The sequence below is a fragment of the Alexandromys fortis genome, unplaced genomic scaffold, assembly GCF_014885135.2.
Source record: "Alexandromys fortis isolate MF-2015 unplaced genomic scaffold, M_Fortis_MF-2015_v1.1 scaffold_23, whole genome shotgun sequence".
In the NCBI taxonomy this organism is placed as follows: domain Eukaryota; kingdom Metazoa; phylum Chordata; class Mammalia; order Rodentia; family Cricetidae; genus Alexandromys; species Alexandromys fortis.
Genome location: NW_026067907.1, coordinates 11,573,551 through 11,643,554, shown reverse-complemented (window position 1 = coordinate 11,643,554; position 70,004 = coordinate 11,573,551). Strand labels below are relative to the sequence as shown.

The 70,004-nt window shown below is 49.0% G+C and overlaps 4 protein-coding genes across 7 annotated transcripts in view; all 4 read left to right on the top strand.

Annotated features, from left to right (window-relative positions):
- Mpc1 (mitochondrial pyruvate carrier 1) overlaps positions 1-3,561 on the top strand; it is a 13,105-nt gene extending 9,544 nt beyond the window's left edge. The window contains exons 3-5 of the mRNA XM_050135890.1: positions 2,160-2,256; positions 2,747-2,879; positions 3,063-3,561. Coding sequence (XP_049991847.1) covers positions 2,160-2,256; positions 2,747-2,879; positions 3,063-3,087 — 255 coding nt within the window. The 3' untranslated portion in view covers positions 3,088-3,561. The remainder of the gene's footprint in view (positions 1-2,159; positions 2,257-2,746; positions 2,880-3,062) is intronic.
- Positions 3,562-24,943: 21,382 nt separating this feature from the next.
- Positions 24,944-41,007, top strand: Sft2d1 (SFT2 domain containing 1). The gene is made up of 8 exons (XM_050135750.1): positions 24,944-25,109; positions 31,566-31,652; positions 32,140-32,222; positions 33,398-33,479; positions 35,408-35,443; positions 36,579-36,637; positions 38,001-38,030; positions 40,565-41,007. Exons 1-8 carry the CDS (start codon positions 25,047-25,049, stop codon positions 40,602-40,604), a joined length of 480 nt encoding a protein of 159 aa, XP_049991707.1. The 5' UTR covers positions 24,944-25,046; the 3' UTR covers positions 40,605-41,007.
- A 5,849-nt stretch (positions 41,008-46,856) lies between these two features.
- Positions 46,857-50,592, top strand: Prr18 (proline rich 18). 2 transcript variants are annotated; one of them, XM_050135635.1, is made up of 2 exons: positions 46,857-47,184; positions 47,505-50,592. In XM_050135635.1, exon 2 carries the CDS (start codon positions 47,512-47,514, stop codon positions 48,448-48,450), a length of 939 nt encoding a protein of 312 aa, XP_049991592.1. In that variant the 5' UTR covers positions 46,857-47,184; positions 47,505-47,511; the 3' UTR covers positions 48,451-50,592. The 2 variants fall into 2 exon arrangements, with proteins under 2 accessions (XP_049991592.1, XP_049991593.1); XM_050135636.1 differs by lacking the exon at positions 46,857-47,184 and adding an exon at positions 47,208-47,383.
- A 1,445-nt stretch (positions 50,593-52,037) lies between these two features.
- Positions 52,038-70,004, top strand: part of LOC126497776 (uncharacterized) — a 74,148-nt gene continuing 56,181 nt past the window's right edge. The window contains exons 1-2 of one of the 3 annotated variants that reach the window (XM_050135951.1): positions 52,038-52,117; positions 60,509-60,600. In XM_050135951.1, the coding sequence (XP_049991908.1) occupies positions 60,526-60,600 (75 nt within the window). In that variant the 5' untranslated portion in view covers positions 52,038-52,117; positions 60,509-60,525. Of the gene's footprint in view, positions 52,118-58,882; positions 59,059-60,508; positions 60,601-70,004 lie in introns of those variants that run through there. The other 2 variants (XM_050135950.1, XM_050135952.1) reach the window with 2 other exon arrangements.

Here is a 70,004-nt window from a genome sequence, read left to right as displayed (position 1 = left end):
CTGGCTAGGTTGAAGTGAACTCAGCGTCTTCCTGCCATAGATGCCAGAGTGTTGGGACACAGGCGTGAGCCATCACATCCAGCACCCTGTGTTTTAAGGAATATATTAAGTGTAGCTCAGTGCCATAGTTCTCTGTGTGTTTCTTAGCTTAACTAGAAATCCTTCAGGTGCCTGGACAACTTTGGATCTGTTCCACTGTCTGTCCCCCCTGGGCAGAAGGCAGGTTATATCTGGTAGAAAGGACTGTAAGTCCCTCATAGAGTAACAACGCTTCAGGCTTTGTTACAGACGTAACAATCTGTGCGTCATAAGGTAGATATCAAATCAAGACAATCATCCAGTGCAAAGCAGTTGGAAGAGATTAACAGGAAAGAGATGGAAATAGACCAAGTGGAGAAAGAAAGGAGGAAAAGCAACATTATTGTAGAGCAATAGAGTTGAGGGTGCAGCAACATCTAATAAGGAGACAGTAGGGGAGAAGTCCAAAGGCTAATAAAGGAGTAAGAACTTACCCTTACGAAGGCCTGGGGATACGGGGAAAATGAAAGTCATGTCTAAGACATGAGCAGTGAACAACTTACCTAGGTAATGGGAGTTTGACTGCATGAAGACTGGTTGTTCAACACAGACATCCAGAGATTCGCCCAGAGAAACCAGCAAGGCCTGACCATAGAGATTATAACTCACATTAAGTTGGGCAGTCCTTATGCTGGCTGAATAGAAATTTTCTCATAATTATTAAAGCATGAGCTCCAGAACTTACATTTAAGCTTATTGGGTTAGCATTCCAGCGTATTCTCCCAGCATACCAAATGTGGTCCTAGGTTATTTTTCTTGTGTTGCCCTTGTTTTCCTGGAGGATTTTAAGATTGTAATGACCTCTTCTCAAAGCAGAGTCTAGAATTTCAGTCTCTGTTCCTCACCATGGCCGTGTCAGCTGGGAGTCCAGTGAGAGCCACTTTCACCAGTTAGTGTGTTCAGACTCTCTGCAGACAGCTGTAATTCAGGTGACAAAAACATTTTAGTACATTTTTTTTGCCTCGGAAATTAAAATAAACTAGACATGGCTGCTATTGAATAGTTTAATTTTGGTTACTTTAGATACAGTTTTAAAATGAAAGATTATCAGATTATCTGCTTTTTTTTAACTACTTCAAAAGTATTTTCAAACAGTTGTCATTTTCTAAGGTGGGAGACCCTGTCTGTAGATTTTCAAGTTCTTTGATCTTAGTATAGTTCATGTACAGGCTGGAGAACATTCCTTACTAGAGCTGAAGAGATAGCTCAGCAGTTAAGTGTAAGTACTATTCTTGCAAAGAACCTGAGCTCTGTTCCCAATACCCACGTTGGATGGTCCACAACCACTTGTAACTAGTTTCCAGGGTGTCTGGTGCCTTCTTCTGAACTCCAGGGTCACCTATACTTAGACCCATAGATGCCCCCCCCACACACACATACACACACTAACACATATACACATAATTTAAAATTTCTTTTAAGCCAGGCATGGTAGTGCATGCCTTTAACCCCAGCAGAAGTAGACAGATCTCTGTGAGTTGTCTGTTGTGCTACATAGTGAGACTGTATCTCAAAAAAACCTTTAATCCACCACTCAGGAGGCAGAGGCAGGCGGATCTCTGAGTTCAAGGTCAGCCTGGTCTACAGAGTGAGTTCCAGGACAACCAGGGCCACACAGAAAAACTACGCCTTAAAAAACAAAAGAGTCAATCTTTAAGAACAGTATTCTTTCCTTTGTACTATGAACCTTTCTTTAGAAAAAGGTCCAGTTTATGCTCTGCATTTTATTAGTAGATAACTTAATGAAAATTTGAAGGGAAACATTTTGATAGATTTCAACATTGTGGATGTTAACAGTGGTTGTAACAAGGCTTAAGTTCTGTAAGGATAGACTCTGTCAGAGTATCATCTCCCTTCTCTCTCTGAGTATTCAGAGATCACTGACTTGTAGTGTGGAAATTGGGGAGGAGCTTGAATAGACAGCCGGGCCCTTGAAGAATAAACAGTCTGGGCTCCCCTTGAAGAACTGAGCAGGGAAGCAGTGAACAATCAAATGGCCGTGGACTGTGACGGTCAGAGGTGGGGAGGTGGGGTTCACGGCTTCACTCTGACTCCTCCTTTCCCCCTCTCGTTTATTGCAGCACTTCTGGGGCCCAGTTGCCAATTGGGGTCTCCCCATTGCTGCTATCAATGACATGAAGAAGTCTCCGGAGATCATCAGTGGGCGGATGACCTTCGGTAAGAACACACGGAGGTGAGGGAGGCTGTGACACGGATGTAGCTCCTGCACGTCTCACCACGTGTTGTGGTCGCCATGAGGAAGTCACATGAAGAGCGTGACTTTTCGTCATCCTCACAGCCAACAGATTTTATTATAAACTTGATCTGGCAAGGTGTCACATGTTTACGTGATGCCAGTATTTGAACATACAGATAAAGGGGAAAGTGTAAGTAGCAATTCTTTAAAAGGACTGCTACAAAAAGGTCTGACATACAGCAAAAGTGACAAGAACTGAATTCCACTTGTTCCTGCTAATACACGTTCCTAAGTGTGTCGGTAATAAACAGCAGATGTGCTGCGGTACAGTGGACTCTCCCAGAGCCCCCAGGCTTCGAAGCTCCCAAGCAGTAGCCGTTGCCATCTGCTAAGGAAGAGCTTCTTTTCCTCACTCTGGCAGCCTTCAGCCTCTCCGAGATATTCACGCTCTTCTGTTTTGTTTTTTTACAGCCCTCTGTTGCTATTCTTTGACATTCATGAGATTTGCCTACAAGGTGCAGCCTCGAAACTGGCTTCTGTTTGCGTGCCATGTAACAAACGAGGTGGCCCAGCTGATTCAGGGAGCACGGCTCATCAACTACGAGTAAGCACATTTAATACATTGCTTTGAGGAGTTAGTGAGAAACTTGATTAACAAAACATAAAACCTAAGTGAAATGGGATGTGCCATTGTTAGAAAACCCTGTTACAGAAATGTGTCTTCTGAAGCGTGCAGGGCCTCTGAGGCTGGCAGGGTTTGTGTCTACTGAACTCTCTCTGTTTCTAGGATGAGTAAGAAGGCAACTGCGTAGCAGTGCGAGGATCGGCTCTGGATAGGGACAGAGCCCCAGCTCTGCTGCCACGCCACAGGTCGCATCGGCATCGATGGTCTTGCTGAGGGGAAAACACGGAATGCTATCTTTAATTACCATGCCAACATTATAGAAAAGCCGAGAGTCCCTCAACCAACTCTCTCCTGCCTTATCAATGCTAAAATTTGTCTTCATCAAGAGTAGTTCAAAATATGCAACTAATTTAATAATTTTGAATGATGGTTTTATCTGTAGTAATGTGTATATTATCTATTGGGATTTGTGTAATAAAAATCTAAGGAACAAAGTTTTATAACTATAAGCACTTATATTCTTGACTTTTCTTTAATGACTATAGTGTATCCCTCAGTCGGCCACACGTCTACCCATGCTTTCCAGTGGTGACAAGTGTTTTCCATAGTTGTGCAGGTTCAGATCTGTAACTTAATGGCAATAAATGATTTAAATATTTGCTATTCGAGTGTGACTGTGTATGTTGAGTGGTTAGGAAACTGCAGAGCTAACCATCTGAAGGGATAGTCTCAGAAGAGAGCCAGGACTCCCTGAGAGCTGTCCGTGTGACTTCATGGGAGGGCTATGCCACCCGCTGTGAGCCACCGCTCTCACTCTTAGGACCTCACAGTCTTCTGAAGCAAGTAGACCGTTCTTTGGCGAGGGTGGGCTGGGCGATGGTGGTTCCGAGGATGCGATGCAAATCACTGATACCCTGGCAGAGCCCGAGGCCCCACCCTAGGCCTGGGTCCCCTGGGAGTGGACCCTTTCTGACACAGACACCTGAAACGCCAGCCCTAGGAGCCACGAGTTGTTTCATTAAGTTTACCGGTTTCTTCTGTTTTGTTTATTATGTAAAGTGCAGTTATAGAATGGCAGCCATAACCTTCCTAGGCCTCTCTGGTCCTCAGGAGTCACGCCTGCAGGTTTGGTGGATTCGAATCTTGTTCCTTCAACATTTGGGGAAAATTCTGACTGAATAGTCCTAGCACTGAGCAAAGAGCCCAAGATTTTTCATGTCTGAATCAGGAAGACTGAGCAACTCCCAAGGGTAACCATGAAGAGAAAGAACTCCAGCCGAAGACACAAAGAACTACAGACACCCAGTGCAGACCAACATATGAGACCCAGAGGGGTCCCTAAATTTAGCAAGTCAGTAGTAGTTCTGTGACGGTTTCTCAGGAAACATTTCATCGTGAAACTCAGAGGAGGAAATAAAGATTCCTCTGCTGGTACTTGATGTCGAGCTCGAGACCGGGTTTGATGGCTGCTGCCCACACGGGAGCAAGAACCGATTCCTGAAGATTGTTCTCGGCTTCCACACTCAGGCTGCAGTGTGAGGGTGTACAAGAACAAAGATTTGGAGATGGTGACTACCAGCCCTAGAGAGCTCCTGCCAGTCAGCATTTGGTTAAATTCTGGTCTGTTGATTGGAGAGATGTGATGTCCAAGCTTCTCAGTACAGCTTGTGGTCTCAGCACTGTGACCTGTGTCCGAGAACACAGACAAAGTGAGCGCCGATGTGAGAGGCTAGGCAGTAAGGGATGCTGCAGGAGTGGACTGCAAACAGCTGCGCCGACTTCAAATCTGACTAAAAGCCCAACTAAACGTTTGTTTTTTTGAGATGGATTCTCTGTGTAACCCTGGCTGTCCTGGAACTCACTCCAGACCAGGCTGGACTCTATCTGCTTTTGCCTTATAAACAAACTTTTAAAATCATAAATTACTTTGTCCTATGACTCCTAAAACTTCCGGACTGTTTGTGTAAGGAGTGACAGGAAGCTGAGGTGATATTTATGGCCAACACTTTAAGCTGTCTTTGGAGAAAGGGGCATCAACTCAAGTCTGGCTACTTCCTGTGGGCATGGGGAGACGTGGGGAAGGGGAGAGCTGGGTGTTGGTGGGTTCACGTTCAGTGAGAGGTGTGGCTGGAGAGACATCCTGTTTACTGCTATCCCAGAGATGCCAAGCATCTGTTTCTTGAGGGAGGTAAGAAGGCAGATATAGAGGAGAAAAAATATTGTTATTACCCATCTTGTTTGTATCACCAAAGATGAGTGTGCCAGGATGAGGAACGGGTAGGCCCTTCATTGTGGCATCCTGGAAAACCGGAGGGTGGAAGGTCCTAACTGCTGGACAGACCAAGTGTCCTGAGTAGGTGCTTGCTTGAGCCTGGAGAGATGGTACCAGCTTGGGTGCCCCAGGAGGTTGGCAGCCGAGGGGGTGGTGAGGATTACCGTTTGAGGTCCTGTCCATCGAGGTTCAAGAGACCTGAGTTCAATGGAGAGTTTGATTAGCTGTTGTTTGATGAGCCCATTGGCCCTGTCCGCCTTTCCCGAGGATTGTGGATGATAGAGGATGTGGAATTTCCAGGAGATGTTGAGAGCTTCTGACACAAGCTCCCTGACCCTGGAATTGAAGGTTGGCCCATTGTGTTCAAGGAACACCAAATCGAGGAATGATGTGGTCTAGGAGCACCTGAGCCACACCACATCTGCCGTTTCCCTGGAGACTGGAAACGCTTCTATCCACCCTGTAAAAGTGTCCACAAGTGTTGAGATAATGGAGTTTTTTATGAGTAGACATACGAGTGAAATCAACCCGCCAATCTTCGCCCAGTTGGTGCCCAGTCAGTGTAGAGACTGACATATGTGGAGAGCCCCCTGAGGGTTGGCCTGGGCACACGTCTGGCAGGAGGAGTGAACCTGTGAAATATCTTGGAGACGGGTGGGGTCAAAGAGGAGCTCCAAGAAGCAGAACAAAGCTTCGGGGCCTAAGTGTAAGGTCTGGTGGATGTCTGAAATGATTGCCAATGCCTGGTCTTGAGGAAGGATGAGACGGTTATTTAAATAGAACCATCCATTCCTTGTTTTTGTGCCCCCTCCCATAAGCTCGTCCCTCTCTTTTGGTTGGTAACAGTGTTGATTAGGAGGGAGTTAAGAACAGAATACATTCTGTGGAATCTGAGGAGCTGGAGGCCAGCCCCCGGGCCACCGAGTCAGCCTTGGCATTGCCTAAGGCCACTGGGTTCTTGGAGGACTGGTGTCCCCGACAGTGAATAATAGTTACTTCTGCAGGGAGCTGGAGGGCCTCCAAGAGGTTGGCTATAAGGAAGCCCCTTTCCTTCCAGAGTGCAGAAAGAGTATGGGCTATTAAGAAGACATATTTAGAGTCAGTATAAATATTAGCCCATTGCCCCTTGGCTATCAGGAGTGCCATAGTCAAGGCAATTAATTCAGCATTTTGTGAGGAGGTTCCCAATGCCAGGTGGCTCACTTCAACTGTGTTATTAGAAGTGACCACTGCATACATACGTTGCCTGGCAGTTTCCTGATTTATCTATAAGGGAACTTCCGTCAACAAACAGGATGAGTTGGGGATCTGTAAGTGGCTGGTCTAGAACACCCAGGCTAGGTGAGGTTAAAGCCTCTACAGCCTCTGGGCAAGAGTGAGAGGAGGTGGGGGGCAGGAAGGAGAGTTGTGGGGGGTGGTTAGGGCAGGACTGGAAACCAAAGTAATTTGGTGGTTTTCTTGAAACAGTAAATGAGAGAAAAATGGGCATTGGCAAAGTTTTAAGTGGAACGGAACAGGTCCCGTCTACCCTCTTAACTGAAATTGGTGAAGGGAACATAAGGCCCAAGTGAGATGTTAAAACAGTAGATAGCTCCTGTGTCCAAAAGAAATGTAATGGACTTACCTGCTACCTATAGCATTACCCTAGGCTCAGAGAGGGCTCTGGGGGTCACCAAGTCTGGGCTGCATCGATCCTCTGCAAGGCTGGCACAGTCTCACTTTCCAAATGTGATTTCCAGTGTCCAGGTGTTGGACCCTGGAGTCCAGTTACCAAGAAGTCATCCCAAGAGACTACTCTCACACTGCAGTTGATGTAAAAGCATAGGATTTTTATTAATTCTCTCGCGACAGGGTCTTTCAGCATTCGGGAAGCCAGAAAGACCCCAATAGCTGGTACAGGCTACTTTTAAAGCAAAAAGCCACAGAAACAAGGGGGGAGTCTGGGGGGTTGTTCTTTATTATGATTGGCTTATTCAAAGGCCAATTGGCTGGAGAGCTGTTGCCAGATCAGGTGAGATAAGGGGAAACTTCTGAGGGTCACTTTGACCCTTTCCCAGGGACTGAGTCAAAACATCCGTGGACATCTGTGGGTTATCTTGTCCCAATTTCAGGAATGGAGCTCTATTTGGAGAACACTCACAAGGACTCAGGGAGATGGAAAGTTCCCAACATTTTAGTGTGTGTATGGATAATTGTTAGATTAATGCTGAGAGGCCTCAGCTTAAAGTTCTACACAGGTTACTGGCAGACAGGGCATGGCCTCTTAGGAGGCCCAGGGTAATATCGTGCCCAATGGCCATTTAGACCGCATTTGAAGCAGCCTGCTGGCGAGGTTGCTTAGGCTGAGCTCTGCCAGGATGGAGCCTGTGTTTGACTTTCCTTGTCCCCCATCAGGAGTCCCTGTGGCCTTAGGGCAACTGCTAAGGCTTGAGCCTGGAGCATTACCTCCTGTTGCAGTCTGTCAGGAAGACTCAGCTGTGTCTTCTCTGGCATTAAAAATTTTAAAGGCCATTTTCACAAATTCCTGTATAGGGGTTTGGGGACCTTCCTTGGCCTTTTTTTTTTTTTTTCCTTAACTTTTTTCTAATGTCTGGTGCTGACTGAGAAATAAAATGGGTAGCCAGGACCGTGGCTCCTGCTGGGGAGGCTGGGTCCTACCTGGTATATTGGACCATGGTCTCTTGTAATCAATTTTAAAAGATGGCTGGGTTGTTGTCAGCTAGCTGTGTGATCTCTTGAAGTTTGTCAAAATTAAGTACTTTTTTTTTGAGACCATTTTCATACCCTAAAGGAGGCAACGAACCATGATGTCCTGCCTCTGTCGTCTGCTTTGGCCAGGTTGGTAATCCCAGTGTGATTCTGTGGCTGGCACAGCCACTTCTCCCCCAGGGACTATACTGTCTACTCACTCAGTCTGGTCTGCATTCTGTCTCGCTGCTGCCTGAATTCTACTTCGCTCCTCAGGAGTGAGAACAGAAGCTTGGATGACATAGAAGTCATGCCAGGTTAGATCGTTGGCCTGGGACAGATAGCAAAACTCTTTGAAATAAATAGAAGGTTAAGCAGAAAAGGAACCCAGCCGCTTTTCTATCTGAAAGAGATCTGGAAGAGAAAAGGGAACATGGACTTTAATAATGCCATTGGCTACCGCTACTTCCCAGAGAGGGCAGAGAAAGGTAGGGTTATGTGGGATCTGGTATGGAAGGAGGCAGGGAGGATTGGGAGGGGTTAACCCAGTGCCAAGGGTAGGGAGAAGCAGTGGAGGGGGGTTAGGGAAGGAAGGTGGGTTAGGGGAAAGTTGACCTTGAACTTCTGGAGCTAAGGAGGAAGTAGGTGAGGAATGTGGAGAATGTTGGGTAGTGAGGGTTTCAGGGAGTAGGGGAGGGGCCAGTGCCTCTAGCTGCCTAGTCAAGGCTGAACTATCTGGATCCTAGTTCCTAGATGGCCAGGAATCTGGAGGCGCCAGGATCCTAACCACCAAAGACGGGTGCTGTAAGACACTGGGTACTGAGGGCGGGGAGAGAGCGCAGAGCCCCCAAACCATGGACATACGAGAGAGTTCTGTCCATTTGTCCCCGTGGCGACAAAATTTCCTAGGTCCTGGAGGAAGGTAAACTCAAGGCTTCCCTCTGGTGGCCATCACCTCCCATTGTCAAGATCGTATTGAGGCCAAATTTTAGTGCATAGAGAAATTAGCCCCTTGGGGCCGATTGTACCGGACAGTTCCAATTTATGTAAGAGGCAGCCCAGGGGCGAAAACGGATCTGGCTTCGAATTGCAAGCACCCATTTTAAAAGTCTGTGTCCAGTTGTGTGGCTCAAGCCTTTTACAGTGCATCCGCTTGGGCCAAAAACAGGGCTGCGAAAATTGAATGTCAGGCGTCCCTGGGCAAACAAAATTCATCTCAGCTTTTGCCTCAAGGGTCATGCTTTTGGTGCAGACTGCATCTTCAACAAAAGCCCGAAAATTGACAAAAGTAAACAGGAACGGGTCCCCCAAAACCCTAGTAGCATAGGCAAGAAGATTATAATTTCCAGTAACAAAATATACTCAGCTGGGCAGTGGTGGCACACGCCTTTAATCCCAGCACTCGGAAGGCAGAGGCAGGCGGATTCAAGGCCAGCCTGGGCTACAAAGTGAGTTCCAGGACAGCAGATACACAGAGAAACCCTGTCTTGAAATAAACAACAACAAAATTTTACCCACAAAAAAGGAACTCAGTTGTGACTGACTTCTAAGAGGATATTATTCTAGCGGTCAAAACTCAAGTGCCATGCTGGTCCCCCCTCCAGCGGCAATTTTCTTATTCTGAGTTCTGGGGCACAAGTGACCATCGTGAAACTTTGTGTACAACCAAGAATCTCCAGCCCACACGGTGGGAGTCTGCCCTGGGGGGAATGGCCCAGGGAGGAACTGAGAAATCAATGGTCTTTTGTTTCATAATTTTCTGACCTCAGTTGGCCTGGGGTCACACACCCCAGCTTCTTCTGTAGGCTTCTGCCCTCTCCACCCTTCCTCAAGAGGCAGCGGTCAGTCAGAGGCTGAAGCCAAACATAGGCTGTTCTGACTTTCCGTCTCTACCCGGGATTTCTTAGGTGTGGTCTTGTATAAACTATAGTGAGGGCGTGAACACAGGTTCACACAGTGCCTGTGAAGAAGACATTTGGTAACCTCTCCGGTCCCGTGCACAGCAGATGCAGACCCCTAGACTGCCTCACACGTGAAGGCTGAGCAGCTGTGGCAGGCTGGGCAGGTGAGCATCCTGGATTGACTGCTCCCTACCGTTTCATTGTGAAACCTAAGCAGCTCACAGTCACCTTACCTCAGACACGTTAGCCCCCTAGTCCATGGCCTACAGGCACCAAACCTCACTGTCCTTCAGTGCTCTGAGAGGTCCATCCATCTGGGACACTATAGTCTTTAGACACCCCCAAAAGTTCTTGCCTAAACTGCCAGTTCTGTTAGGCAGTGGCTTCATGCCGAGTTTCTAACACAGGGTAGCTTCAAACTCACACATATCTGCCGGTCTCTGCCCACCCCGCGCTGGGATTAAAGTGGGTGTCCGTACACTTGCCACACCCGTCTGCTTTAATCATGGCACAGACTCACAAACTTGTAGACTGAATGTATTTCTGTTAACTATGATTATTGGCATATTTCATAGGGGACACTCAAGTGCCATCCCTTTAGCCTCTGGGAGAAAGGTTAAAAGATAACCTTTCTCCAGGTGGTGGTGGCACAGGCCTTAATCCCAGCACCTGAGATGCAGACGCAGGCAGATCTCTGTGAATTTGAGGCCAGCTCGGTCTACAGAGTGAGTTCCAGGACAGGCTACAAAGCTACACAGGAAACCCTGTCTCAAAAAAAGATAAACTTTCACCATAAACGTGTTTTCTGGCACAAGATTCCTGACTTCTGCCCTTTCCCTGTTCCTGTCCCTGGCATGGAGATACTGCTAAGGAGCTCTGGTTACGAGGGATGATGTTAGAAACCAACAGACTTGACGCACGCCTGCGAGAGGTGCACTGCTTCTTGTAATCACTGTGGCACCACAGTGGACTTTTGTGGGAGGTGAGCAGCTGAGGTTAGAGAGGTCAGGTGTTCCTCAGAGGGCTAGATGGCTGACTGGCAAGCTCCAAGGGTCGGTCTGTCTGTCTGTCTGTCTGTCTGTCTCTCTCTCTCTCTCTCTCTCACACACACACACAGAGAGAGAGAGAGAGACAGAGACAGACAGAGAGACACAGAGGGAGAGAGAGACAGAGAGAGAGACAGAGACAGAGAGACAGAGAGGAATTACAAGTATATGGCACCATAGTCAGGCTTTCTTACATGGTCCTCATACTTGGAAGGAAGCCCTAACCCACTGGCTATTCCCTGGCCCCTCAGGGACGTTTAATAACCACAGGTCCATACTGATGTTTTGTTCTGTTCTGGTGTGTACTTTTGTTTATTCTGGTTTCCCAATTTTTACCTCGTGTGTTAACCCTCAGTTCTATAGTGGCTGTCAGGGTACGGGGATCCTAAACCCTTGGTGGCAGCTAGTGGCAGAACTCTATGACCCGTCTGAGACCGTTGCCCCTTTGAAAGCTCCTTGGAACGCTCCTAGTGGCCAAGGCTGCAGTTCCTTGTCTGCACTTCACAACCAGCATCGCCGGGCATGCCATTCTGTAACTCAGTTGACCCGTTGTCATTGTTGTCCCTGCCTCTGTTGGTTTTTTTTTCTGTTTCCCCCCCCCCCCCCCCCCCTTTTTCTTTGCTGTCCCCTGCCTCTGTTGGACCTGTGCTCTGAGGCAGCGTCTGCTATCCTCTTCTTTTCATCAGATCCGCCTGCTCTACCAGTGGCAAAGGCCAACAGCAGGCAAGAAAATACCCTCAAGACAAACTTTCCACTGGGACCAGTTTTACAACATGGAGGCAGTACAGGAGAATGTCCTCAGCTGCTCACAAAGTGAACAACTGGCCTTTGTAGTCAGAAAGGGGATGGAACACAGGGTGTTTATGCCAACCAATCACGCTGTCTTCCTGTTGAAAGATTGCACAAGCCATAGGCCTGCTGAGCACCAGGGGCCAGGAGAGGATTAGCGGCAGGATCATCTGGAGTTCACTAGGGTTAGGGTTTTAGGTCTAGGGCTGGGAACTAAGATGACAGCTCAATGGTTAAGAGCACTTGCTGCTCTTGCCAAGAACCCAGTTCAGTTTCCCAAACCCATGGAGCAAAGGAGAAGGTGGTAGCTTGTAACTGTCTGTAACTCCAGCTCCACGGTGTCCAGTGTCTTCTCCCTAGCCTCCGTGAGCATGTGTACACACACACACACACACACACACACACACACACACACATTTCCTCTTCCCCTCCCCCACAGTATCACCTGCTCAGGTGACCTAATAATACACCATAAGTCAGATTATCTCTAAACATGAATTTCCATAAGGGAACCAGAGTTTTTCAGAAAAGGACTGAACTCAGGGTGGGGAGGGATGCAAAATGTACTTAGTGTTTGGTGACAGAGATTCATGAAGGAGGCATGCGGGAAGAGAGCACTAGGGTGAGCCCAAAGAGGCCATACTGTGGTTTGGGTCTGCAATGTCCTCTACAGACCACGGCTGGTGACAGTGCTGGGAGGTGGTGCAGCCATGGAGGGGTAGGGCCTCGCGGAAGGAAGAAAGGTTACTGGGAGTGTACCCTTGAAAGGGGTGCTGGGCGTGACATTCTCTTCTCCCAAACTCCACGAAGCAAGCAGCTTTTGCTCCATCCTGCCCTCCCCACCTTGTGTTCTACTTGCTACAAGTCCAGAGAACAAGGCCACCCAATCAGATCAGACCCTGAAATCATGAGCCAAAAAAAATCTTCCTTTTCAGTTTTTACCTTGAGTGTTTTGCCATAATCATCAAAAACTAACACAGAACTCAAAGAACCTGTGAAGACACTGTGAGAAAAAACCAAATAGTATTGGGATAGCAATTACTACTACTCACCCTCCGGATAAAATAAATACCTGTGAGTGGACAGTCACACGTATGAATAAGTGAATACATGGGTTAATACAGGGAGTAGGAGGAACAGTTCTTCATTACAGAATTCCAAAAGTAAATGCATAATAAATAATATAAATAAAAGACTACCATCAGGTAAGCACTACAGAAATAGTATGACCGAAAATCATCTATTAAAGGCAGAAATGTAAGGAACAGTAATTGTCCAGGACCCCAGGAGGCACAGGGAGATTCTGTGGAAGAACTGGCCATGACTCTACCGCAGACTGGAGGGCACCAAGGAGACATGGGGACTAGGGCGGTGTGGGAGTGGGTCTCTGTGGGATCTGGGGATCCAAGGTCTGTGGATCACCCAGTAATGGTGTGTCACTGCTGCCTCCCTGGTTTCTACCAGCGTTATTTGCTAAGGCAAGCTGCTACCACCAGGGGAGGTTAAGGAAGGCTGGAAGCCAATGCCACTGGTTTTGCAATTCTAAAATGGTTTTGAAAGGATACCCCATAAGGGACAAAGACAAATAATAAAAAACTCATGACATCAAACTTTCTGGGAAGTGGCATGCCCCTAATGTTCCCCCTTTGCAGATAAAGAGTCCGAGGCTCAGGGAGGTATAATTCTGTGTCTAAGGTCCATTTTATGGTCACATGGAGTAGTCTGCTCAAACCTGAACCCAGACCAATCTACTTGCCTTACCCCTAAGCAAGGTCATACATTAGTTTCCAGTTTTATTTTTGTGATTTAGTTTTTGAGGCAGTCTCTTTACATATCCCCTGGCTGTCCTGGAACTTACTATGTAGACCAGGCTGGCCTCAACCTCCCAAGTGCTGGGATTAAAGGTGTGTGCCTCCACATCCAGCTAGTTTCCAGATTTAAATTCATTAAGTTTCAGGAGAAGAACACTTATCCCAGGTAAAATGTTCTGAGTTTTTCTTACAGTCACATCAGCTAAATTTCTTTCTTTCTTTTTTTTTTTTTTTTTTCCTGGTTCTTAGCTCAAGTTGTTTAGCAGTATAGAACCTGTATTTCCTGCCTGGCTGGAGTTAAACAGAATCCATTCTTCCAGACAGTCCAGGGGCACAGGACATCTCTCCAGGCTAGGCATGGTCCCTAATTTTCTCTTTACAGGGACACCTGTATATCAGGCCATGAGCAGACTTACAAGATCATGGACAAAGATAGCAATGGAGATGGAGAGAGAGGAAGGAAGGAAGGAGAGAAAAGAGGGATGGAGGAAAGGAGGGAGGAATAAGATTAGTGGATTTCCAAAAATTGACCACATACTCAGTAACAAAACAAACTTCAACAAATACAAAAAATTGGAATACCTTATCAGATCACCATGGTTTAAAACTAGAAGTCAACAGCAATACTGATTCCAGAAAACCCACAAACACATGGAAATTAAATAATGCTCACCTTAATCATCAATGGGTCAAAAAGAAATAAAGGGGGAAATTAAAGACTTCCTAAAATTCAATGAAAATGACCACATAACATACCCAAATTTATGGGGCACAAAGAAAGCAGTGTTAAGAGGCAAGTTCATAGCACTAAATGCCTACATAAAGAAGCTGGAAAAATCCCACACTAGTGAATTAACAGAACATTTGAAAACTTTAGCACAAAAAGAAGCAAACTCACCTAAGAGAATTAGATGGCAGGTGAAAGACCCCTGTTGTGGCGAGACTCGGGATAACAAGACCCCCACTCCCCCAGTAACTCATGAGAGACCGTCCTTGCTGCAATCACACGAGGTTTATTTGACAGGACAGGAACCAGTGCACTGGGGCCGAGACTCATAACCCACGCAGGGGAGGAGTTCGACCTCGAGTAACTGGGAGAAGGGGTTTTTAAGGGAAGAAACCACAACCCAGTAATCCAAAGGTAATAGGGAGGGTGTCATTGAAAATTCCGAAAATATCAGTGATAATCACAAGGGGGTAACTCCCTATTTCTCTAGATTATTATCAAGACTATAATCTAACTTTATCTTCAGCTAGTTCTTGAAGCAGAGTCACTGAACCTAGATTTTTGGCTCTATTTTTCCTGCTAGAGGGGTCTGGATTTATCCAGGTCTTTCACAGGAAATAATAAGATTGAGAGCAGAAATCAACAAAATAGAAATAAAGAAAACAATACAAAGAATCAATAAGACAAAGAGTTGGTTCTTTGAGAAAATCAACACAATATACAAACCTTTATCCAAACTAACCAAAAGGCAGAGAGAGAATATCCAAATTAACAAAATCAGAAATGAAAAGGGGGCATAACAACAGACAAGGAGGAAATACAGAGGATCATCAGGTCATATTTTGAAAACCTGTCCTCTAAAAATTGGAAAACTTAAAGGAAATGGACACCTTTCTGGATAAATATCACTTACCAAAACTAAATCAAGACCAGATAAGCAAATTAAACAGACCTACAACTCCTGAAGAACTAGAAACAGTCATCAAAAGTCTCCCAACCAAAAAAAGCCCAGGACCAGATGATTCCAGCTCAGAATTCTACAAGACTTTCAAAGAAGAACTAATACCAATACTCCTCAAATAATTCTACACAATAGAAACAGAGGGAACATTGCCAAACTCTTTATGAGACTACAATTACCCTGATACCCAAAACACAGAAAGACAATACTAAGAAAGAGAATTACAGACCAATTTCACTCATGAACATTGATGCAAAAATACTAAATAAGATACTAGCAAATCGAATCCAAGAACACATCAGAACCATCATCCACCATGACCAAGTTGGCTTCATCCCACAGATGCAGGGATTGTTCAACATTTGAAAATCTGTCAATGTAATCCACCAAATAAACAAGCTGAAAAATAAAAACCACATGATCATCTCATTCAATGCTGAAAAAGCATTTGACAAAATACAACATCCCTTCATGATAAATGTCTTGGAGAGAGCAGGGATACAAGGAACATACCTAGACATAATCAAGACAATATACAGCAAGCCAACAGCCAACATCAAACTAAATGGAGTGATTCCACTAAAACCAGGAACAAGACAAGGTTGTCCACTCTCTCCATATCTATTCAATATAGTTCTTGAGGTCCTAGCTAGAGCAATAAGACACCAAAGGGAGATCAAGGGGATACAAATTTGAAAAGAAGTCAAACTCTCACTGTTTGCTAATGATATGATAGTTTACATAAGTGATCCCAAAAATTTTACCAAAGAACTTCTACAAATCATAAACACTTTCACAATGTAGCAGAATACAAGATTAACTCAAAAGAATCAGTAGCCCTCCTGTACACAAATGATAAAAGGGCTGGTGAAGAAATCAGAGAATCAACACCCTTCACAATAGCCGCAAATAGTATAAAATATCTCAGAGTAACTCTAACCCAAACAAGTGGAAGACTTGTATGACGAGAACTTTAAATATTTGAAGAAAGAAATTGAAGAAGACACCAGAAAGTGGAAAGACCTCCCATGCTCTTGGGTAAGCAGAATTAATATAGTAAAAATGGCAATCTTACCGAAAGCAATCTATAGATTCAATGCAATGCCCATCAAAATCCCAGCAAAATTCTTAAAAGACCTTGAAAGAACAGTACTCAACTTCATATGGAAAAGCAAAAACTCAGGATAGCCAAAATATCCTGTGCAATAAAAGAACTTCTGGAGGCATCACAATCCCTGATTCAAACTCTACTACAGAGCTACCATACTGAAAACAGCCTGGTATTGGCATAAGAACAGACAGGAGGACCATTGGAACCGAATACAAGACCCAGATATCAATCCACACATCTTTGAACACCTGATCTTTGATAAAGAAGCAAAATATATCAAATGGAAAAAAGAAAGCATATTTAACAAATGGTGCTGGCATAACTGGATATCAACATGCAAAAAATGAAAATAGATCCATATCTATCACCATGCACAAAACTCAAGTCCAAATGGATCAAAGACCTCAACATAAAGCCAGACACACTGAACCTTATAGAAGAGAAAGTGGGAAGTATACTTGAAGACATTGGCACAGGGAACCACTTTCTAAATATAACCCCAGCAGCACAGACACTGAGAGAAACAATAATTGGGACCTCCTGAAACTGAAAAGCTTCTGTAAAGCAAAGGACACGGTCAACAAGACAAAACTACAGCCTACAGATTGGTAAAAGATCTTCACTAACCCCACATCAGACAGAGGTCTGATCTCCAAAATATACAAAGAACTCAAGAAATTGGACACCAAAAGATCACATAATCCAATAAAAAAATGGAGTACAGTGTAGCGAGCTGCGTGGTATCACACCTGATGGAGATGTATAATCAACTCCTGAGATGGCTAAGGCCTGACCTATGCTATGATCATGCAATGATCATCAGCTGCTTGCATATGCATGGGCCTATGGGCAGTGCCCACCTGGCAATCTGGGATTGGCAGCCCATGCCTACTTAAGGGCTGGGAGAGGTTTGCCCAGAGGAGAGAGAGAGGTAAAAGAGAGGGGGGGGAGAAAATGAGAGAATTGTAAAAAGTCCTGGAATAAACTGCTGCAAGAAGAGCTCCGGGTGTTGCGTTTTTTCCTTGTAGGACGAGGGTGGACGCGACAGTACAGACCTAAACAGAGAACTCTCAATGGAGGAATCTAAAATGGCTGAAAGACACTTAGGAAAATGTTCAACATCCTTAGCCATCAGAGAAATACAAATCAAAACAACTCTGAGATTCCATCTTACACCTGTACGAATGGCCAAGAAAATAAACACTGATGACAACTTATGCTGGAGAGGCTGTGGGGTAAAGGGAACACTTCTGCACTGCTGGTGGGAGTGCAAGCTGGTACAACCCCTTTGGATGTTAGTGTGGCAGTTTCTCAGAAAATTAGGAAACAACCTTCCTCAAGACCCAGCAATACCACTTTTGGGTATATACCCAAAGGATGCTCAATCATACCACAAGGACATGTGCTCAACTATGTTCATAGCAGCATTGTTTGTCATAGCCAGAACCTGGAAACAACCTAAATGCCCCTCGATTGAAGAATGAATAGGAAAAATGTGGTACATTTACACAATGAAGTACTACACAGCAGAAAAAGATAACGACATCTTGAATTTTGCAGGAAAATGGATGGAGCTAGAAAACATTATTTTGAGTGAGGTGGGCACAGAAAGACATTTAACACATGTACTCATTCATAGGTGGTTTTTAAACATAAAGCAAAGAAAGCCAGCCTACAAACGACAATCCTAGAGTACAATGCAGACACTAAGAGAGCCTTACATAGATCTAATTTACATGGGAAGTAGAAAGTATAAAATGATGAGATCTCCTGAGTAAATTGGGAGCATGGGGACCTTGGGGGAGGATTGAAGGGGGAAGGGGACAGGCAGGGAGGGGATCAGAGAAAAATGTAGAGCTCAATAAATATCAATAATAAAAAGAAAAAAGATTAGTGGATATCTGTCTTAGTAATCTGTGTGTGTGACTATATGTCTGTCTGTATGTATATCCTCATGTATGTGTCTATGAGGCTTTTATTTTTGTAGTACTTGGACTTGAGCATACAGCTTCACATGTTAGGCAAATACTCTTCCAGCATCCTCAGCCCTACAATTTTTCAAGACTTTTAGAGTTCTTGGGATGGAACCCAGGGCTTTGCTCATGCTTGATAGGGATCTACCACTGAGCACCAAAATCAATTAAATAGTTTAAGTTTGTCATAAAACTCATACATCAATAAAGCTTGCACTTATTTTGGCAGTTGTGCCTCTTTGTGGTATCACAAAATCTGAACTCTGAGGTGACCAACAATAGAGCACCACTGGGCAGGCAGTCTGAGAAACTACACATAGCCCTGTCTTCCTCCTGGCTTTCAGTTACCACAAACCACCCTGTATTAAAGGTGACATTCATGTGCCCTGAGTTCATGGCTTCCTTTAAACTTTAAAAACAAGTACGTATGTCTGTGTGTTTATGTGGGTGTGGGCACACTCACGCAACTGTGCGTGTGTGCGTGTTGGATCTCACCTTCTACCTTGTGTGAGAAGTGTCTCCTGGTGTTCACTACTGACTGCCTAAGTCATGCCAGTAAGCCTGTAAGCACCCAAGGGTTCTCCTGTCCTCACCTCCCCTTTTGCCGTAGGAGTGGAGCTACTGTGCCTTCTTGGCTTTATGGAGGTCCTATCTTAGCTTCTTCTGCCTGGGCAGTAAATGAGACATCAGCAAGAGTCTTTAAAGTAAGGGTTTTCTCAATGGAAGAGGCTTGGGGAGGGGAGGCAAGATCAGAAGGCATAGGTGAGTCTCTGAAACTTGGCAGTCATGCCCTACTTCTTGCTAATGTACCCTGAGACTACCTGGAATAAAAAGAGGTTCTTTCACCTTCTTCTATCTCTATGTGAACACCCTGAAACTTCAGCTGGGACCTCTGGTCCTTTGTTGAGATTACGACCCAGTGGGTTAGCAGGACCTGCGGCTGCATGGCTAGCTAGGCTCCAGGGAGGTTGGTGGTCTGCAGGCCGCTGTCAAGAGTGGGGTGTTGTATGCAGAAGCAGGCTGGCTTTTGTTCATCTTTCATCAGGTCTTCAAAGTCAATCAATAAACTCTTGAAGAGCTTGGCATCTTTTTCTTTTTTTGGTGTGGGAAGTCCTTTTGTCTATGTGTTGCTTTTATTGGTTAATGATTAAAGCTGCCTTTGGCCAATGGCTTAACAGAGTAAAGTCAGGCAGGAAATTTGAACAGAAGTGTAAAGAGAGAGTAGGCGGAGTCACAGAGATGCCATGTAGCCGCCAGAGGAGAAAGATGGTGAGCTGCCAGCCAGAACTTTGCCAGTAGGCCACGAGCCTCCTGGTAAAATATAAAATAATAGAAATGGGTTAATTTAAGATGTAAGAGCTAGCTAGAAATATGCATAAGTTAATAGACCAAGCAGTGTTTTGATTATTACAGTTTCTGTGTGGTTATTTCGGGTCTGGGCAACCAGGAACAAACGAGCAGCCTCTGACATTTTCTGGATTCAGTGCTGAATATGCAAGTACATTTCGATCAATTGACCTCTGAAAGACAAGACCCCGTTATTCTTTTACACATATGTGAGGATGCCAGGTCCCTGGAACTGGAGTTGCAGGCAGTTGTAAACTGCCATGTGGGTGCTGGGAATTGAACTTAGGTCCTTGGGAAGAGCTGTCAGTGCTCTCAACCCCTGAGCCATCTCTCCAGCCCCCACCCCATTGTTCATTTTATTGTTGTTTGTGTGTGTGATCCTAGATCTCAGGCTGGTCTTGAACTCAGTATATTTAAAGCCAAGGGGTGACCTCAAACGCCCAATCCTCTTGCCTCTGTGTTCTGAGTGCCGGGGTCATAAGCGTACATGCAGTGTTAGAGTCTGAGCCCAGGGCCCAGCGCACACTAGGCAAGCCCTCTACTAACTGTGGTACACCCGGCGTGAGATTCTGTTACTTTTAATTGGGTCAAATTCAGTTGCTCTGACACACTGGCTGTTGCCATTTCCCCAGGGATCTGTGGCTGTTGAAAGCCTGCATGAGGGCGTGTTTACTCATCTGTGTAATGTCGGCCACATTTCCATGAACTGATTACAATGTGACTATAACCACGGGTTCCAGGAAATCACAGAAATAAATTTACCTTTGCTCTTAAGCAAGCCACACCCAAAAACTTGGTAGTTGGCTTAAGAGTATAAAGTATCAATTAATGAAGATTAATTTGTCTTCAAGGACTAGAAAATGAGTTTCTCACAGGCCTCAGTTGGACATTCATAAAAGGGCATCAGCCTCAGGGCACAGCATGGCTGTGATTGCCACAGCTGCCACCATTTGCTGCCATCAGAACGGAAAAGGAAGAAAGTTTGTCATGAAGGCACTGGTGCGTCCCACTGGCTTTTCAGAGACGGTTTAGGGAAGGCGTTTTCTCTTACAGTGGGTTTTGAGATGTGGAAACTGTAAAGGCTACAGGCATGCCCATAAGTCACCCTGAGCCTTACTTGGGTTGCTGTGCCTCAGCACAGTGCCGAGCTGGTACTTTCTCTAAGAGCCAATCCCACTTGTTCTTCAGCAACTCATGTGCTCAGAAATCATAGGGGAAGTTCATCTCGGGCACGCAGCACCACACACAGCTTCCGGCAGCAGAGCAACGGGCCACAGGCACCGTGAAGTAGACACCTGCTGTCTTTGAGCCCTGTCAAAATTCAGCTGTACCTTTTGAGGTCTCCCTGGCCTTTGGGAAGCAGATCCACTTGAGAGAGACAAGATTGGGGTCACTCAGGCCAGGGTCATCAGCTACATCCCTCTTTCTCCTCTCTCACCCTTGTTCCCATTTTTATGTCAGAACACCAGAGGCCCCTTCTCTGCACTCACAGCCTCTTGGGAATTCCTTCACTTCCAGGCCTCTTGCCAGATTGCTTTTCAAGTTTCCGCCACACAGTCTGTGTGTGGATGCTGAATGCAACGGCAAACCCCATGACTCACTGCGACACAAGCCCTACCCTTCCCTCTGTGCCCTCATCGCCACCACCCCCACAGGGCCTAAGTGCCCAATTCCATGTGCAGAATCTGCTAGTTTCTTCTGCAGGCTACTCCCATTGGAGCTTCTGTGGCCTCCTCTGGTCTCCCACCAGCACCTCTGATAGGCCACAGTATGACCATTTCTGGGCCCAGGACCTACCTTCCATGCCCAAGCTGAAGTGAGCTTCCCAGAATGCAAACTCACTTCTATCCTAAGGCTTAGCTCAGTGGTCCCCTGGGCCTTCTAGAAGACAAGGTTCAGAACCTGAAACAGGTCCCCACAGCTCCCTCCCGCAGCCGCCTGGCTCTTCCTGCGCTCCTCCTCACTCACCCTTGTTCTCTTAGTGCCAACAAAAGCCGTGCACTTTGTCCTTCCACTCCAGTGCCCACTCCTCTCTCTTCGGCCCTCTTCCACGGCTGCTCTCTCCTGGAGTGCCCCCCCTCCAGCTCTCTCGTCCCAGGGCCCTGAGGCTTGACTGTTGGCTTTCCCGTAGTGGGGTTCGCAAGTGAGATGGACACACCCATAAGCAATCATATTTCCACAGCTCCACTTCTTGAGAAGTTTGAAGCCTAAAAAGGCAGAAGACAGAAGGCCCCCCATACGTCCCCTCCCCCCTGCCTCCCCCCTCTGACCTCACCCTAACTCTGATGGTGGTGTTCCACTCCTGAGATCCGACTATCATGTTTCTGCTATAGTCTGTCATCTACTATAGGAGTCACATTGGATGCTGTGCACAAGGGTGGGGACAAGCACATATTGCCATGTGCCCATCATTATCGTACCCGGAAGCTCTTCCATTACCCCAGGAGTCCTCTGTGTTCCTTTGATTCATCCAATCTTAGAAACCAGTGTCTCGTTTTACCTTTTCGGAATGTCGCATCATGCAGTGTGGAGTCTTTAAAGACGGTGCCACTGCCTTGTCTGTATGCAGGGTCCCGTCCTTTTCGTGCCTAGATAGCTCCTCCCTTCCTAAGATTGACGCTGAAGTCACAGACCCGTATCCCCCCTCCAAAGTGCTGGGAATGAAACCACAAAGCTGGCTTAATTGCCAGGAGCTCACTTATGCGCCTAGACAGGGCTTGCTTCCCGGTGGTCCAGCCTCTCTGCATGCTGAACTTAATTCTGCACCTGGGCATCTCGGGCTTGGAAAGCAAGGATTTCACTGCTACTGGAAAACCCCGTGTCTTGGAGCAGAAAAATAAGGAGGCAGAACGGAAGCTGAAGTTTTCCTAGTGTTCTGGGAAATCCACTCAAACAGGAGGAGAAACGGGGACCCAGAGCAGAGTGTCTGTGATGAACCAGTGCCATGACGATCAACCCCGGCATGCGTGCAGCAGCTGGTGAATGCCAGCCCTGTTCTGTTTCCAGACACGGTTCCTGCGGTTTGGGTCCCTCATGTTCAAGAAAGTCAGCACAAACACTGAATTAGGAAATACCGAGCTTTTGCTCTCGAGCAGAACCAGTTTGAGAAACTCTGGTCTCATTTTGTCAGCTGATCACGATATAACCTTGCTTTGTGTGATATCGATTGTTAAGGCTGAACGCACGGCTACAGCAATCATGCCTGAGTCAGGTCTCTCTCTGTCTTCCCAACACGTACCAGAGCCTGTGCATAGGAGGCCTAGGTCGGACAGATGGTCCTTGGCTCATCAAATAGTGAAATCACCACCAACAACCATACCTGAAAACCGGGGCACCGAATAGTCCTAGAAGGGAAGTCTGTTTGCAGTATGAACAGACAGCCTCGTCCCACTGGATCTCAGCCAGCATACTGAGGTATTCTAAACTTTTCACCACTCTGACCCTGTTCTTGAATGATCTGCAGGGTGCAACAAAGATCGATGGGTGTAGAACATTAGCAAACCCAGACCCCATAAGTAATGGGGTGATTTGGGGGTTTCCCCCTCAGTCCCACTAACAGCCCTGCAAGGCAGGAATAAACATTACTTTTACCTCTTAAGTTTTATTTTTATTTATTTATTTATTTATTTGGCAAGCCAGGGTCTCACTATATGGCTCTGGCTGTCCTGGAACTCACTCTGTAGACCAGACTGGCCTCGAACTCCTGGAGATCCGCCTGCCTCTGCCTCCCAAGTGCTGCGATTAAAGGCCTGCACCACTAGACCTGGTCTTTATTTTCACTTTTGAAGCCAATGTTTATGGTGGCATGTCACAAACTCTACAGCTACAGAAGGGGTGGGGGGCAAGATTCTAACTCGGCAGCTTCTCTCCAGAGTCTAGGTTCTTACTCATTTTATTACACCCCTTGGTGGTCTAATAAATTTTGTGCAGTAGAAGACAAGTTGTCTTCTGGGTACCAGAAGCAATAAAGCCTGCACATCAGTCTTGGTTTTTAGTCGTTACCTTTTATTCCACATCATTGAATTTGCCAGGCCATATACACTTAAATACACGTGTCTGGTCTGGTCTCTGTTCTACATAAGATCTCGTGCGTAAGTGAACTTCTCAGTCTTAAGAATGTCAGAGGGGCTGGAGAGACGGCTCAGGAGTTAAGAACACTGGCTACTTTCCCAGAGGATTCCCAGTTTCCCAGCATCCACTAGGCAGCTCACAACCTTCCCTAACTCTAGTTCCAGGGGATTCTGACGCTTCCTTCTGGCCTCTAATGGCAGTGCATGAATGCGGCGCACAGCGAGACAGGCAGGTAAGACAAACATAAACTTTAAAAAAGACAGAAAAGGGGACACACGTGCATTAAATCAGGACACTAAGGGTACGTTTTCAGGTAAAACTGGGTTGTTAGGTGGCTTTCTCACTTCTGTGATGCATCCCAGGACCCAGCTGTTTGTTCTTATTATAATCAACACCTATCATTTGTACAAACTGATGGGTTTCACTGTGACAGTTCCACACATCTACGTCACCAAGGTTCTTGAACCGCCACCAATTATTTCAAGTACAAACTGACTCCTTGAAATGGGGATTTCAGGTACATTTTGGGTGCTGGCAACTCCACCTATCTTGGAAAGCAGACTTTCCCTAACTACATTATCAGTTTGTTTGTTTGTTTGTTTGTTTGTTTGTTTATTTATTTATTTATTTATTTATTTATTTTTCGAGACAGGGTTTCTCTGTGGTTTTGGAGCCTGTCCTGGAACTAGATCTGTAGACCAAGCTGGTCTCAAACTCAGAGATCCGCCTGCCTCTGCCTCCCGAGTGCTGGAATTAAAGGCGTGCGTCACCATTGCCCGGCTCAGTTTCGTTTTTCAAACATGAAAGTGTTACTATACTTCAAAAGGAAAACGTACAGACACATTCAGGGCCGATTCTGTTGTACATTCATTATCATTGTTATGGCCTTTCAAAGGGCAGAAGGATGGGGTTTTGCACTTCAGTTCGTACGGGTCCGACTCCCTAAAAATGCTGGCCCGGTTTCATACGTCCATGACTTCCTTTTCTAGGGTTCCTGTAATGACTGCAATTTGAAAGGCAGTGCGATAGACAATTAACCCTTTTCTCCTGGTCCGATTTTAGGGAGGAAGCTGTTCGTGAAGTTAAACAAAATAAAGGACATTTCATTGCCAAATCTTAACCAAAGCAATCGGGACAGGAGAGGCATGCAACCGGACACTACGTGTTTCTCGGCACCTCGCTGCACAGACAGCCCTGATGAAGGATCCCAGATCAGAGAGAAGAAACCCCCGCGAGCGAACAATCGCCCTTCGCAGTACACGGGGTTCGCGCCGGAAGTGACGCGCAGGTCCCCACGACCCCTCCCCCACCCCGCCCCCAGCCGCTCAAGGGCGAAGAGGTGCGCATGCCTGAAGGAAGCGGAAGCCCGGATTTCCGGTTAGCACTTGGAAAGTGCGGGTTCCTGGCTTCCGGGTGGGCGTGCGGGGCAGGCTGCCCGAGGAGCGGGCCATGGAGAAGCTGCGGCGAGTCCTGAGCGGCCAGGACGACGAGGAACAGGGCCTGACGGCGCAGGTACCGTCCCCGGCCGCGGGGACGGCGGGAGGGGGGGCGGGTCGCGACCCGTCTGGGGGTCGCCACCGAGCGCCCGGGGCTGTCGGTCCCTGCAGCGAGTGCTGAGGCCTCGGGGGCCCGGCTGCTTGTGGCCAACCCAGGGATTCCGGGTGTCAGTTTCCCCCTTTTTTGTCTCTGAAGTTGTGGTGAATGAGATCAGGGCTGGAACCTGGGCTAGAGAATGGGGAGACGAACACAGACGTGAAGCTACACCGGGCTAAAACGTTGCCTTTGTAGATCGCCCGCCTTAGCGATGCGTGGTTTTTATAAACGGAACCCTTGTGTTTACATGTGATCCAGACATGAGACTTGATAAAGGCTTACTTCCTCCATAAGAGTTTAAAATAGGCAAACAGGAACTGCTTCGTGTTTTGCATGCTAGCACATTTTGGTGTGCCCTGGCACAGAGCCAGAGCTCTTGAACTTGAATTGTACTGCATGAAGATCTTTTGCTTGTTCCTTTTTCGTTTCCGACTTCCTTCCTTGTAGGCAGGACTGTGAACCAATCTGTTAAGACAAGTGAAATCTATACTATGGTGGTGTGCTTTTTTGAGCCAGGGACTACAGAACCCCCCCCCCCCAACTGAAATCTGTATTGTAATTGCAATACAAGAGCCTATACACTTCAGAAACGGCCGTATATATGACTTCTCCAGTAAGAACTGCTTCATGCTTCTGTCCTTGCTCTAAATCTGATAAAGCGATGGCCACAGAAACCATTTAATTGGAACAGATTAAAAGTGAAAATGTATTTCCTTAGGTGCACAGCCCACCTTTAGAGGTTGAGTAGTAGCACCTCTAAAGTGTACTGAGTAGTAGTCAGTGGCTTCTGTTCAAGCATAGCCCAGAAGGTTTCCACTGCAGAAATGGACAGTGTTGAACAGTGCTCTTTTGTGGGCCCAAGGACGTGCTCTTGTTCCTTGAAGCTGTTTCTGGAGGAGAAAAAAGGGTGTAGAGAAATTGGGCAAAGGTCAAAGGGACTGGAGGTGATCGGCGGTAAGTTTGGTTATTCACTCCGGCAAATCCTCAGGTTCCCAAGAAGTTGGCACTCTCTGTGTGACCAATAGAGGCCTCCAGCGCACAGAATTCACATCTCAAACAAGGGAGCCGTAGCAAACAAGCGTTTAGCACAGACATCTCCTTTGCTGGAAGGGGAGCATGTGGGAGACAAAGGCTGCAGGCAGGAAGGGGCATCCTGGGCTGTGGAGCCATGAGATGCTGTCTCCACAGGGCCTGACAGAAACTGCTCAGGGAAGGTATGGTGTGGCCCGCATTTTCAAAGGTTTCGGTCCGTCAGGATGGGGACAGGTGTGGTGGACGTTCAGTTCTTGGCAGCAGGGATATATGGCGGAGGACATTCACGTCACAGCTCCGGGAAGGAGAGGCAGAAGTCCCTCAAAGGGACCGTGCCTTAGAGAGTGACTTCTGCCAACTAGGCCTTACCATCTCAAGTTTCCAGACGCTTCCAAGATAGCGCCACCGCCTGAGAACAGGGTGAAAGCATGGGCCTGTTCACGAGGGAGATCTCGGCTATGATGATTCAGTTCTGCAGTTTTCGTTCTTTTCCAGTATGTATATAAATGCTCTGGAAGAGCAACCGGGATGATCTACCTAAGAGAGAGGCTTGGGTCATTGGAGGAGAGTTCAGAATTTGGCAGGGTTGTTTGTTCCAGTAGTGAAGCCATTAGGTCAAGACTTGGGGTGAGAAGGCAACCATGACTCCCTAAGATTGAAAGTGTAACAAAGTGATGATGGACAGGGGTGCCGTGTCCTGGTGTCTCCAGGGAGGAGCCTGGGCCAGGAGAGAAGGATGCCTACCCCACTGCTTGTCCTGCAGGATGTGTGCGGAGAACACAGGCCCCTGGGAGGGTGTAGCGGAAGATGGGGGAGCTTACGAGACAGTGAGGACCAGGAGGTTTGTGTGTCACGTTCAGGTGGTCTCAGATTGACGGTGTCCATGACGGGTGTCCTGAGTCGTGGTGAACTCCTAGTGCTGCGGGATAGAATGGTCCTCTAAGTAGATGCTTCTCTGCCTGTGCAGGGGCTGAGCTGCTCCATCCTGCTGTTGATGGATGTGAGGCCCAGGATTGACTAGAAGCTAGGGTTCTGGACCCTCCTTAGGAGATGTCTGGAAGAGCTAGTGAAAGGCTGGAACCAGGCCTCAGAGAAACCCCATCCTGCTCTTGGGACCACTTAGCCCCTAGAGTTAAACTCAGATTAGCATCTCAGACCTGCACTGACCTGGTCCTCCTCCTCCTCCCCCACCCATCAGGGTTCACTGTGCTTCCGGCGGGCATGGCTCTGGAGCAGTAGCTGAGAGCTCATATCTTGAGACACAACTACAAGGCAGAGAGAGCCAACTGGGAATGCCTGGACTTTTGAAACCTCAGAGCCCATCCCCAGCGACACCCTTCTAGCAAGGCCGTATCTCCTAATCCGTCAACAATTCTCTGAGTATTCAGCACCCCTGAGCCTCTGGGGCTGTTGTGCTGGATGAGAACATGGCAGTTGTGAGGAGCTCCCTCTGCCACCTTAGTTTTCTCTCTCCTCAGTAGGTGGAGTTGTCTGCTCAGAGGGAAGGCTTGAGGCCTGAGACAGTCAGCTGTGATAGGAAGAAAGCAGGCTGAGAGAGGGTGTGGGAAGAAGAGAGACGAGAGAGCCATTAGAGGCCAAGCAGCCTTCTGGCAGCCAGGAAAGTTGGTGACACACTGACCTACCTCTGTGCTCCCTATGCTCAACCCAGGGAGCTCAGGAGAGCAGGCTGGGTGCAGAGTAGGCGTTCCCAAGTGGAGACAGCAGGAAGAGAACTTGGAATGTTGTCTTGAAGTGCTATGCAGACATAAAATGAGGGAAGCTGAGGGCCCTGTCGGTGGCCTGTGGGGCAACAAGGTAGCGATTAGGAGGATATTTTTTGTTGATGTTGTTTAAGATTGATTTATTTTTTTTCCTACATGCATGTAAGCTCACCGTGTGCAACTCTGATGACCACTGAGGCCAGAGAGTGCATCGAATACCCTGGAACTTGAGCTAGGAATGGTGGCTACATGTGGGCGTGGAGGGTGAACCCGGGTCCAGTGCAAGAGCATCTGAGAGTGCTCCTGGCTGCTGAGCAGGAATTCCAGAGGTGGTGTGATGGCAATGAGGAAGAGGGTCCTGTCAGTGGTGGAGTGACAGAAGAACCCCTGGAGATAGGCTAGGAACAGAAAGGATTAGCTGCCTGTGTTGAATATGGAGATCATGCAAGACCCACCATGTGGGCTGGGGTTGGCCCTGTGAACAGGAGTCCTGAAGAAGAGGACAGATTATGGGGCAGAGTGCTCTGTACTCCATGACCCCAGGGGAGAGGGTGCAGCAGCAGGCGCCCTGCTCAGAGTGGCCCTGAGAGCCGGCCTCCAGCTTCTGCTGACTGCTGTTTTTATGTGCCAGTTACTTGGGGTGGGGGACGGAGGGGAATGCAGAAACGGAAGCTTGTGCAATGAAAGCTTCAGCATGTGTCCTTCTCCCAAGGACTGGCCTGGCCTTGTCCTCTGCAGCTCTTCCTGCAGCGCAGGTGCTGTGACCCTAAGCCTGTGCATCTGGTCCAGGTGCAGAGGTGGCTTCCGGCTGGGTGGTGGGCATGTTCGTTTTCAGTGACCGTACTGCTACGAGTCAGCATCCGTGGTTCATCTTTCGGTCCTGATTCCTTCCTGTGTCTTATTAGTGGGCACCTGGTCAGAGGAGTTGAGTGGGTGGCGAGAAATCCTCAAACAGAGAACGTGGCTCTTGCTTCATGGGGACGTTTTTTGTTCCTTCGGATGACAAGTAAAACAGTTGGCTGTTGTGATGTGTGAGTGTTCCTGAGACTGAGAGAGCTGACAGATGGTGGGTCGCTCCCCTTGGCTGTAAGGAAGTTTGTGGACACGGATGCTGCAGGGGTGCAGGGTCGGGTCTGAGGCTCCCTGCAAACATGGGTCGTGTTGCCCATGAGGTTTCTGTCCCTGCCACACATTGCTGGCTTGTGGACCCCATGTTTCTAACGGCACTAGTCGGTCCTTACGGTGCATTTCTAAGGTCACCACGTGGAGATGGTAGTAAGAGAGGGACGCATACGACTGCACAAATAATTCCATGTGCCTGTTGATGGCCCTAGTATTTGAGCTTAGAAACAATGGAATGACTTAAACGCATAGAGAAAAATAAAAACGTGTATTTTTCTTTTCTCCATAAATTCTAATATCCCTGCTAGATCACACCAACTTTTAGAAGTCATGACTAGCAACTGTTACCACGCTTAACTGATAGTGGGACTTGAATGCACGTATGACAGAGCATGTTATTCTAGTGTATGTGACAGCAGAGTCTGAAGAATGTACCATTAGGGTATTAGTTAAGTAACATTTGGGGGTTTTTTATTCTGCAGTTAACATGCATAGTGTGTGCGTCCCTGGTAAGGAGGGGCTTTGGGTGTCTGTAGGCTTCCCACTCTGCAGCCACGTGTCCAGTTAGGCTGCGAATGAGTGGGGCTGCTTAGACGAGCGTGCCTGAGCTACAGTGCATCGCAGAGACGCTAAGGTGAGTGCAGTGTGTTGTGTGACAGACTCTTACTGTTCTACCTGCTTTTCATGCTGCCTGAGGATGCAGACGGTCTGCTGAGGTAAGGAGTGCTAACCGGGGAGTTGTACGATGGTGCACATGGTCAAGTTCCTGTTCCACCACTAAAAACATCCCTACTGGAGTGTAGATGGTAGTGCCGTCTAGAAACTTAAATTTTGGAGTAGAAATTCCTGTGAATTTCTAGTTTTCTAGCTTTGAACTGCCATACATTTGATTTTGGCTTTGAACACCTGGTCCTCCTGTATCTTCTACCCAAGTACTAGGATTATAATGTGCAGGACCATGCCTGGCCAGGTCTCTGGTTTCTTAAAACACCTACTGACAGCTCATTGGGAAGGTAAGTTTTAATAGTGGACTGGGCAATCTCGAAGTATTCATTTAATTATGACTGTGTACTAGATTGTCATATTGTCCAAAGAATATATAGTTTTCATTTTGTTTTGTTTTTACTTCCTACAAAATTGGAGTAGAGGGACTGGAGAGATGGCTCAGTGGTTAAAGCATTGGCTGCTCTTCCAGAGGTCCTGGATTCAATTCCCAGCATCCACATGGTGGCTCACAGCCATCTGTAATGAGATCTGGTGCCCTCTTCTGGCATAACGTTGTACATGTAGATAGAGTACTCATACATAAAACAAGTAAATAGGGCTGGAGAGATGGCTCAGTGGTTAAGAGCATTGCCTGCTCTTCCAAAGGTCCAGAGTTCAATTCTCAGCAACCACATGGTGGCTCACAACCATCTGTAATGAGGTCTGGTGCCCTCTTCTGGCCTGCAGGCATATACACTGACAGAATATTGTATACATAATAAATAAATAAATATTTAAAAAAAATAAAACAAGTAAATAAATCTTTTTTAAAAATTGGAATAGAATTTGCATGGCATATAGAAATATTGGCCTATAATAAAATTTCATTCAAAAAAAAATTTGCCTGCAAAGTTCAGGAGCTGTGCAGTGATTGCTGTCAGAAGTTGGCTTTCAATGAGCCTGTTTGTAGTGGGGGTCGCCAGGTATGCACATGTGGGTCCGTGCGGCTGTTGTCCAGGATCCTTCCTCACGTCTCCAGCCCAGCGTTCATTGCTGTTTCTCTGCAAGTTGTCCACAGTTACCTCTACTGTACCCCTAGCCTACACACAGTCCGGCATCACCTGAGGCAAAGGCCCCAGTAGCCAGCCCCTCCTTAGTGTGGACATCACTGCAGCGCAGTTCTGGGTGAACACACCCTTGCTGGGCGCCTTCCTTGTTCCTTTCCAGCTTCCCCATTTCCTTAAAGGTTTCTGCTGAGAGCATCCCTGTCTCACTTCCCAGGATGGGCAGAAGGTGAGAGGTATAGGAAGAAACTGTGCCAAGCCCAGCCCAGCAGTTTCCAACATGCTGGTCACCTGGGATAACCGGCGTGAAGATGCATCTTCTGCATTGTGTTGTTCTGCCTGGGCAAGCATGCATGCGCTGCCCCGCAGGGAAGGACTTTGAGACAGACAGTGCCGTGATTGTACCTGCCGGGTTGTTTCCCAACATCATGCGGTTAGTGTCCTGAGAACACGGAAGTGACTGCATTACTTAGAGTAACGCAGAGTCAGGTCCATGTTCACATGAATGTGCTGCCAGGCATGGTAGCACACTCTTTAATCTCAGCACCCGGGAGGCAGATCTCTGTGAATTCAAGGCCAGCCTGGTCATCATAGAGACTTCAGGACAACCAGAGCTACATAGAGAGGTCCTGTTTCAAAAAAACAAAACAAAACAAATAAAAAAGCTTGCTTGGTGTATATAGTGTAGATCAGAATCCTGCATGCCGACCTAACGTCTCCTCTTTCCTCAGGTCCTGGATGCCTCATCCCTCAGTTTCAACACCAGACTGAAGTGGTTTGTCATATGCTTTGTGGCTGGCATTGTCTGTTCAATCCTCGTGAGTTAAAGCTGTGTGTTGTTTAGTAGTCTTATATTGTGCTAAATGAATAATTTCATTTAGAACCAACAAAAGTAGCCTGCTTTAACTAAATGCTTCTTAGATTATTTTGATGGAACACAGTGACCTTAAATAAATATGTAGGGATTGATTAAAAATATACAGAAATGAATGTTCTGGTGATTTGAGGAAAATGTTAAAATTGTATTTATGATACCAATTTGTATTGAAAACTGGACACTCAGTAATTTGGATGTGTTTTACTAAGCCTGTTTTAACTTGGTATTCAAGTGACTAGTTAATTTCAGACCATTTACTGACGTGTGGAGACAGTTCTGCTCCTGAACATTTATCTACCCTGACTCGAGACCGCACAGCCTCACTGTGTTTAAGTGTGCATTGTATAGTACTTAGTATCAACTGTGGTAGAAGCACTTTCAGGTTTTAAGATCACATTGTAAGTAACTAACTGTAATTTCTACCTTAGGGAACTGGTTTGCTGTGGCTTCCCAATGGCATAAAACTCTTTGCGGTGTTTTACACGCTTGGAAACCTTGCTGCACTGGCCAGGTGTGTGTGCTTTGGCTTCTCAAAATGCCTGGTTTGTGGTCGGTACCAGATTTCCTTTCTAATAAGTTCTTTGTAAGTAGCATGTTTCTGTTGACACCCTCCCCCCAGACAGGGTTTCTTTGTGTAGCCTTGGCTGACCTAGAACTTGTTCTATAAAACAGAATGGTCTTGAACTCACAGAGATCCGCCTGCCTTGTTTGTAAATGTCAGTTCATCCTGTAATTCTGCTGTGGGATAACTGAGTACCAGGGTACCAAGTGGCCAGTGGTGCACTGGGGAGCACAGAGGGCTGCCCTTGCACGCTGTTCTCCAGAGCTGCCTCCGGTGCTGGCTCTTGTAGAGCAGAGGGTCTGGGGAGCAGTGCTCACGTAGGAAGCTGTTGGTGCATTGCAGAGACCCGAAGGTGGTGGGCTGTTGGGGCGGGCTCTGGCTTCCCTGAGACCGTTGCTGTGTTGGGATGAGTGGAATGTCATGGTCTAGTACATCTGTGCTGCTTTAACAATACCACAGATGTAAGCAGATGTGGGTCTCTGTACAGGCTGCAAAGTCCAAGACCGGGGCCTGAGTTGTCCTCTGAGGGGTGTCCCCTATGTCCCTGAGGGTTGCCTATATCCCTGTGTTTAAAGGGTCGCCTCAGGGCCTTGCTTCCACCCAAGTGGGGAGGGAGGCAATCCGTGTTCTCTTCCCCCCTCACACTGTCAGATTGAGATTACAATAAGGCCATTGCGTGTCGTGATGTGACCTTTCAAAGTTAAGAGGAACACTGTACATGTGGACATGCATGTAACACCCATACTCTAGAGGGGAAAGCGGAACAGTCCCAATTCAGCCACCCTGGGCTATGTGCTAGACCTTGTCTCAAAGTGAAAATAAATACCCAGCACAGGAGGCTGAGGCAGGAGAATTGTGAGTTTATGGCCAACTTGGGCTACATAGAAAGACCCTGTCTCCAACTAACAACAGAAATGAAGTTAGGACGGAAAGTCCCCAGCATAGGAGGCTGAGGCAGGAGTGTGAGGTGGTTAAAGCCAGCCTACTTCTTGTCCCAAACAGCAACAAAGGCAGCAAATCCACAGAAAAGTAAGGAAGAAATAAAACAGCTCACACAGTTTATTTTATAGCAGTTTTGTGTTTGCGCAGCCAGACTAGAGCCTCTCTTATTCTGTCTCCAACAGTACGTGCTTCCTGATGGGGCCTGTGAAGCAGCTGAAGAAAATGTTCGAGACAACAAGATTGCTTGCCACGGTGATCATGCTTGTAAGTGAATAATGTTCATTTTATAAACTTCCTGAAGTATTTTCTGCATTGTTGCTGTGAGTGAGTACGTGTGTGTGTGTGTGTACATGTGTGTATGAGTGTTTCTCTTGAGCAGTGTTCTTGAGGCTGTGAGATTCGAGTTTGACTTCCACAGTGTTATCTGTTGTGATTGGCTGGGTGGCACCTGCTTCCTGTTGCATGCGTGCTATGTAGGTGGAGAAGTTAGGAAAATCAGAGTTGGTTATTTTCATTTTTAACCCTACACCTGTGGGATGTCTGCTCTTTAGAGGGAGAAGAAAAAGAGGGATTCTCAGTCCATTGGGTCTTCTCAGGAAGAATTGGAATTATAATTGCTGCCTTGCCTCCTCCTGTTTGCTGAGTTGCCTGTTGTAATGGTGTAGCACTGACCGTGACTGTTGCTCAGTGCCCTTAGTGTTCACTTTAGCTTGAGTTTAGGGGCGAACAGAAAGCGTACACTGCACTCATGGCGAGAGTCTTGGGGTGTACTGTAGGAGGAGGCTGCTTGTTTGTCCCGGCCAACCAGAACCGAACTAACCACACAGAAACCATATTATTTAAATCACTGCTTGGCCCATTAGCTTTAGCTTTTTAGTAGCTAACTCTTACATATTAGTTTAACCCATCTCCATTAATCTTGTATCACCACAAGGTCATGGCCTACCAGTGGCAGCTCCATGGCTTCCCCTGACTCCACCTCCTTTCTCCCAGGATTAGTTTTCCCCGCCTAGCTCTGCTCCCCCATAGCTCTGCTATAGGCCCAAAGCAGTTCCTTTATCAATGGTATTCAAGCATACAGAGGGAAATCCCACATCGGTGTTTGTGTAGAATGGTCAGGGAACCCAGGCTCTCATCTTTCCTTCCTTGTCCACTTGTTCTGATGTGGAATTCTTAAAACATTTATGATGCTTACAGAAATTAAGTTCCAGCCTTAGTTTGTCCCTTTTCCTCTCCTTTAAGAGTGGCTTTTCAAACACAAGCAGCCTCTGTAAGTTTCTAGATAGAAAATGTTTAACTGTAGTTTGTCGTTCTTTCAACTCAGACTCAATTTGGCTTACTTTTATTTTCTGTGTCTTTATTCAACTCGAGTTTGATTTCCATCTTTATAGCTTAGGTGACTGAGTGTCCTAGGTCCACCTGTGTCAGCTCGTGTACGTACCTTTAACTCCATCTCCCCTCTAGGAAATACCTCGCTCTTCTTACTTGTCTTTCTTGTACTGTGTTTAGGGGTTCCTTATTGGTGATATCTTCTCAGTTAGGATTAACCTTCTTAGTAGTGCACCGTGCACATGTGTGTTCAGCTGGTAACGTTAGAAGGCTGGCACCATAAAGCATCTCTTTGGGGATGCTGGCTGTTCACATGGCCACCCTGGCGGAGTTTGAGTCATGCTGTTTCCGGGAGAGTGTTGAATCTGAGCTGAGACTCTGCCTCACAGAAACAGTGAAGACAAGCCCACTGCCCCAGTGCAGACCAATGGCCGCCCTTGTAGCCCCCTATCTTGTTAGAGGAAAGCTGAGCCCAAGACAGGCCGTCTGAGAGAGCCCTGGCCTCTGAGCTGATGGGAGCAGCCTGGGATCCCATCAGGCCTTCCTGACGTGGACTCCCGTGTCTGTGCTCCCTAGCCTTGGTGACATGGCAGGTTGTGTGTGCAGTCTCCTGTGTGAGGAAGCCGTGTCCATCACTGTAAAGAGAGCGTGTGGAGCATGCTGAAGCAGCTGGCACTGCCAGTCTCTGCTGTTGGCGCTGTTGTGGGCATCAACGCAAGAGCCAAAGGAAAGACCTCTTTGCTCTAAACTTTATTCTCCTAGTGCTTCCCTTTGCTGGAGCAGGGGATACTGCAGAGGGTTTGTGCATTTTTATTGGCCCTGCAGAACCTCAGGTTTCTCACTAACCCTTTCCTTCCTTGTAGCTGTGCTTCGTGTTCACCCTGTGTGCTGCGCTGTGGGTAAGTGACGTCAGCCGCGCTGGCTTTGCCGGCAGTTCCAGCTCCACCATTCTCTTAGACTGTGTCATAAGCCCTTCAGAGTAGTCGGTGTCCCTGAAACAAGGCCAGAGACATCCTGCTGGCTAGATGTGAGGTGGGTCTGCTGTCTACAGCCCACAGAAGTTATATTATGTGTAGGTCCCTGTGACAACACCCGTGCTCTGACAGCAGCCAGACTGGGAACTCAGCAAGGTGTGTCCTCAGCTTTGCCTGCTGCAGACTCTGTGATCTGCGAGCCTCGAGGTGAAGCAGTGTGGCTGTAGGCCAGACCAGACACGAAAGTGTCTCCATCAGGGCCAGGTGTGCTGGTGATGTCTTTAGTCACTCCTGGGAGGCAGAAGCAGACAGACCTGAGTTTGAAGCTAGCTAAGGGTTCCGTATGTGTGTAGGTGTGCCACAACACACAGACGGAAGTCGGAGGACAACTTGCAAGAATCAGTTTCTCTCTCCAAAATGTGGGTGCCAGAGTTAAACTCAGCTTGTCAGGCTTGGCAACAAGTGCCTTTACCCACTGATTCATCTTGCTGCCCCCCCCCCCCCCCCCCCCCCCCCCCCCCCCCCCCCCCCGCCCACCATCTTCCCCCAAAGACTGGGAGTTCTCAAGTCAGTTACATAGAGCATAGTAGGGACTTCAGATAGCCCAGGGAAACTGCAGTAGTGCGTTTGTCCTTTAAAAACACCGCGGGAAGCCAGGCATGGTGCTGCTTGCCTTGTTCCCAGTATGTGCGAGGCTGAGGCAGGAGGATTGCTGAAGGTTCAAGATCAACCTTGGCTGTGTAGCGAAAACATCTGCAAAAACCAAAAAAATCTTGAGAAGGAGCAGGGAGGCATAAGTAAATTTTATTTGGGATTCTAAATGTTTTTGCAAAGGTTCTGTCAGTTGATGGTAGAGTTCTTATTTCCAGCCTCTGCACTTGATGGTGTGTCTCTCATAGCATTTAAGATAATAGAGATGGCATTGGAAAGGAAACACACTTTCATGGATGATGTTTAAGGTTCTTAAATACATAGGGATAAAGTTTAATAAATAGAGCTATCCATTTTAAAGGGAAGACTTGCCTGATCATAACGATTCCCGTGTGTTGTTTGTTGCTAGTGGCGGAAGAAGGGGCTGGCCTTACTCTTTTGCATACTGCAGTTCCTGTCGATGACCTGGTAAGTCCTCTCTACTAGCTCCCAATGAAAGGGGTCTAGGACATTAGAATCATTGTTTGGGTCCTGGCGAGGCCTAGAAAAGAGGGCCAGAGGCCCATTCTGGACAGTGCGTCACTGGTACTTTTGGGTGCACTAGCTGTGCGGCGGGCTACTGTGGGAAGAGAACTGGTCAGTTCTCATAAGAGGAAAAGTGCAGGGTGAGCCCAGGGCTGTCAGGTGCCCCGGGCATTCTGCTCTCTGTTGCTGTGTGACTCCTTCCAGTCCGACATCCTCTTCACAGCCGTACTCTGCCTCTGCCCGCCTGCCTGGAAAGCAGCTCCTCACCCCACTTCCTGTCAGGCTGCAGTGCATGCTCCCCTTGCCCGCCCCCTTCCCAGTTGTGTTGTTTTGAGTCTCCTGTTGTCTGTCGCCAGCTGGGCTCAGCTCTTCTGGCTCGGTTCCTACCTTTCCACTGTATTCCTGACTCACCATGTAATGTCACTTGACTCATTGACATGTGAAGAACTTAAGCTAAGGGCACTGGCTACTGTCTTAAGATTTGGTTTCTGTTTAATGTGTGCTTGGTTTGCTTTTCTCCAGGAAGATGTCACCCTTTCTTAGAAGTTTCAGCGCCTGCAGGAAGACAGGAGGGTAGTTAATTCTTAGAGGTGTTAGCGTCTGCTGGAAACACAGAAAGACAGTTCTTGAGATGTTAGCATCCACGGGAGGACAGGAGGGTAACTTCTGCGGAAAACTTTGGCATCAGCATCCCTGCATTTTAAAACATCATCTGTTGAGGGTGAAGCTCAGTGGAGAGTATAGTAGGAGGCCACTTGTTGGTTACCGGCTGCTCAGCCCCAAAATAACCACACAGAAACTGTATTAATTAAATCACTGCTTGGCCCATTAGCTCTAGCTTCTTATTGGCTAACTCTTACATCTTAATTTAACACATGTCTATTAATCTATTAATGTGTATTGCCATGAGGCTGTGGCTTACCGGTTAAAGTTCTGACATCTGTCTTCCGGCTGGGCTACATGGCTTCTCACTGACTCTGCCTTCTTTCTCCCAGAATTCAGTTTAGTTTCCCCACCTAGCTCTGCTCTGCCCTATCACAGACCCAAAACAGCTTCTTTATTAACCAAAGGTATTCACAGCATACAGAGGGGAATCCCATGTCAGGAGAGGACCTGGGTTCCATCCCCAGCACAGCAAAGCAGAACCCCACAATTAATGGTTGACTCTGTTGCCTGAGACTGGAGTCACAGTTTGAAAACCACTGTCCTATATTCTGTTGCTGAGTGGGCTGTGTGGTAGATGTGGCCAGCGGGAATAGGGGCTGCGTGTAGAAGGAGTGTCACCATGCTTGACTCTCTCTTGCAGGTACAGCCTGTCCTACATCCCGTACGCAAGGTGAGTGTCTCTGCATTTCATCTTACTCCTCCTGGTCAAGAGTTGAAATGAACTTCCACACTGAGGTGTTTATGGCTGGGCATAGTGGCTCATACCCTTAATCCCACTTTGTGAGTTCAAGGCCCATCTGGTCTACATAGTGAGCACCAGGCCAGTGAGGGCTACATGCTGAGACCCTGTCACAACAGCAAAATATGTAGGAGGCTTTTTAATTGACTTTGACTTTGTTACTTTAAGAAAGCTAGTTTAAGCAAGACTTTTAAAAGCTTGACATATGAACTACTTCATATGAGCATCCTGATACATGTCACAGGTGGAATGGTGCTTGCTCCCGCCTTGGTATGTGAACACTGACAGGCTTTGGAATCTGGATCTTTCTGTTAAGAAACTAAGAGGCAGAGACTACAGCAAGGCCAATTCTACTTTGGAAAATCATGGGGAGTCAAGGCGCAGTGCGTTAATGTTCTCAGCGAGCAGGACGCTCACTCTTCTATGGGTTGGGGTCAGGTGTGATAGCAAAAGCCTTTGGATTCTACTGTCCAGCCCAGACATGAAGCGTTTCTCGTGTCTACACATTCCTACATTCTTCCTTGCTGGCTCCAAGTGCTCTTCTAGTGGAGCCTAGTGATTAGTTGGGGAAGAAAAGCACGACTTAATTCCAGCCTTAAACCTGATAGATTTTGAAAAAATGATTCTAGTGTGGTAGGGTTGTCTCTGTGGAATCTGAAGACACCTTATATATTTAAAAACCAGCAGAATTAGATTCCTAGTATGAACAATTACATACTTAGGAAGAAAATCTGTCTTTATTCTAGTTCTCATGATTATTTTTGACAAACACTTGAAGAATAACAAAGCAGTGTGAATTGCAGGAAGGAGGCTCAGGGGCAGCAGCAGAGGTGACGGCTGAGCTGGAGTCACAGGGGCTGGCTGAGGAGAATTGCAGTGTTACCAGTGTGGAGGAAACAGTGTCAGTGAGACGCATGCCCTCTGGTCTCCAGATCACAGCTCTTCAGATAGCATAGCTGCTAGAAAGTGACCGTGTTCCCCAGAATTTAAGGCTCCTGTGTTGCTTAAGAGCGGCGGGGCTGCGTCCCCGGCACCCTGCCGCCCGCATGGCTAGCTTATGCCTGAAATAATTACACGGAAACTGTATTCTTTCAAACACTGCCTGGCCCTGCTAGTTCCAGCTTCTTATTGTCTAGCTCTTACATATTGTTCTAACCCATTTCTAATATTCTGTGTAGCCCACGAGTTGGCTTACCAGGGAGGATCTTAACCTGCGTCTGTCTGGAGCGGGAGAACCATGGCGACTCCTGACTCAGCTTCTTTGTCCCAGCATCCTGTTCTGTTTACTCCGCCCACCTAAGGGTGGGCCTATCAATGGCCTATGTTCTGTTTACTCCGCCCACCTAAGGGTGGGCCTATCAATGGCCTCCGCCCACCTAAGGGTGGGCCTATTAATGGCCTATGTTCTGTTTACTCCGCCCACCTAAGGGTGGGCCTATCAGTGGCCGAGGCAGTTCCTTTATTAGTAAGAGACCACTCCCACATCCTGAACGGGGCTGCGGGCAGCATGAAGAGTACACACCAGATCTCATTGCTGGCCCTCTTTCTAAGGCATGCTGTGTAAGGGCAGACACTGGGAGAAGGCGTGAGAGCTGCAGTTTATCACATTCTTTCGGGGTTGCTTAGAATGCAGGGGTAAACATTTTCCCGTAAAAATGTCTGCTTTCTGCACTCTGCAGCAAATAATGTTGCTCAGCCTTTCCCCACCACGACGCCCTGCTGCTATCTGGCCAGAGCCGAACCTGGGAAGGTCCAGAGAAAGAATCTGTGTAATCTGGTAAATAACCAGAGCAAAGACTGAAATAGCCAGATTGCACATAGAAGAGGGGACAGGGCGGCTGGCTGTTCTTAACAGTGTACACTGTAAAAACACCAACGAGAGCAGCCTAGGGAAGGAGAAGACTCATTTGGCTTCCATGTCCAGGTCTCAGCTCATCATAGAAGTCAGGGCAGGCACTCAGGCAGCAGGGATGGTGGAGGATTCCTGATTGCTGTCTTGCTCGGGAACTTAGGTTTAGCCAGCTTTCTTAGAAGACTCAGGACTGCTTCCCAGGGACCAGAACTGTCCACAGTGGACTGAGTCCTCTTCTCTCAGTAATCAAAACAGTCCCCCAGAGACTTACCCACAGGCCGGTCTGGTGGGAGCAGCCCTCAGCTAAGAGTTCCTAGATGATTCTAGAATGTGTTGATTTACAGTTAAGCTTAGTAGGGCAGTGGGCCTCTCTAGTTCAACCCAGCTTGTTTTCCAACAAGGGGCAGGATTCTTCTGTGCTTCTCTATAGCTGAATAAAACCACATTGTGAGGGCGGGGAGATGGTTCAGGGGTGCTAGTACAAACCCCTGTGGTAAATACCCTTTCCAAGATTAGCAATAATATTCTCAAAGCCCTGGCAGATATCTTAAGTGATTCCCAGCAGAGCTTTGGTTCCTCGGGATGTGCACATCACTGCCGTCTCTCTCCTCAGGGACGCGGTGCTCAAGTGCTGCTCCTCGCTCTTCAGCTGAACGGCCGATCTGCTCTCATGTGCGCCTTCACAGCGATCACTCCGGAGACGGCGGCAGCCTCAGCCCCTGCGTGTGCTGGTGCACTGCACCTCTAGCCTCTGTTTGCGGCCATTAACCTCCTCTTCCAGAGACAAGGAGGTTGTGACCCTCGCCACTTGTAAATAATTTTACTAGATGTTAATCTTTCCAGACAGCTTTTGAAATGTGAATATTTAAGGTGTAAACCTGTGTTGTAAGATATATCCAACTTATTTGGCTTTTAAATGTTCTACAATTTAAAAAAAAACTTTTTTAACTTTAAAAATGTGAAGCTTTATATATTTTAAGCTTAAAATTACTTATTACATGTAATGAAAAGTAATATATGAATCTTAACAGTTTTGAAATAAACCTCTTGGAAATACACTGTTTTCTGGATCAACTTTATAATACTTTAAGTAGCTTAGTTCATTGAAGTTCAGCTTCCAGTGGTGGGATTAGAACTAACCCAGCCTCAAAACCTTCATCCTGCCCGTAAGATATGCTGGAGCAATGGAGGAGGCGCAGAAGTTATGGGAGTGGCCGGCCAGTGACTGGTCTAATTTGAGGTCCGTGCCACAAGAGGGAGCCCATGTAGGACAGTGTCTGGATAGCCCAGAGACCTAAGATTTAAAAAAAAAAAAAATCAATGAAATGATTGTTAATGATATTCTGCAATACTCAACGATCGGTGCCTAGCCCAGTTGTCATCAGAAAAACCTACAGCCGCACACAAGGCGGAGAAAGCCCAAATTGGAGTTCTGCATTGGGTCCTTCCCCTTGTCGCCCTTGGGGCATCCAGTGTAGTATAGCGTAGCTGTCAGGACCTGGGGACTGGTGCTGTGGCTACTTGGGTTTCTAGCAGTAAGCAGAGCTGGACTGGCAGGATGCTACAGAGACCAGGCCCGGGCTAAGCCGTTTGCAAGCTGCTTTGTCTTCACGCACACTGGTGTGGCCTAAGAAAGCACAGGCTTCGCTCTGCTCTTCCCTGAAAGCTGCCCTTGCCAACTCCTGAGGGATAAGACTGTCAGGAAGGCTGCGAGGCCATTTGGAGGAGGAGTGCCCGTATAAAGCACCAAGGCCAGTGCTCATTTTCCTGGCTCCACGGAGGGAAACGACTTAAAGACATTGCCGTCTATAATGAGATCTGGGCCCTCTTCTGGCATGTGTATACATAATAAATAAATAAATTTAAGTTGAAAAACTGGGGTTAAGGAGGCAGGTTAAACTCCCAACCTGTGGGGAAAATATTAGCATTGAATTTAATATAACACAGTGAGTGAAAATTGCCTGAGTGGTGCAGTTGAACTAAAGTTCAGGGCTGGTTTAGGTGAGATTTTTGCCTGCTTATTGCTATAATGAGTTTGATGATTTAAATTAAAATACAGAAATGGGGCTGGAGAGATGGCTCAGTGGGTAGAGCCTGTGCTGTGCAAGCAAAAAAGGACTGGAGTTTGACCCCCAGCACCCACATAGCCAGTGCTCCCAGAGGCAGGCTTGCTAGGGCAAGCTAGCCAATAGACTAGCCAATAGACTAACTCAAGGTTCTCTACTAGATTCTGCCTCAGTGAAGAGAGCAATCAAGGACGATGCCCAATGCCAACCTCTGGCCTACACCTGCACACGGAAGTGTGCCACACACATGCAAGCATGCATGCACACATGCAAGCATGCATGCACACATGCATGGGAAAAGTGAAGTCTGAAGAAGACAGTTGAAGTGTAGTGTCTGGGATAGCTGGGAAACCCATGTATTTAGGATGTTCTGAACTTTTCCAGACATCCATTCAAGTGTAATGTGCCTAGGTAAAGCCAAGAAATTGTGAGAATGATGAAATGCTTAGAATCATGGTCTTGCTTCCTGGTGTTGCCATCTGATTACTGCCCAGCTTTTCCCCTGCTGACTCTGGAGGTGTGGCCTTGCAGGTGTGTGCACATCTGTGGCTCATCTGGGGGTTGGTCTGTCACCGCAGCTGGGGTGCCTTTCTTCAGGCAGTGTTGGAGGAGGGCCCACTTGTTCGCCCCAGCCGCTCAGAACCTAAATAATCACACAAACCATATTATTTAAATCACTGCTTGGCCCATTAGCTCTAGCTTATTGTCTAACTCCTACATCTTAATTTAACCCATTTCTATTAATCTGTATATCACCACAAGGTTGTGGTCTACCAGTAAAGTATCAGCATGTCTACCTCTGGCCACGGATCCATGGCATCTCTCTGACTCTGCCTTCTTCCTCCCACCTAGCTCTGTCTCCCTACAGCTCTGCTATAGGCCCAAAGCAGTTTCCTTTATTAACCAATAAAAGCAACACATGGACAGAAGGACCTCCCACACCAAGGCAGTTCATGGTTGTAGATTATTTTAAGACGTGTTACATTTCTTTGTGCTGTGGAACATTGGTTTAATGATGCAAAGATGTTTTGCATTCCTTTATGCTGCATTTGTTTAACTCTGAAGCAGTGTTGCTTTGCCTGTCTAAAACACTTGATTGGTCTATAAAGAGCTGAACAGCCAATAGCAAGGCAGGAGAAAGGATAGGTGGGGCTGGCAGGCAGAGAAAATAGGAGAAAAAGAGGATCAAGGAATGCAATGGGGGAGGAAAATGCTAGGAGCCAGCCACCCAGCCTCCCACCCAGCTACAGAGTAAGTGGAAAAAACCCAGAGGCAAAAGGTAGACAGGATAATTTAAGAAAAGCTGACTGGGAACAAGGCAAGCTAAGGCTGAGCATTTATAAAAAACAAAAACAACATAATATCTGTGTGTTTGATTATTTGACAGCTGGGTGGCGGGCTCCCTTAAAGAGCCAGAAGATAACGAAATAATAATAAACAATAAAATAACTAGGGGGCTGGAGAGATGGCTCAGTGGTTGAGAGCATTGCCTGTTCTTCCAAAGGTCCTGATTCAATTCCCAGCAACCACGTGGTGGATCACAGCCATCTGTAGGGGAGTCTGGCGTCCTCTTCTGTCCTTCAGGCATACAGACAGAATATTGTATACATAATAAATAAATAAATATTAAAAAAAAACAATAAAATAACTACAGTTCTCTCCTTTGAGAGCCTCCTGCTATGTAGGTGTTCTGAAAGTATCTTTAAGGCTGTGGTGATTGCTGTGTGTATTTGGGCCTGTTTGAGCTGTTTCGTCATCTTATCGATGGGGGCAGTAAGTTCAGTGGCTACTGTGTGGGTCGCTTTCCATGACTGAAGCAACTTATAAATGAAAGCCTGTGGTTCCAGAAAGTTCCAAAGCGTGGCAGCCGGAACAGCTGAGAGCTCACATCTCAAACCATAGCACTAACTCAGACATGATGCAAGCCTTTTGAAATCTCAGAGTTCCCACCTAGTGACACCATCCAACAAGACCACATCTCCAGACCCTCCCCAGACTGGCTGGGGGCCAAGTAGTCAAAAATATGAGCTTATGGGAGCATTGTCAGCCCTTTCTCCTCTGTGTGCTGTGTGTGTGCGCATGCGCGTGCTCACACACGTGTGTGATATGACGAGGTGGGGCGTCTTCCTCCCCACATTGTATGAAATTCTAGGCAAATCTGAATGTTTATCGAAGGAAGGTGACAGAAGCCGCAGACTCAGGAAATCCAAAGGACTTCGGAACAGGAAGTAGACTGGAATGTGGCTGTAGCTCCAGGGAAGATGTCTGTGGTGGGGAGTTGAAGCCGCTCTTCCTGTCAGGGTACTGGAGCAACATGGCGCCCCTTAGGCTTCCAGGCCATCAGAACACAACCTACACTTGGCTCTTGTGGTTGGCGTCCCTTCTCGCGCGTCTCTGGTGGAGCTGATGCAGAGAACCTCTTACTTTGCAATAGATCTGTACTAACCAGACCCATGCTGTCATGTTGGGAGCGAACGTTTTTCCTGTGCAGATGCTGTGTTAAGTTTGTCTGTTTCAGCATATATGCACATTACATACAGATTTTAACAAGCCATTCTTGACAGGTGAAAGTTGACGCCCGTGGAAAGCTAAGGTTTGGTAATCCCACAGTGGGAGGAGAAAAGCACGTGTTGACATCCGTCCAGCACGATGTGTTGTGCATCCTTTAGGTTACTTTTACCCAGTGACACTTCCTACCCTTTCTTAGTATTGTCGCCTCATGATCCTGCTCTTGGGTTTTGTTCAGGTCTGTAAAGTTTCCTAAAAAGAAAAAAATTCAATGTTTATAAAATTGCATAAAAAATGAACTTGTTAACTAATCAATGCATCATGCACCGGCCCCCCCTAACTACTTTAGGTTGTTTTTGTGTTTACTTCCTTTTGTAAGTGTTTGCCTGTGCCCCGCCTACAGTGCCTGTGGAGAGCTCAAAGAACAACTTACCGGAGTCTTCCTCCATTGTGTGGGTCCCAGGGATCGAACCCGGGTCATCAAATGGCAGCAAGTGCCTTTATCAGCTGAGCCACCTTGCCATCCCCACTTTGAAAGTCAAGTTTGATCCCCTTCGCTGTGGGCGATCTCCCTTGCTCCAACTGCCACCTGCCACCATTCCCACCAAATGGAATGTGTAACGGATTCTGTAACAGTCAGTGTGGCTGACTGAGTCACCATGGACGCCCCCAGGCCTCCTGACTTCTAAGAGGCAGAGGGAGGCGGGCAGGTGGACAAGTCTGCTCGTGTGTAGATGCTGTTCTCGGTGGCAGAAGATTCGGAGGATCCCGTTAGGGGCAGCCCACATGAGGTATAGGAGTATATATAGTCACTTCCCTGAGTTCAGGGCTGCACTGGGGCTTCCTGCTTCCGCTCCTCCTGGACCTGGGGGACAGGCATGCTTGCAGCTTCCCAGGTTGCAGGCTGCTCAGATGACATGGAATATCCCACCCAGTTCCCAGTTTGGGCCACTTTGGCTGTCACCCTGGCAACCGCTCACCTGCTTCCCTGGGCTCTTACATGCCAGTCTTTACCATTGGAGGTGGGGTTTACCTCCCCAGCCAACAGACTCTTCCTTGTCTTCCGTGTGATAGCTTCTTCTGACTTCAGACTCTCATCTGGAGCTGAGCCTTGTTCTGTCTCCCGTATTTCGGAGCTTCTAGAAGCTCCACTTTCCCAGTATATTGGACGAGCAGTGCTTGGCACAGACTTATGTTAGTGTATGTCAGCTCTTAAAATTATGAGACTGCCCTGTCACCCCCACCTCTGACCTCCAACTCAAATGCTATTACTTCTGACACTCTGTAGCCTCAGGGAGCGATCTGAGCACATGGGAAGCAACCGATTCCAAATGCTGCACGTACTCACTGGCATCCAGGACATCGGGGCATCCAGCTGTTTGTTGGGTTTCCTCTAAAGCTGACCTCCCCAGTTGTCCCTACAGAAATAGCTGCTGACCCTTACCCCTAGCTTCAATCTGTGGCCACTGCTTACATATCTATCTCCACAACTACCTAAAATCTAGAGTCTGGAATAACACAAGCATGCCTTCAGTATCTTGGGGGCTAAGCTGCCCCGTGTCCTAGTGGCCTGAGCTCAGAGGCAGAGGCCTCGGGTTCCCTGGCAGGGACAGGAGGCTCCTGGGAGTAGAAGAGCTCTCTGGAAGCTAGCTGCTGTTATAGAGGGAATGCAGTGTGGTGGAGATGCCTATGGTGGTTGTGGGACCCACGCCAGCTCCCCCACCACTAATGAGAAATGCTTCCGCCACCCAAGTTTCCTTGGCTACCCTGGGCTCTGAGTTACTGCTGCGCAGGACAAACAGAAGAGGAGGGGGTGGGGTGTCAGCTGGCACAGAGCACACGAGCTTACTCACTTTCCCATGTGCCCCGCGACCTTCCCTGGGTTAGCTATTCACTGTGATGGGGACTAGTTTTGAAGTCTAGATGTTTGATGCTCACCTGCAAGTGAAATGGGTCCTGGGGCTGCCCTGTGAAACCCTTGACTTTGGGGTACGTTGCTTTAACGGTTGGATTGCCGATTTATGGTCCTTTCAGTATTGTGGGCATGCTTCCAAGTACTGACAACCAGAATAGGAGTTGAGGTAAAGATTGGCTGTGGTTTTGAATCCTTCCATGGTGGTAACACATCGCCTTGCCTGCAGTCACTCCTTAAAACAGAACAATGTCTAATATTTCCTATGTTGCTATTGTATAACAACTCACCTTGCCTACGCATAGATAACAACTGGTTTTAATGTGCAAACAACTCCTAAGGAGTGGCATCAACAATGTCAGTGAAACCTAGGTAGCACTGAAACGTCCCACCCGGTTCCGGGTACTTCCCTGCGATTCCAGGAGATTTCTCTCCCGTGTCATCTGAAAGGCTTTTCTGTCTAACATGCAGGGCTCCAGCAGTGACTTGGTGGTGCCACCGGCTCCCTTGAGACCTAGCTCCCGGCTTCTGATGGACTAAGCCTTAGCTTCGCAGGCCATGGGAGAACGGGAGAGCTTGGGTCACCAGGTGCCAGCTCCCGCCCCTGCTGCTCTTGGGCACTTTGTCTCCAGTATTCAGCAGTCGGCAGCGACAGCAGCCCCGCGCAGCCCAGCCCGGGACTTGGCAAGCCCATGCTAGCGCGCGCTCCTCCTCCCGCGGCCCAACCCAGCCCCGCGCGTCTCGGAGGTGCGAACCGGGGACATCAAGATTCGCCTGCAGTTGGGCGGCTGGTGGCGGTGCCCGCAGGACCCAGCCCGAAGCACCCAGTTAGAGGGAGCTCCTGGGAGTTGCTGTAGCGAGGAAGGGGCGGGAGGAGCCTTCTTTTGAAGCCGCGGAGCATAGGCCGGGGCTGGGAGGGAGCGGGAGATGCTGCGGCTGCTCGCAGGTGGGTGTGGGGGGGGGGGAGCGCGCGCGGCGATCTGCAACAGATGGGGAGACGCAGGGGGTCGCTGGGCCTGTGGGGCGGCTCCGCGCGCGGTGACTGAGACCCGCCCCTCTCCTTCCAGGACACTGATGATCCGCTTGCTCAGCGGCGTCATGTCATTCCCGCCTATGCCTCCGCCGCCTCCGCCGCCGCCCGCCCGGACCCCGGGGGGCCCCGCCGCGCGCCAGCTCTCCCGGAGGCCCTGTGCACCGCCCGTGCCCTCGCCGCCTGCCGCCGCCGCTGCCGCTGCCGCCGCCGCCGCCGCCGCCGGGGAGAAGAAGAAGAGGCCGCCCGAGATGCTGCTCTCCAGCTCCTGGCCCTCCACCACCCTGAAGAGGCCGCCGGGCCGCCGCGGCCCCGGCCTGGGTCCTGGCACCCCGCAGCCGCCGACCTCCGCACGCGTTCCGCCCCAGCCCTCTCCCGGCCGTGCGGGAACCTCTACCACGTGCTCCGCGCCCCGGCAGGTCGCCAGCAGCCACAGCCCAGCGGGAGCCACCGCCTCGGGGACTTCTGTGGGGGCGGGGGCCGGGCCAGACGACGCCACGCGCTTCTCCTTGAGCCTCACGCCCGAAGCCCTCCTGGTCATCCAGAGGCGCCACTTGGAGAAACAGTTGATGGCTCGGTCCCGCAGGCCCTTCCCCACGCCCTCGGCCGACCCTCGGCGCCCACTGGTCCCTTGTCCCCGGACCAGGACCTCGACCCTGCGGAGGGGCGGTCCCACCAGTGTCCCCGACGCGCCTCTGGCTGTGGCTGTCAGCAGCCGCTCTCCTAGTGCCTCGTTGATGCCAGGAGGTCTGCAGGCTACTATGCCCAGCTCGCGCCCCTCCAGCCTGCGCCCGGTGCTCAAGGTGTCGCTGCTCAATGAGAAGCACAAGTACGACGATGAGGAGTACGAGGAGGAGGTGGAGGTGGTGGACGAGGGCCTGGTGCGCAAATGCACCGAGTGGCTGCGTGGGGTGGAGTCGGCAGCCGCTGCGAGGAGCCGCACAGGGCCTCTGGACGCACTGCCTCACCTGAGCACACTGTGAGCCAGGTGAGCCTGGTGTGACCCACCACTGCCTCCTTCGCCCCTTGCCCACCTGGGCTCTTGTGAACTAGGTAGGCCAGCAAGGGACAGGACCACAGCCTGGAACTTTGCTCTGGTGCACTTAGTCACGGGTGACCCTCTAATGCCCACCGCCCACCTGTGCACTGTGCATCGTGAGCCAAGTAGGTCAGCGTGGGACACGGCAGACTTGCCTGACTCCAATGGCTGTCCTCTGCTCTTCCTGCCCCACCCCCCGTGGGGAGGAAGGACCTGTGAAATGCCTTCTAACCTCTCACCCTAAGGAGTGGTCCCAGTGGCCCTCTGCCCCAGGTGGTATCCCACCTCTTGGGGACTCTGCAAGCCTGTGACCACCGAGGGTGGGTGGTCTCCTTTTGTAGAGCCGGAATGTGGTGCTACATTTTATGATTTGTTTCCTTCCGAAATCAGAAAGAGGTTGGGTGTTGGAAAGCCTAGAAAGTCTGGTTAACTTGTAACTTGTGCGCCCTGTGAGTGAGCTCTTGTTGCCACAGGATGACCCTGGTGGATTTGTGCTCTGTCTGCCAGCCATGTGGTTAGCCACCCCACACCCCACACTTTCACACATATGCACACGAGAACACGTCCCTCCAGTGGGCACAGGCACACTCATGCCCAAAGCTACACATGCACGGCCCCGCTAGCAGTCATGTGTGCACGCACACATACACAATCACCCGCACATGCCTGCGTTAGTACATACATTGCTACTCTCACATATATGTGCGTTCACGTACATACACCAGTCTCACTCACGGTCACACACGTGTCCCCAGGAGCACAGAACTGTTTCCAAGAGCTGCATCCAGGAAGGAAAACAGGGGTTACGGTTGGCATTTGCTAAGAATGCAGCCTTTATTTGAGGGCACAGCAATGTCTCCCACACTGGCTAAGGAAAGGGTACCGGGGAGGGGAGGTGCATGTGTAAAAGCAAGGCAGGGCAAGTCTGCCCACTGTGGAAGTTAGTCGAGGGGAAAGGAGGAAGTACCTGTGGATGAGGGCAGCTGGCTTTCGTCACTGTGAAGACAGGCGACACAGGGGTCTGTAAACTGTAAATAGCGACTTTTTAAATTTTATTTATTATTTGAATGAAGGGTAAAACTACTGTCTCTTGGTAGCCATGCCCTCCCCACTAACTAGAGGGTGATTCTTTCTTATTTCTTCTGTGCCTGAGTGGATTTAACCCCAAGGATAAGAAGGAAGTGTTTGTTCTAATCAGATAAGGTTGGTGTGGGAGAGTGATGCAGTACCTCAGTTTGCTTGTCTGTTACTTATCTTATGCAAGTCAATAACTGGTTTAATGTTTTCGTTAGACTTTAATGTGTCAACTCCTAATTTTATTTTAAATCGAAGCCTTACATTTTTAAGAACCAACTACATATTTTCCTTGTAGAGATCTTTGCTCTCTCCGTCTCTCTGTCCCGTTTCTCTTTCCTTGGCACAAACTTTGTCTAACATGAAGCCTTCGATTAGAGGGAGCTACTCCAGCCACTAGATGAGTTTAAAAGCAAGCCACTTATTAATTCGTCTTTCCTGACCCGAGGTTGAAATCTGAGAAGTAGATTTTCATTGATTTTAAATGATTCATGCCAAAGGGGCAAAATAAGCAACCCTGGCATGAGCAGAAGGGCTCTTTCTCTAGGTAGGACAGTGGAGAGACTACTACCTCTGCACCCTAGCCTGGCACAGCGTGGCATCGTCTCATCGGCACCCAGGGCAAACAACAGTACTGCCCTCTGGAAGAAGTGGCCTCTAGGGAGAGCTTCCTCGTTCTCTGTCCATCTTCTGGTCTTCGTACTGCTCTGTCCACCCCTGTCTGTGTCTGCTCTGACTTCTTTCCTCACTGTCGCCTCCAGATGCCCCTCCCTGACTCCCTTTCTAACCGGCCTCAGTGCAATGCTAAGCACATTTTCCCTGGTTGGTTACTCATAGGGCCTTGTGCTCCTGGTCCTCCACTTTAGAGATGGGGGACTGTTTGTGTTGGACAGCCGATGACTCTCCCCGTAAGGAAAGGAAGGTCTGTGCTCACGGGGTCTCTTCATCATTGCTGATGTTCTGAGGACATTTCTATCACTGTGCTACGATTTCATGTTTAAATAAAAGAGGGATTGGATGTGTGTGCTGCTTCTTGGAGAATATAACTGATAACCGTCCACAAAGGAACCTGTGAACACTTGTTAGTCCTCTAAGATGGTTTCTTCATTGCCTGCCCTCCTTCGGCCCAGGGACTTCTGGGGTCACCAAAGGTCACTACTAGAAATTGCCTGGATTTCTAAGACTTTTAAGAACAAATGCTTTCTAAGCTATTGAACAATGACAAACTTGTGACAGATCGCAAATTCCCACAAGAGCTTATACACTCCTAAGGCCATTACACAGAACAAGAATGGTCTGCAGGCAGTGAACGTATATTCCAGGAAGGCTGTGAAGTCTGGACAGACACCTCCCCTGTACATTCAGCAAAACCTTTGCTTCTGCCTGTCTAACTTGTAGGCTTTCCCAGCTAGATGTAAGTGGTCCATTTGAGTAACGGCCAGGGTTGCTACCATATCGCACAGTAAGTGTGGTGTGATATTAATTCTTGAGTCCATGTGGGAAAGAATAGTGACAGTAATCGTAAGAGCCACCCCCTCTTTCTGTCTTACATGTACACGGGAGAGGTTGATATCCATCCTAGAGGATGTGTGGAATGAGAGAGACAATTGTGCACCAGGCCTGTGGTGTGTACCTGTGAGGTCCAGGGTCGGACTCGGTGTGACGACACTTAGGGGGTACCTGGCACTGTCACATGGGTTTTATAAACTAGCAATGGATGCTACAATATCAGGACCTTTAGTTTTCTGGTTTTCTCTGAAATGGTCCCGTTCAGCATACGGCGGTTGATCTGTGGGGTCCAAGCTTGTTAAGCCTACCATTTGGACCCTTTGCTTTTTGCATGAGAACTTTGTAGAATGTTGTTGAAAGAAAGTGGTGAAGTCAGTCTTCCATCAACGCAAGCAGCACACCGCACTGGCCTCCGTGCATAGGCTGCTGTGGCCGTGAGAAATCCATATGCTGGTTACTTAGTCCCTCCCTGTGACAAGGATCTGGCTCCGATAAAGGGTCTTAGAGAAGAACGAGTTCGTTTTAGCTCACAGTCTGAGGGGATGAGGTCCATTGTGGAGGGGAAGGCACATGTCAATCAAGAGAACAATGCAACCGGTCACACCCCATCTGACCTCAGGAAGCAGCGAGAGGTAAACACGGCCTGATTTATTATTATTATTATTATTATTATTATTATTATTATTATTATTATTATTACATTTTACTTCACCTGAAGTGCCAGCTTATGGGATAACACTGCCTGTGTTCCCGGCAGGTGGCCCTTCTCAGTTGAACCTCTCTGGAACCACCTTCACAGAGTGCCCAGAGGTGTCTCTTAGGTGTCTCCTAGGTGATTCCAAGTTGACAGCTAAACAGTCACAGCTCCACCCCTTAGCAACCTGACACCCAGACACACACTTCTAAAGGGAACATTCCACCCCTGCCCATAAAGGCTCATTCCATCTAGTAAAATACATATCGTGCAAAATCTCCATAGCATCTTCCAGTCCCTACTCAAAAGTCCAAAGTCTCTTCTGTGACTCAAGGTAAGTCTTAATTTTGAACCTCTAAAAAAGCCAGTAAAAAAAAAGACAATAAACAAGTTACATGCTTTGATATACAGTGGCACAGAATAAATCTTGTTATTCCAAATGGGAGGGACGGGAGCAAGACCAAAATCCAGGTGGGCAGATGCTGAGCCCTGCAACGACGTGCCTGGGATCTGGGCTCGGCTGCCTTGGGAAGTCCTTTCCTCCGGCTCTTCCCACCTGAACTCGGCCCCTCTCTTGCTCTGTCTCCACTCTGTGTGAAGCTTTCCATGGGCTTCTCCTATAACCCGGGGTCTCCACTGCAATTTAGAGTTCCTCCTCCCTGTGTTACTCAGTGGCTTCTCTGGGCCTCCCTTTAGAGACTCCAATCCTTTTGCACCTTGCCAAGTCTTGGCAGCTTTCTGGAACCTGGACACGAGCCTCTATGGTCCCGTAACTCTTGCGTTTTCCATATGGCAAAAAGGCTACCAAGTAGCTTCTGCTAATGTCTATTGCCAGCTAACAGGCTGTTATCTTCCTATCACAGCTGGAGTGGCCTCCATGCACCTTAGCAAATGACCTGGGGAAACATTTCCTTGGATAGATGTTTCTGAGTCGGGAAGACCTTCCAGCAATGACATCAGCTCAGCCTCTCTGTTTAAATAAGCTCGCATTTACACGGCTGGAGTCTACGGGAGTGAGGGCTTTGCCCTCGCTTTCCCTATGGTCCCAGTAGCTCTGGTTTTAATGTTTACTTTTATGTTTTATATAATATTTATTTTTATGTGTTTGCTGGCATATGCACCTGTACACTGTTTGTGTGCCTGGTGCCTGTGGAGGCTGGAAGAGGGCATTGGATTTTCTAGACCTGGAGTTACCGTTGTGAGCCATCATGTGAGTTCTGGGACTCGAACCTGGGTCGTCTGGAAGAGCAGCCAGTGCTCTTCTTAACCAGAGCTTCCAGTTTCTCGTCAGCACCTCTTTTGTCCATACCCTTCCTGTCGGCATCTTCAAGCTCACCCACTCTTTATTTTCCAAACAGCACATTTTATTAAATCTGCTGTCTCTCACCAGAGATCTAAGAGCGGTGAACAATAACCATTCCACAGCTTGAATGTTATTCTGTCTTAGGAGTCCCCTCCCCACTGAATAACTAAGTCCATTACTTTTTCTCACACCCCCTCTCCAGATAAGATTTCTCTATGTAGCTCTGGCTGTCCTGGAACTCACTTTGTAGACCAGGCTGGCTTTGAACTCCCAGCGCTGGGATTAAAGGCTGTACCATCCCTTGATGCCCAGCGTCATCACTTTCGAATTCAGCCTCACTCAATTTCTTTCAGGTTAAAGGAAAAATACAGCCAGATTCCCTGCCAGAATATAATGTAAATGTCTTCTAACATATTTGCAAATAATGTTCTTATTCTCCCCTGAGGCCTTAGAAACTGGGCCCACACAGTCTACATTTCTCTCAGTGCCCTGATCGCGCTGGGCCTCTCACCCAAATGGTTCATTAAACTCTGCCTACAGCAACTGAGGGCTTCTCCAGTCCTTGGCTTCAAACTTACCTTTCCCATTTTCTGTTCTGAAAAAGACAGCATCAGGAAGGGAGAATTTAAGATCACAGTTCAGGTCACAATCCTTGCGGCCATGACAGCAGAAAAGGCTTCAGCTGTGGTAGCAGGAATGTGAGTGGCTGGCCAGTCGGGAAGTGGCCGGTCAGTTGGGAAGTGGCCGGTCACGTCCCACCAGTCGGGAAGTGGCCGGTCACGTCCCACCAGTCGGGAAGTGACCGGTCACGTCCCATCATTCGGGAAATGGCTGGTCACATTGCATCAGTTGGGAAGCAAGAGATGGAAGCTGATTCCTGCTCACAGGATGGTGCCACCCACATCCAGGAAGGGTTTTCCCTCAGTTAATCCTCTCTGGAAGTGAGTCTCCTGTGTGTAGCCCACTCCAGCCAGTGACACATATTCCCAGACTTTAGGATGATATCCACAGATGACTTACCTTCATCAGGACAGCCCCCAGCAGGGCAGAACTCTCCAGCGAGTCCTTTGAATAGAATGTTATTTCTGCGGGATCCTGTTCCCTACAAACCTAAGGGCTTGGCCTGTGCGGAGAGGCTGTGGAGAGATTGTCCATAGCCATGGGGAGTTGATTAATCAACCCCTTACCAAAGCCGTTGCTCAGTGTCAGCCGTAGCCAAGTACAAAGACCGGGGAGCTCAGAGGACAAGGCTTCGCCATTGGGAAACATTCATACCCTTAAGCCCAAAGTTCAGGAGGCTGAACAGCAAGGTTTCTATGAGTTTGGGCTAGCCTGGGCAACAAAGTGAGATGCTGTCCAGGACCCTGTCTGACAGTCCCCTAAACTTACACTGACCTGCCTCCCTTCCTGATATGCCAATCCCACAGTCAGCAGAGGGTCCATGTGTGGCATCCCTGGGCATCCCCTGTTGGCCTTCTCCCACCCTATGTTGGAGTCCATCCACATGGAGTTAGATTTGGGTCTTGGTGAATCTTTCCACCCCAGGACCCAATACCAAGGGACAGGTCACCACAACCTCCTCATAACACAGCCAAGGGACAAGGCTCAATTTCTGAGCTATGACCTTTGCCCTCAATTTGCAGGCAATTCCTTGGCCCAACTAATAGCTCAGGGGAATGCTGTGGGTAAGGTGGCCAGTCAGTCCTGGCCTCCTTCTGCAACGTCCTGTCCCTTCTATAAAGCACATGCCCAGAGGGACGTTGAAGTCGTCCCACAAATGCACCCCCAACAAGCGCCCCACATGTCCTTGTCACCCCATCACTTTATAGCAGAGGGTCAGTCCCACCTGAATTCAGACAGTACAGCCGATGACGACTTCCTCATCTATTGTCACAAGAGAGCACAGTGACGGAGCCACTTAGCTATGATCACAAAGGCATGAGCCCCTTACTCTCAGGAACTGCTAACAGATACACCTGGGTGAAACCAGCCATCTGAGAAAAGACACACAATGCAGGAGGACCCTGGGCAACCATGGTGGAGGGAGCATCTCCAGGTGGACTGCACTCTGTAAGGGGCAGTGCCTGGGCCCCCACCTGGCTCATTGCTTGGTGCCTTCTAGTCAGCCACATAACCTCTCGCCGTGCCCGCTGCCTCCCAGCTATGGCGGTCAGGCCTGGCTGGCTCACAATAGGGTGATCCTTGCCATGCCCAGTCCTCTGGCACTGCCCCAGGCCGCGGACCTCGCTGACCACAGCATGCATGTGCAGCTCTGCGACAATGAAGCTAAAGAGTTCCGAGACAATCGCCCCTGTCTGAGTCCTCTTATGGAGCTGTCACACTCGGTAACAAAACACACCCGAGGCGCTGAAGGGACAGGGACTTCAGACAAAGAGCTTTGTCATCATGGCCACTCCTGTGTCAGCCTGGGGTCTGTGTAGAAGCAGCCAGAGCAGGTGTCATCTAAAGAGACCCCTAGATGTGGTCTCCTCACCCGAGTTCACACATACGAATGCTGGCTGCCACAGGAAGGTGGGCTCTGAGGACGACTGCACCCACCACACTGTTCTCAGATTTCCTGACCTGGAGGCTCCCAGGGAGTGTCTTCTCTGCAGGCAGCACCCTGTTGACCTTTTAGGGGTGTGTCTAGGCTGAGGCATCAGCAGCCTCTTAGCTACATCATGTTTCTGCCCCACAAATGATGGGAATCCTGTCGGATTTGAGAAAACAGCATCTAGCACATCCTAATGATGACGGGGGATGGGCTCTCACACCGTCGGGGAAGATACCTGCACGGGTGCCCAGGGGAGGCAGATGTCACCCTGTCTGTCACACTGTGTGAACCGCAAGACAACAGGCGGAAAGCCACTGTGCGGGCCAGTTTCCTGTCTGCTTGACACAAGCTAGAATCATCGGAGAGAAGGGAGCCTCTGAGAATTGAGAAAATGCCTCCGTGAGATTGGGCTAGAAGGCATTTTCTTAATTAGTGCTGGATATAGGAGGGCCCAGCCCACGGTGGGAGGAGCACCCCTCCAAGACCTCTGCATCAGCTCCGGTTCCAGGTTCCTGCCCAGTTTGAGTTCCTGTCCTGACTTCCTCTAATGATGAACAGCGATGTGGAAGTGTAAGCCAAGTAAACACTGTCATCCCCAGCTTGCTTTTTGGTCATGGTGTTTTATCTAAGCAATGGTAACCCTAAGAGGAGCTGGTACCAGGACAGTGGGGTGCTGCTGTGACAGACCTGGCCATGTTGTTTTGGGGAGGCCTGTGCAAGGACTTTGGGACTTTGGACTAGAAAAGCCATGGAGTGTTGAGAGCTCAGTGAGCTCTGCTCTGTAGGAGCCTGGAAGTGAGCGTGTTGTAAACACTGCGGATGATGGAGCCTGGAAGTGAGCATGTTGTAAACACTGCAGATGATGGAGCCTGGAAGATGAGCGTGTTGGAAACACTGCAGATGATGGAGCCTGGAAGATGAGCGTGTTGAAAACATTGCAGATGATGGAGCCTGGAAGATGAGCGTGTTGAAAACGCTGCAGATGATGGAGCCTGGAAGATGAGCGTGTTGAAAACGCTGCAGATGATGGAGCCTACACTATTCCAGGTGTGGAGGGTCACACCTGTGATCACAGCACTAGGCCAGGTGTGGAGGTGCAGGGCAGGAATCTGGAGGCAGGAGCTGATGCAGACAGAGACCATGGGGGGGGGTTGCTTACTGACTTGCTCCACCTGCTTTTAAAAAAAGATTTGTTTGTTTCTTTATGTATTTATTTGATGTATGTGAGTGCTCTATCTACATGTTTGACTATATACCAGAAAAGGGCATCAGATCCTACTATAGACGGTTATGAGCCACCATGTGGTTGCTGGTAATCAAACTCACAATCTCTGGAAGAGCAGCCAGTGCTCCTAACCACGGAGCCATCTCTCCAGCCTGTTCAGCCTGCTTTTTATAGAACCCAGGACCACCAGCCCAGAAATGGCCTCACCCAGAATGGGCTGGGCTTTCTCTCTTCCATCAACAACTAAGAAAATGCCCAACAGAATTGTCTATTTATAGTCTGATCTGTGGAGACATTTTCTCCACTGAGGTTCCCTCCTCTCAGGTGACTCTAGCTAGTGCCAAATGGACACAAAGCTAACCTGCACAGCAGCTTCTCCAGACCTGGTCACAAAGATTCTCAGTGGTATGTAGCAAGCCTCTGCAGGCAGTCTCTGTGCTCTGTGGTGAGTGGCTGGTGCTTTGAGGGCAGAGGGGAGGGATGGGGAGGAACTGGGTAGCAGCACAAGGTAACTGAAGGAGCAGTGGGGTTCACTGTTTTCCTACCTAGTGACTGTCAGTCAGGCTGGAGAGCTGGCTCCAGGAGCCCTTCAGGGCTTATGTGCCTGTGGAGGAGGCGGCAAATAGTAAACAATGTGGAAATGGTTTAAGATTAGATGACATGGGCAGTGGGGGGAGAAAAAGCAGATCAAGTTCCATTAGGGCCAGGGGAGGGCGGGGCAGGATTAAATAAGGAGCTCCAAGTATTGAGTCACTGCGAAGGTGACCGAGCAAAGATGTTTAACCAGTAACCAACCAAACACCAGGGGAGAGTGGCCAGGCAGAGGACAGGGGGTCAGAGGGCCTGAGCCACAAGCCAGGCTGTAAGAGAGCCTGGGAGGGAAGAGGAGGCAAATCAGAGTCCTGCAGGACCCCACCTGCTAGAAGACAAAGAAGAAAGTCAGGGGGTCACTTGTCCTTGCTGGGGTGTGCACCTTGTTAGGAGGCGGAGCCGAGGGTCAGGGTGTGACTCAGTGGTGAGCACCAACCCAGCACAGGTCTGCCCAGCAGAGTTGCTTGAGATGACCCTGGGGCCCTCACCAGGCAGCTGAGCGTGTGTGTGTGTGTGTGCTTTAATATTTATTTATTTTATATGCATGGATGTTTGCCTATGTGTATGCATGTACACCATGTGCATGCCTGGTACCTGGAGGGACACAAGGAGGCACTGGAACTGGAGTTTCAGGCAGTTGTGAGACACCCTACAGGGTCAACAAGTGCTTGGGTGAGCCGTCTCTTCAGCCCCCCCCCCCCCCCCCCACACACACATACAGGATTTCTCTGTATAGCCTGCCCTGGAACTCACTCTGTAGACCAGGCTGGCCTTGATCTCCCAGAGATTCGCCTGCCTCTTCCTCCCGAGTGAGTATGCCACCACAGCCCATTAAGGAGTGTTCTTAATGGCATGAACCAGCTCAAGTGTCTGGGGGATCCCGAGGGGCCATCTTCTCAGCACTTGGCTGGGGACAATGCTGGAGTGAGAAGAGGCTCTTCAGAGGCTGAGGGAGCTGGGATCATGGCAAGCACAGCTCACTGAAGACGTCCTGGAAGGGTAGGACCCAGGAACATGGCTGTGACACCTCTGCCTGCCACAGAGCTGAGCTCAAAAGTGGTTGCTTCCTCTGTGTTTCCAGATAGAAGAGTAGATACTGCATCACTCGTATTCCACAGTTAGTCTAACCAGGGGCGGAAGGATTGCTGGCGTGGGCAGTGTGGCGGCTTTCCGTGGTTCGCCTGGGTTGACTTAATGCAATGGATAGCCAGAGCCCAGTGCCAACACCTGGAGGCACTTAGGAGGAAAGATCCCCAAAAGAGCAAGAGATCTGTAGCCAGGACAACTCAAGTCTCTCTCCGGCCAGACAGCCTGTGCCACAGGCCCAGAGGGCGAGCAGGACTTGCGGAGTTTCCTGCACTCGTTACCAGGGCCACCTTGTTGTGACAACAGAGTGTCCTGGAGATCGTGGAAAGTCTGCCTGGACCTGACTGTGGAAACCTGAAAGGTCCCAGCCTGATTGGGTGGGCACAGCTGGTGCCCTGGAGGAGAGATTGTGGAGGGCGGTGGAGGAGGAAAGAGCTGGGCACACGCCTGCTCTCTCAGGGCACCTGGACACCAGCTGTGTGGACCCAGAAAGGACCTCTGGCCTGAGGACGGCAGGTGAGGGCAGATACAGTGTAGCCCTGACTTAGTGAGATATGAGTAGTTGGGTTCCTGATGGGAGAGGCATCTCTTGCAAAATTAAATCTAGCTGCTCATGGCAGATTACTGTTCCCCTCTAATTTTCATGAAGATTCGATTAAAGAAAAGTCAGGGGCTGGGGTTGTAGCCCCGTTGGCAGAGTAGCGTCCTTAACAGGCACGAAGTCCTTGATTTGATCCCGGGACAGCATAAACTCTGTGATGTTCCACACGTCCTCCCAGCACTGGGAAGGTGAGGCAGGAGAATCAGGAGTTTAAGGTCATTCTAGGCTATAAAACAAATTAGAGGGCAGCCTGGGCTATATAAAACTCTATCACAAATATTTTTATTACATTTCCTAAATACTCTTGGTAATTATGTGAACTCCCACCCCCACTATAATAACAATAAAGAGCAACAATGTCAAACCACTTCCCTTTCTTCCCACCAGTGTTCTTTGTGAGGCATTGATACCCACGCTCAGTCCTGACTGGTTAGAAACCAACCAACCAGGGCTTCAGGCCATGCACCTGGTTCTGAAAGAACAGCCAGGGCCACAGGCTGTGCTTCTGGCTCCGGGAGGACGGCCAGGGCTGCAGGTGGTGCACCTGGCTCCGGGAGGACGGCCAGGGCTGCAGGTGGTGCACCTGGCTGCAGGAGGACGGCCAGGGCTGCAGGTGGTGCACCTGGCTCCGGGAGGATGGTCAGGGCTGCAGGCAGTGCTCCTGGCTCCGGGAGGATGGACTGCAGGTGGTGCACCTTGCTCCGGGAGGACAGCCAGGGCTGCAGGCAGTGCTCCTGGCTCCGGGAGGACAGCGAAGGCCTGTCACCAGCTCCTCAGAGTCCTAGTCCATGTACTCTCTTCCTCTTCCTCCTCCTCCCCATCCTATCATGACGATGTTGGAGGAGAACTCTATGTTTGGAGTATAAGGGAGGGGTCAGAGAGTTCCAGGGAAAATTCAATTCCCAATAAATCCAAAGAAAGCTGCCTTCTGCCTTTCTCATAGCTGAAGTGTCCCTAAGCAGTGCTGAGAGTCCGGTAGCTGAGGCTCATGTGGGGTCTGCACAGGACCCACCCCTTCCTGTCCTAGATTGGGGGCCCTAGGACGACAGATCCTTCAACTATTGACTCAAGGAGGCTCTTTTCAATTCCATTGGCTAATGAGGCTGGTGGGATCTACAGGGAGAGAGTGACCCTAAGGTGTTGTGTTCATCTGGGAAGAACTTTGTAGCCAGGAGGCCTTGGGGATCAGAAACTAGAAGCCACAAGGCCATGGTTGAGGTGCTTGAGACCCGGGGCTGTTGTTTGAGAGTCCTCCCCTTTGCTTGTGAGTCTCTCTCTTCAGCCCACTTGACTTCGTTCCCTCCCCACAGCCACAGGCCTGTCTCCAGGCCTGCCCTGAGCTGAGTGCGTCCTCTGTCTTCATAGGTGTAGCGCCCCAGAACATGGCCACGGACCCCAACAAGGGCTTGGATCTGCCTCTCCTGAGCAGCCACCGAGCACAAATCCCTCACCAGCAGGTAATCGCTTTGGGGAGAGGCCACGGAGGATTTCAGAAACTTCATTAAGCTGGAAGGGACAGGTTACCCGGTGACTGAAGCTTGCATGGAGCACATTCTACATACATGTCGCTTTTGGTCATAGAGGTGAAATACGCACGTCAACGTCAAACAGCTAAAACTCATTACAGTTGAATATTTCACACACGTGTGTAAAATACCAAACCCAACTCCATGGCACCTACAAAGGTTCCAGCAAAACTGAGAAATCCAGTTCTGTTCTGGTCATGATCAGGGTGTGGCTGACCTGGAAGTGGCTTGGTGGCTCCCCTAGAGGAAAGCCCATGTGGCACCTGTCTCTCGGGTCTCTCATTCTTAGGGCTCTGTCCAGGGTTCCTATTTAGGTGACTGCTGAGCACCTGGGGCCCAGAACACCCATCATTGGGTCATGTGACCGCTTTCTCCCTCTGTTCTGGAGTATTCTTAGCTGAGAGTGCACAGACCCAGAGTCTGTGGCACCTGTGGCCCTGTGGAGAGGAGCTGTAACCTGAACTCAGTCCCGGCGAATCAGTCTTCACGGAGACACCCAAACTCGGGAAAGGGGCTTTGTGAGAAGACAGCTGATCCATCTTTAAGACCGGGGGGGGGTAAGCTCGGCCAGTTGCGTGTTTGGAGGCTTTTGGGGTTCTGTGAATCCTGGGTGGGGTGGAGTTGACATTTCCCTCTCATCCTAGTTTCTAGTAAAGTCCCAGAGGGGCGTGGCTTGGCTCCCTTGTCAGTCTGGTCCCTACATGGACACCCAGTAGGTGAGATGCTGAGGCCGCCTTGCCTAGGTGGTAGATATGCTACAGCTTGAGGGTGTGTGTATCATGTGTGGTTTGTATGTGTTCAGAGCATTCTCTGGAGGGGTGCTGCCTGCCACTGCCCCCACCCCAGGCCATGATGTGTGACGCTGGGAACAGGGTACAGAGAACAATGAGGATACAGGGACACAGAACACTCACATCACATTACAGTGCATCCTTGCAAGGGAGTCACCCTAGGAGCCCTAAAGTCCCCTCAGGGAAGAGCCTGTCTGTGCTATTCAAGAAGGGAATCTAAGAGGACTCGAGAGCAGGCTCAGCAGCTAAAAGCACTGGCCGCTCTTCCAGAGGCCCTGGGTTTGATCCCGTCGCCTACATGGTGGCTCACAGCCATCTATCACTCGTATTCCTCGTCTGGTCTCAGGTACCAGGCATGCAGGTCATATACAAACATGCGCGACAGACAAACACTCATACACAAAAAAATAATTAAGTTTAAGAAGAAGAGACCCAGGGAGGTGACAAAAGGGCAACTGGCATATGCTCACGGTTGCTGACGTCACTGAAGGAACCTCACCAAAAGGCACCCAGGAGAGCAGCCCACACTGGCTTTTGCAGCACCTTCCGTGGGGCAGGAGGGTCCGAGCCGAAGAGGCACAGTAGAACGCATATTCTCAGAGGCAGTGAAGGAGCAGATGGTGTCTGTCCAGGAAGATTGCTCTGTGATCTCCGTGTGGCCTCAAGGCTAACTGGACAGAAAGACAGCCTTGGTTTTCCCAGGCAGAGTAGGCAGGAGACTTTAATGGCAATCTAAACCCATAGCCTAACTGTGGACAGGTGGGAGGCTCAGACATTCCTCAGATTTGGGAAGTGTGTTGGTCTGGTTTTCCAGTCTGGTTCCAAGAGCCCCATAGTGCTTGGTCCCCATAGAGGCCACTATGTCAGCCACCTCATGGCTCCATGGTCACAGCACCAAGGTCGGACCATTGTTCCCAGCAGACGCTGCTCTTGTCCTTCCTTACCAGGGAAAACCAGCACCAGGGTCCCAGTCTCCAGGGCTGTTGTGACTGGCCGACTTGTTGACACGTTTCTGCAAAGGGAGGGAGGACTGAAGACAGAAATAGACAGGAGACAGAAGATAGGGGCTTCCAGTGAATATGGTAGATGGTCACAGCCTCAAGTTCATTATTCATCGTTTTTATATACACCAATCAAAAGGGGAGGACAAAAGACTTCCCTCCCATGACATGAGGAACGAACAAGTGTAATTACCTCCTTATATCTTAAAACACCTTGGTAACCACACCCTAAGTCAAGCATCGTTGTCTGGTCTTCGAGTAGCAAGACATCCAGTAGTCACACCTCTGCCCAAACATCCTGTTACTGGTTCTCCAAGAGGTCAAGGACCAGAGAGAACTAGGCTGAGGTGTGAAAGGAGCCCAGAGCAAATCTGATTCCTATACCAGAGATCCATGGGTATTGATGCTGTCACTTGTGTTTGTTTTATTTCTGTTGTGTTTTCAATTTTTTACTTATTTCTGTGTGTGTGTGTGTGTGTGTGTGTGTGTGATCACGAGCCTAGGGGTCCTAGACAATCCCTGCACCCCGTCAAATGGAACACGTTCTGTGTCTTTATGACCTGCCTGTCAAATTTACCATCTTCACTGCCATTGCCCCACTGCCCCATTTTAGCTCTATTTTCCTTCCTGATAAATTTATTCAGCAAACTGTGTTCTTTCCAGTGCCGACCACGGGAAGCAACCCAGGCTATGCCAGTTCCACCGTTTGTCTATACATAGTAGTGATAACCTCGGGATAAAACTTAAAGCAAAAAATACACACCAGTCAATTAGAAGGCTATTCTAATTGAAGGCTGGTGGGTGTGGAGAAATGGCCAGGGTCATGCAAATCCCACACTGTACCACTGTGCACTGGGGATGGGTTGAAGATGATAAAGGCTAAGGTAAAGGATGGTGGTGGATCTGGAGAGGAGGGGTGGTTTTGAAACTACCCCCTGGGCAGCATGCATAAGCACTGGAGGACTGGTCAGGCTGGTGGTAGTGCACCTGTTTAACCCCAGCTCTCAGGAGGCAGAGGCAGGCGGAGCTCTGAGTTTGAGGCCAGCCTGGTCTACAGAGTAAGTTCCAGGACATCCAGAGCTACACAGTGAACCTTGTCTCAGGAAAACAGACAAGCAGCCCTGGAGACAGGTGCCTGGAGGGGAGGGATAAAAGGGTCAGATGGCCATCAATTTCCGTCGTGGTGAGGGGGGGGGCATTTGGGAAAGATCCTGAGTTCAGGCTTGATTGGACTTTGGGAGGGGACAGAACCCTCCCACCCCCAGTGCTTATAAGTCTGAGTGAGATGGTATTCAGGGATTGACGTGGGTGTGGAATTGTGAGCACCCTGGAGAACAGAAGAGAAGGAGCACCAAGACCCAAGGGAGAGTGGAGAGGGAGCTAGGGTTGGTAAAGCCTGAGATAACTTGCAGGAAGTAGGCTGAGAATGACACAGAGGAAGAGACAGAAAAGGCGGGACTCACTGAGGCAGGAGGATTAGCCCTGTATGAGCAAAGATGACATAAAACGAAAGGGAGGAAGTGATGCCCCAGTGTGGCACAAGAGAGCTGGTGGGCTTGGCATGCTGTGCCAACCGTGATGGCAGGAGCTGGTCCCGTGGGCCGTTTGGTAGAAACCAGAGCACAGTGGGGCTCAGAGAGAATGGGAGATACCGAGAAAATGAGGAAGAGGGCAGTTGACAGTGGTGTGGAGCCTGCAGAAGCAAAGAGGGACTTTTGTTGATTTTAATAGTCTTTCTAGACTGCCACATCATACAAAATATTGTGCACCCCAGGCCTGGAGTGTGACACATTTTAACAGCGGTGAGCACACCTCCACCCCCCATCTCCAGCCCCTCTAGGTCCCTTCCTGCTTCTTTTAGTCTCACCCTGGAGCAACCTCCACGTGGCTCTTTTCTCACTGTAGATTAATTCGCATTGTCTCACATTCTCTCTATGAAAAACCCTCCCATCTGGATGTCCTGTTACCTTGGTCTCAGAGAGCTGATGTCATCAGAGCGTGTGGTGTCCGGCTTCATCTCTGAGTAGTCTGTGTGGATGGAAGGTTCAGTTCCATCCAGTCCCTCAGAGCTGAGGTTTGGTTGTCAGGTCACACCATGACAGATGTGTGGATTGTTTCCAGTCAGGTCTGTTCAAATGGAGTGAGTGTGCTCACTGGTCCAGGCTCTGTGCACGTGGAATACCGCTTGGACAATTCCCTTGAGTGAAAGAGGGATCTCACCATAAGCCAACTATTAAGGAGACTGTGGTGTGGTCACATGGATGAGTGTTCACACCCATAGCATTTCTGCTAGCAAGACACTAGTGCCACAGTTTGGTCTTTGCTGTTTCTTTTTAAGATGGGGTCTCACTATGAAGCCTAGCTGCCTGGAACTTATTATTTAGTGCAAGCTGCCCTTGAACACACAAAGATCTGCCTGCCTGTTTCCTGGGCGATGGGATTAAAGGCATGTGCCATCACACTCAGCAGTCTTAGCTCTGTGTGTGTGTGTGTGTGTGTGTGTGTGTGTGTGTGGCTTCCCTGCGGGTATGTGCACCATGTGCATGCAATGCATTTAGAGACCAGAAGAGGGAGCCTGAATCCCTGAAACTGGAGTAGCAGCCATATAGGTGCTGAAATTGAATGTAGGTCCTTTGTAAGAGCAGCAGGCGCACTCCACTGCCGAATCCCATTCTTCCAGCCCAGTTTTAGCTCTTCTTAAAGGTCTGTGGCAGAATCTTGCTGTTATTTTCCTTTTCAGTTTATGAATACAATTTGCTGGCTACCATTTTTATTTAACAACCCTTTATCTTCTCAATAACAGCTTATTTTGCCGTGTGTGTGTGTGTGTGTGTGTGTGTGTGTGTGTATGCACGCATGCCTGTGTGTCGTCATGTATATATGGGTATATGTGGCTGTCAGATGACAGTTTCCAACACTGCTCATTCAACTTGTTTTTGCTGTTATTTTGAAAGTCCGCTTCTCATTGGCCTGATGCTTGCTGAGGAGGCCAGGTTGGCTGAGCACTGCTGTTCTGGGATCTGCCTATCCCTGCCTTCCCACTTGTGGGATTATAGTCCATACCACTGCATCCAGTCATTGTAATGAGGGTTCTGGGGCTCAAACTCAGGTCCTGGCGCTTATGCTGCGAGCCCTTTGCCCTCCCGCCCCTAACTGTACCACTTTAAAGCTGTTTTCCTATTGCTAGTCTGACTCCTTTAGTGAAGAGTCCTTGGCCTCCAGGGAAGGTGATGGAGACCCATAGAAGGTGGTCCCGCTTTCTGGCAGTCACATACTGATAAGAGGACCCTAGACAAGGAAAACCCACTGTGAGCTGGCAGAGCAGACACTCGGTGAGTTCCACGCAGAAGCCTTGAACTTATCCCAGAGGAAGACACCTGCAAGCTAGGAGACGCTTTTCCAGTGAGCTCTACACAGACAGAGAGTGCAAAAGCTGGACCCCAAACGCTGTGGAATTAGCTCAGAAGCCGTAAACTTCACTTAGAAACCCTTCTCTTGCACAGGAGAACTGGACTAGGCCTTGAGGGCAAGTGTCTGGGTGACTACATTCTCTGTAATTTTAGCTCATGTGGAATTTGTTGTTGTTGTTGTTTGTTTTCCAAGATAGGGTTTCTCTGTTTCTGCCCTGGCTGTCCTGGAACTCACTCTGTAGACCATACTGGCCTCAAATTCAGAGGTCTGCCTGCCTCTGCCTCCTGAGTGCTGGGAACAAAGGTGTGTGCCACCAACACCTGACTTAGCTCAGATTTTTTAAAAGGCCCAGATTCACCCAGATAGCGCCAACCTGGCGTCAGCCCATCAGCCCGCACTCTCTTCACGTCCTGACTCCTCCTCCCTCTCGAAGCTTCTTGGTAGGATTTTCCCGAGCCCTGGATGCTCCTACTTTTATCATTCTCCCATTCAGACACATGCACGGGGCAGTTCACTTCTCCAGCCTCCTCCCTTGTAGGGACCTGCTGCTCTGCCTCAGTACACTTCTGCTGGATCTTCTACTACACTTGCTCGTCGAGCTGGCCTTGAACTCACAGAGACTTGCCTGCTCTGCCGCCCAAGTTTTGGGGTTAAAAGCCACCACACCCAGCAGTCTTAGGTATTCTTTTTTTTTATGTGTATCAGTATTTTCCCTGCATGTATGCGTGCCGTTCAGCGCACATCATGAGGTGACCACCCTGGGTCAGTGTGACTTGGGCAGCCATCGTATTTCCAGGGCTCCAGTTCCTTGTGTTCAGCCCACCCGAGCCGAGAAACAAGCTGCCACACTCAAAGACCCTGCAACAGAAGGGTTCAGTATTCAGTGGGAAGAAGTGTAATGGACGCAGCACCCACGCACGGGCCTGGCGCCTGGCGCAGCGCGGCTGCGGCCCTTGCTTTCCTTAGACATTTTCATTTGCTGCTTTTGCTTTAAGAGCCTGAGTTTCTCTCCGCGGCGACTGGACGCATCAGCATGCGCGTTCGCCACGGAGATGAAGCACGAAGCACGGAATGGATGAAAGCCAGAACCGGCTCCGAAAGCCAGACCCTTTGGCTGTGCTACTGTCCCCAGCTGAATCCGGGGTGCTGGGTGGCCTTTGTTCTCTTTGCTGCCCTTAAGTCAAAGAAGAGCGGTCCTCTTCCTTTGTCTCATTTCCCCATCACTGCGTCGCCGGGTCTGGTTTGAATCTACTGCTGGGCCCTGATCCAAGTTCCTGCTGTCCCCGAGGAAGCAGGATTGTGTCTGCCTTGCCTCCTCCTGGGTCTCTGGACCAGTCTCTTTGATACAAGGGGAAAGAAAACCTACAGGTCGCTAGGCCCTTGTAGCCCTGCCCGGATCCTTTCTGCCCTGTGGAGGCGGTGGTGACAACTGAATGTTTGCAGGGGCCCTGCCTGGCAGCCAGTTTTCACAGCCAAAGGAAGAGGCATGATGAGATACTAGTGACAGGGCCATGGCAGGGAAGATGTTGCTATGGCAACACAGCAGCAGGCCTCTCCTGGGATGCTGCATCCTAGCACAGCACACCACAGATGACGTTGATGCCGTTGATACCGCGTTGGCCTCTGCAGGGCTGGCACTTCCCCTCCTGCTCAGGGTCGCCAGAGACAGTGGATTCAAGAGAAAATGGGGCCAGACGTCTGGGGCCTGCTCCTTCCTTGGTATGGCTGTCCCCTCATCAGCTCACCCTCATGGAGTCACCTGACACAGTCTCTGCTCAGCCGTGCAGGCTCTTTCTGCTCCCCGCCCCTGTGCTCGCTTTATTTCCAAAGCTAATTAACACCAGGCTACACTAATGCACTGTGAAGTCGGGGGCCCCCACCACCTGCTCTTCCACGCTTCCACTTATCTTCCTGGTTTTCCTCCTTTCCCCCTAGCAGGATGCCCACCGGATCTTGTCGGTGACCACCCAACCCCCAGGACAAAATGTATGTACATGGTGATCCTGTGTGTGTGTGTGTGAGAGAGAGAGAGGGGGGGGCCTCTTCATGTTCCTGTGCCTGACGAGGGATGGCTCAGCCCCTCTCCCCTCCTTCCCAACCCCAAAGGCGAGGGGGGTGCTAGCTGGTGTCATGCTTCTAGGAGCACCAAGATGAGGCAGGTTTGATGTCCTTCCTCCAGTCCTACAGCTACAGGCTCACAAGCTGCTTGCCTTCCTCAGTGTTGAGCCAACACCCCAAGGAGGAGCATTTTGTAGATCTTAATAACACTGAAAAGAGAACAACCAAGCTCCAGTTGGCTAACACAGATCCATGACATCCTCTCTCCCTCCCTTCCCGTCAAGGTCCAACATTCCAGGGCAGGGGCGTGGGGGTTAGAAATGTTAGGCAGGAAAACAAAACAAAACAGAGACACAAAAGAAATAGACAGATGTTGGGAGCTGCAGATCCCTGGCCCCTTGACTTTCTTTGCCTGCAGCTGCTCTGAGAACGGGACCCTGATGGCGGGCTGAGGAGACCTACAGCTGAAAGATCCCGAGAGCTGGGCGTGACTAAGGATCCCTATATAAGCTTCCCCTGAGCACAATAAACTGGGCCTTGGTGTTCTTGTATCAAGGATGACCCGTGTCCGCGTCTCTGTCTCTCTGTCTGTCTCTGTCCATGTGTTTTTAAGTCGCAAGCCTGGTTCCTGGCTCGTGTACTGCCTTGTAGCAGCACGGGTGCTACAGGACAGTAACAGGACCTTTCGGAGTTTGCAGACAGAGCCACAGGGTAGCTTTAAGAGGGGCTCCAGTCAACACTGAAGGAAGCCTCGAGTTCATTTTTCCACTGTCCTTTTATACTCCAACCAGAAGGGGAGGGCCAAAGATGTCTTTACCAATGATACAAGAACAAGCAAGCGTGACTTCCTCCCAACATCACAAAGACACCTGGTAACCACTCTAAGTAAGGACTCCTGCCTTACAGCCCTGAAGAGCCACACCTTTGATGGAGGCATCTTTTTGTTTAGGCAAATCTTCCTGTTAGCCACGCCCTAGGTCAAGCATCCTGTTGTGTTAGCCTTGGCGCAACGGATGAGCTAGAACCCTCTGACCTTTAGTCAGGATAAAAGTGGAATCACTCCCGTGGGTCACCACACACACACATACTCCGCCCGCTCCTCCTTTTCTCTCCTCACCTCTTTGTTAGAGGAGAAATGGGTGCTCAGAAATGGGCTCGTGCCTGCAAAGCAGGGGCTCTACCACAGCCTGGCGTGAAGTCTTGGAAGAGATTAAGGATAAAGAGTGTGGGGAAAGAATTCGGACTTAATTACTTCTGACTTTTAAGTTAAATCCTGTTTGAGGCCAGGACACTAAGTCAACTCTTGAGTCCCACTAAGACATCAGACTTTATCGCCAGGATTGAGAGAGAGCTGCGTACAGCAGTGCACACTCAGAATCCTGGCATTCAGGTCAGGGGGCTTGTTTAAGTTCAAGGACGACATAGTAAACAAACAAACAAAGGACAAAGATTCAGGGGTGACCAAAACGAATCAAGAAGTTCACATAAAAGTTAGAGAAAGTTAAAGAAACTACACTCTAGAGAGAATCACAAAATTTGATTTTGAGTTTGACTGTGAACTTGCCCACTATGTTTAATTGTGTGTATACGTGTAACTCTGTGTGTGGTATATTCATGTGCACGCAGACAGAGGTCAGAAGGTATTGCATAACTCTGGAGCTGGAGTTACTGGTGGTTGTCAGCTGCCCATCATGGGTGCTGGGCCCTCTGAATGAGCACACACGCTCTTACCTCTGAGCAGCTCCTACTATCCAGCTCCTACTGCAGCTTGTTCATCAGAGAACATCCTGAAAGGTCATGTGATATAGGGGTCATGTGATATAGGTGGTTGTGGGGGAAAAGAAGGAGAGGTAAGGGTGAAATCATAAAGACTGCCCTGTGATAGCTGTCTGTGATGGTTGCTGGTCTCCTACAGAAGCCCCAGCTCAGAGTTCTCTGCCTCCATCGCCAGTGTCTTTGACAAACCACCTGCCAGGACTTCCTTCCACCATCAGGCACCCCTTAGTCCCGTTGCTGGGCTACAAAAATCAGAGCATCGCTTGCTGCTAGGACCACAAAGCCACGAAACAGAAGG

What these genes read in the sequence shown, in the direction of transcription:
- Sft2d1 (XM_050135750.1), top strand. Translation starts at nt 25,047, where the DNA reads ATGGAGAAGCTGCGGCGAGTCCTGAGCGGCCAGGACGACGAGGAACAG. An exon ending in AACCTTGCTGCACTGGCCAG is followed by an intron (nt 32,223 to 33,397) that starts GTGTGTGTGCTT and finishes TGTCTCCAACAG; the next exon opens with TACGTGCTTCCTGATGGGGC. An exon ending in CCCTGTGTGCTGCGCTGTGG is followed by an intron (nt 35,444 to 36,578) that starts GTAAGTGACGTC and finishes GTTTGTTGCTAG; the next exon opens with TGGCGGAAGAAGGGGCTGGC.
- Prr18 (XM_050135635.1), top strand. Translation starts at nt 47,512, where the DNA reads ATGATCCGCTTGCTCAGCGGCGTCATGTCATTCCCGCCTATGCCTCCG.